The sequence below is a fragment of the Leguminivora glycinivorella genome, chromosome 8 (assembly GCF_023078275.1).
Source record: "Leguminivora glycinivorella isolate SPB_JAAS2020 chromosome 8, LegGlyc_1.1, whole genome shotgun sequence".
Taxonomy (NCBI): Eukaryota; Metazoa; Arthropoda; class Insecta; order Lepidoptera; family Tortricidae; genus Leguminivora; species Leguminivora glycinivorella.
Window position 1 is genome coordinate 1,403,644 of NC_062978.1, and position 72,089 is coordinate 1,475,732.

The 72,089-nt window shown below is 38.2% G+C and overlaps 4 protein-coding genes across 7 annotated transcripts; 3 read left to right on the plus strand and 1 right to left on the minus strand.

The window, feature by feature from the left end:
• Positions 1-2,870: 2,870 nt before the first annotated feature.
• LOC125228901 (TWiK family of potassium channels protein 9) lies at positions 2,871-54,175 on the plus strand. 4 transcript variants are annotated; one of them, XM_048133609.1, is made up of 9 exons: positions 2,871-2,947; positions 3,433-3,573; positions 13,608-13,823; positions 25,364-25,516; positions 29,230-29,353; positions 29,966-30,124; positions 30,595-30,795; positions 31,253-31,461; positions 53,629-54,175. In XM_048133609.1, exons 3-9 carry the CDS (start codon positions 13,671-13,673, stop codon positions 53,788-53,790), a joined length of 1,161 nt encoding a protein of 386 aa, XP_047989566.1. In that variant the 5' UTR covers positions 2,871-2,947; positions 3,433-3,573; positions 13,608-13,670; the 3' UTR covers positions 53,791-54,175. The 4 variants fall into 4 exon arrangements, with proteins under 4 accessions (XP_047989566.1, XP_047989564.1, XP_047989567.1 ...); XM_048133607.1 differs by having other exon boundaries at positions 2,877-3,056; XM_048133610.1 differs by having other exon boundaries at positions 2,877-3,056; positions 13,611-13,823.
• Positions 15,453-16,499, minus strand: LOC125228904 (cAMP-dependent protein kinase catalytic subunit alpha-like). The gene has a single exon (XM_048133614.1). It carries the CDS (start codon positions 16,479-16,481, stop codon positions 15,453-15,455), a length of 1,029 nt encoding a protein of 342 aa, XP_047989571.1. The 5' UTR covers positions 16,482-16,499.
• On the plus strand, positions 16,949-18,039 carry LOC125228903 (cAMP-dependent protein kinase catalytic subunit alpha-like). Its single transcript, XM_048133613.1, has one exon. It carries the CDS (start codon positions 16,978-16,980, stop codon positions 18,025-18,027), a length of 1,050 nt encoding a protein of 349 aa, XP_047989570.1. The 5' UTR covers positions 16,949-16,977; the 3' UTR covers positions 18,028-18,039.
• On the plus strand, positions 21,521-23,240 carry LOC125228902 (cAMP-dependent protein kinase catalytic subunit gamma-like). The gene has a single exon (XM_048133612.1). It carries the CDS (start codon positions 21,538-21,540, stop codon positions 22,624-22,626), a length of 1,089 nt encoding a protein of 362 aa, XP_047989569.1. The 5' UTR covers positions 21,521-21,537; the 3' UTR covers positions 22,627-23,240.
• Positions 54,176-72,089: the final 17,914 nt, after the last annotated feature.

A 72,089-nucleotide genomic window follows, 5' to 3' on the forward strand; every position in this document is an offset into this window, starting at 1 on the left:
ACGTGTATCTTTAAATATTCAGTTCTTTCGAACCAAACAATAAAAAGTAGTAGTCGAAAATATGAAATGTTGTCAATTATAATCATGCACAGTAGTTATTATTAAACCCGTTTATAAACCTATTAAAATATAAAGTAAATGAGTTGACCGTGCCGTCTCTCGACTCCATTTCATATTAATTTCATATTAGCAAATCGTTAAAATTAGTGCCCGTGTGGTGACGGGTTAAGAATTTCACGGGCATTTCACCACCCCCTTTCTTCCCGTGGATATCGTAGAAGTCGACTGTGGGATATGAGTTAAATTGTGGCGTAGGCGAGAGGCTGGCAACCTGTCACTGCAATGTCACAATTTCGTTTCTTTCAACCCCTTTTTGCCGAGAGTGGCACTGAAACTTGAGAAGTTCATGTGCTACACCCCTTTATGGGATACAGTCGTGATTATCTGATTGTATGTATGTATATATGTATGTATGTTAAAATTCTCGCCAGAGATGGCGTAACGAGCTTGACGCCTTTGACGAGGACTGGTGGGAGACTTCAGGGGATAGGGATGCGTAGAGGAATTTGAGGGAGGCCTTTGCCCAAGAGTGGGACAATACGGGCTCTTAATAATAATAACGTTAAAATTAGTTTTACAGCAGTTATAGCCAGATCGCGTATCGTTCGCCTCGAAGCGTCAACGATTGTATATACCTCGAACCCCAGAAGTGCCCGAGGAAAAAATAAAAACTATTTGTTGAAATTCGCAGAGAGAATTAAAATAAACCTACAGGAAACTAAATTATTGTTTATTATTGTTTATATTAGGCTACTTTCCTCCTAGTTAAATCAGCTTCTTTTTAAGAACTGTCTAAACGGTCTGACACAGATTATTTCATTGTTATTCAGATTCTTAAATTTCGTTCCGTTTAAATAAGTTTTGAAGGAAAAAACAGTCGAGAGCCGACCCTCGATTTTAAAGATTTTTTCGCAATATCTTTTAACTGAGTTGTTCTTAATGGACATTTTTTTTCGATAAATCTAGTTAATAACACTAGTATATTTAACTGAAATTCCCAAATTGGAAGGGGGACTCCTTTCCATTTTAGCATTTTCGCTCCCGTAGCGTCTTAATTAGTGTGTGTGTGGATTGAGTGAGCACCTTCCTAAAATAAAAAAAAAATATGCTGATCATTTAGTAAAAGTTCTAAAACAATTGTAAAACGAATCTCTGAATTTGTAAAAAGATAAATCAAAAGATACAGCCATTAACATGTGCTCACTCAGTTCTCACAAACTACAAACGAAAACAGTGAATATATTCATTTAACATATAATATTTATATATTAACATTTAGTAAAAAATAGGCCAACCTACCTCTATAAATATCAGATCATCTAGTGACGTATTTAATTTTTTACATGGTGCATATACATGGGTATGTATCAGTGGCGGCTGGTGAAAATTTCTGCTAGGCAACACTGAGCAAAAATAAACCTACCTTTACATTAGGTACTTTACTACTAATCAATTTTAGGCAAGCCGGTGGGAATCGGCTTGTACGGATCAGCCGCTGCTGCTGTTATGTATGTACATGCATTATATACTTAGTGTCTATCCACGTCAACTTTAGTACCTAATGTGGGATATTTTAAAATAGTACATTGTGCAACAAGGGAAGGAAGTTGAATATTACTAACGAGATTTAAAGACTCGAGTTTTTAATATTCATACTCCCCCAGTTACACACAATGTTTTTCATCACACTCGCAATGTAAAAATTATGTAAATAGATGTAAAAAAGTTAAGTGCGTTACAAGAAATTTCATTATTCCCTTGGGAGAACGATTTTTCTATAACTCACGCTCCGCCTGCGTGCAATAGCACATTTAAAGTGCGGGTGTGATGAAAAAGCTTTTTCGACCATCAGACTCTATAGGAAATCAGTAAACGTGGTTTGGTAACCTAAGGAATTAAAGTAAAGAAAATAAACAAAAATACATGCATATCGTCACTACTTTTTAAAAATCTCGTATCTCACGCTGTTCCACAAAGTTAAAACGCAGTAAGTCTATATGCATTCCATACATACTTACTACAATTTTCTTTTCATTGACAGACGAAGATACAAGTTTTTTTAAAAGTAGAGACGATATACAAATATTGCTCTCAATCTCAAACTATGGCTAACACAAACGGTTAACATTATACCTAACTATTTAAAACAATTTTGTATAAAGTTACATATAAAATAACATAGATATTAAACTATCAAGAGATACTTTTTTAACTGTCTTTTGAAGGCAAAAGACAGTTAAAAAAGTATCTCTTAGAAACTCTATGAGGGATCGTTTTCCTGCATTTATGTTATTTTAATATTTATGGGTACTCAAATGATGAGGATGATATCCTCTTATCCCTCATCAGGGAACCTTTAACTGACTGTTAACCTTAGAAGTATTAATTAATTTCTTGACTCCACAGTCAAACTTATAGTACTTATACCATAGTTTTGTGGAGCACTGTATATTTATTATTTATACTATAGTTACTTTTGATTGTAATAATTAAATAAATAATAACAATAAACTAAATCAACTACATTTGTTCGTTATTAACGTAATGAATAGGCCCTAATTCATTTGATAAACAATTCAACACTCAACAATTTGTAAGCTACTACGTGCGTACTAGGGCATTACCATGAAGTACTAAAGACATTCAGTTTAGGTCTAGAGAAAGGAACAAAGCTATAGCACTTATACAGCTCCATCCCTCTCTCTCAACCTAAACTGAACAGCAATAGCACTTCATGGCTGAAACTACTGAATCACGCGAAAACTATCTCTTCAGCAAAAGCTCGCAATCAGCTTCAGTTCATATCGAGGCGCGGCGCGAACGGCATGTCCCTCTCGCCGCTGCCGCGCAAACTTTCAGAACGCGCGTTTGCTCGTCACAAAATAAAGTAGCATTTTTAAAGTCACGTACGGGTCGAACGCGATGATAGTACATTACGATACAAGTGCGGAAAAAAGGAAGAAACGAGTGGCGATAAATTAAAAACACGACTAAAGGTAGTGTTTTAAATCGATATTCGACTAAAGTTACAAATTTCCTTTTCGCGCGAGTATCGTACGACGTTTTACAGTACAGATGACCCTCTGATGTTTCGACCTGTCAAGAAATGACCCACTTCTCATTAGTGCGATAAAAAAACACCATATGTACTGAAGAATAACATTACTTTACCTTTTCTCTAACGCTCGACCTATGTGTGACAGTGTGACTTTAAAAATGTGTACTTTCAAAAATGTTTTGTACAACGCGAGCATTGACGACCGGTTCAGTGTTAAATAAAGTAGAATTTTTTCCTGAGTCATGGATGTTTTCTTGTGGAAAACTGTCTGAGTACCCACAACACAAGCCTTCTAACTTAAAGTGGCATTGTAGATGCTTGTCACGTCTCTGCATTATGTGCTAAATGTTAATGAGTGCTGTTTTGTACTGGGAACTTTAGCAGACGGTTGTTTAGCGTAGCGAGAGAGTGCGAAGTGGACATTTGCGAAAACGTGGAAGATGAAATGACGCGAGGTGGGTTTAACTTTATATAACCACAAAATTAAAAATTTGAAAAAAACCCCGACATAGGTGGACCGATTTTCATGAAACATGGCTAAGAACACTCCCGGCTAACTCAGCTTTCAAACAAAAAAAAACTAAATCGGTTCATCCGTTCGGGAGCTACGATGAACAGATAGACACACACACACAGACAGACAGACAGACAGAGAGACAAACACACAAACAGACGAACAGACGAACAGACAAACAGACAAACAGACAACAGACAGACAGACAGACAGACAGACAGACAGATAGATAGACAGAGACAGACAGACAGACACGTCAAACTTATAACACCCCGTCGTTTTTGCGTCGAGGGTTAAAAATTAGAAAAATTGTAATACAAAGAAATAAAAAAGGACCGTTGAAACTTTTCACAGTGACTTTTGAAGTCATAATGAATAACTTTTATCATGGGACCAATGCTGAAATCGCGAAAAAATTTTGGCTATCCCATAGAAATGAGCGACATCAGACAGTCGCAAGTCGCAATGTATGAAACAGTCAATTTTTTTTTTGCGATTCCAGCATTGGTCCCATAATAAAAGTTGTTCATTATGACCTCAAAAAATGTCATTAATGTAGGCATTAACATAATGCTTTAAATATGAAAGTCGGTCCTTTTTAACCAATTATCCGTGTATATAGATTTGCTTCTATTTTTGGTTTCTTAGCATACTTCATTAATGTTTATTTTTTGCCGTTTTCTTAGCCCATATGCGCCCAACACCTAATTTTTTCCCCTATTTTTTGAGTTGACAACCTTACTATTATACTTATTTTAATGAGTAGTAGCGAGTTTTCGGCAGTGGGTCGAAAACGACCCTATGGGCATATATGGGTCGTTTTCTTCTAAATATGGAGGGTATACATTTCTGTAAATATGGAGGGTTTATAATTTTATATTGAAGTAAATTTTCGAACGGAGTTTGACTGAAAAAAAGTTGGCATTTTGTTATGTAATTTTTCGTCAATGCGGATTATTTTGCCTGCCGCATACCTAAGTCTTACCTTATCAAAATTGGTTCACTGTTACTTTATAGAGTACCCATAAACAATAGGTATAAGGTATGATGTTGTATGGTAAGTAGACGCGATGTATCTATCTTAATTATGTATAAATAAAATAAAGAACAATTCATATGTAACTAAGACTCCTTAACTCAAATAATCTTTTCAATTTAAGATTAGCAGTTAAGTATATTATAAATGCATGCACGTTTCTTAGAAATAAACAGATTAAATTTTATTTTTTTTTTTTTTTTTTTTTATGAAAGAAACCTTACAGACGGCAGGCCTATATGTATTTTATCATTGACATAAACAACAGTGCGCATTATTGCGGAAACTAAATTGGCAGGAAAAATATTAATAACGTGGCTAAGTTCCAAGCAAGTTGTGCTGAGAGCGACAGAAATGCCTAGCCAGTTAATTTATATTCGACTGAAATACTCTTATGTAAGGTCAATACGGGAAAGTGTCTGACCTTCACATTTGACCTGTTTAAGACGATACGATACAGGTCTTTTCTCCATACAAACGCTATCGACTATTTCCTCCCTGGTTTTTGAAGATAGAGCAATGATTTTTTTAACACAGATTATTATTATGTTTATCTGTGTCGGACCGTTTTGATTTTTTTGCTATTTTTATTTTAAAAGACGCTAGAGCCAATCAAATATTTCTAAAAACGGCCTTTTTCAATATGCTCAAAAAAGGTGTGATACTCAAGATCGGTATCAATTAGCCAAAAAAATCTAAACGGTCCGACACAGATTATTTCATTGTTATTCAGATTCTCAAATTTCGTTCCGTTTAAATAAGTTTTGAAGGAGGAAACAGTCGAGAGCGGAACCTCGATTTTAAAGATTTTTTCGCAATATCTTTTAACTGAGTTGTTCTTAATAAACATTTTTTTTTTTTGATAAATCTAGTTTATAACAAACATTTTTAACTGAAATTCCCAAATTGAAAGGGGGACTCCTTTCCATTTTAGCATTTTCGCTTCCGTAGCGTCTTAAACCAACGATTAGTGTTTATTGAGGGTTCATACGTCTATCACTAATTGTGCTCGCAACTCGCAAAAACACCGGTGACCATGAGTATCCATGAGTAGAGACCATTATTAAATGCAAAATATAGTAAACTAGCTTTTTCCCGCAGCTTCGCTCGTGTTAAATTCGAAAATTGCGGTTTGCTCCATACAAACTTCCACCCCCCATTTTAGGGAAGTGAGGGGTTAGAAAGAGACAAAAAGTAGACTATATCAGCTCTCTATCCCTTCAACTATCTCCACTTACAAAATCGCCGTGAAAGACGGACAAACAAACAGACACACACACTTTCCCATTTATAATATTAGTATGGATATAGATTAAAATAGAGGTTGTCGGCGTTGTGGCCCAGGCCTCATTTATGTAGGTAAGCTAAAATACCCTATTTTAAAATACCCGGGACGAGCTAATGTGTGAATTTCTAAGTCCCTTCTTTTACATCTAGAGAGACATTGACCGTCCCGTTCTAGTGTGCATCATCCTGTAATATTACACCCCACTCGAACTCTAAAACTTGCATCTTTCAAGTAGCTGACGTTCTTTGACCTTCACTGGTGCTTCTGCAATGCAGCTGGCAAACGCTTGTACAGATAATACATGGTGTTACATGAGGAAACCGAATAATTTTAACAGCGAATTCCTCATCATATTAGAAGAGTAAAATGTCACATAATCATTTCTGGATTTCGCCTAACTGTCAGAATTATAAGCATTAAAAAAAATAACAGTTACAGATGTGAAAAGGGTTTCCTTCGGAAACGTTCGTATTTGTCATGATAGTTCAGTCAATGTCAGTACATCTTGTACTGAGACTGACTGAAATAGCATGACACGTTCGTACGTTTCCGTAACAATTCGAAGGCAAATCTTTTCGCACTAGATCTGTACTTTACTTCTTCTCAGAACAAAACGCTATTTTGATGGCGATGATGCCGTTCTCGGACATAATCTAACCATCCTCGTCGATAGATGTCAAAAAATAACTAGTAATAACTCATTGCAAAAAATGCAGTTTTTTTTTTATTTTAAGTGCCACTTTTACGAATAACATTAACTTTTTATGTAATACTAAGTTCTCGCGCTTTGTACACATATTTAAAGTCACAGTATACAGGTCGAACGCGATTAATTAATATTATTTTACCTTTTTTCCCAACGTTTCGGCCAGGTTGCACTGGCCGTGGTCGCGGAAGACTGACGTCCCAGCAAAGTGTCACCGGAGATGTAAACACCACAAAACTACCCGATATTAATTTAACCCGATGTGAAAATACATAAAAAAAACTAAAAAGATACACAATAAAATTTTATCTTTACTTTGCCCTCTGAAATACGTAGTTAAAATCTTTCGGTTCCTTCATATTACACCGTGTAATAAGACAAGTATGTACCTATGCGTCATCTTCACTATCCTATAGTATCTTCAAGGAAACGTACTGTCTACTCGAAATAGTACATTACGATACAAGGGCGTAAAAAAGGAAGTTCGAAACGAGTGGCGATAAATTCAAACACGACCAAAGGGAGTGTTTTAAATCGCCACGAGTTACGAATTTCCTTTTCGCACGTGTATCGTACGACATTTTTCAGTACAGATGGCCCACTGAAATTTCGACCTGACATATAATGAACCACTTCTCGCAATGGTGCGTAAAAAAACACCATCTGTACTGAAAAGTAAATTTTACACGAAAACGTGCAGTGGTCTAAAAGCCTGCAGTTCTGGAAACATGAGTTGAATAAACAAATTCATACGTTTCGGTTTCGAGTTCATAACGAATGAAATTTAGAATAGAGTCACTGTTTGATTTGGGAAAATAAAACACAAACCTTAGGGGAGGATAGATCAGTGCAGAAGTTGCAAGTTAATAAAATGATCAAGCTACTGAACCTACACAATATGCGATAATGAAAAAAGTTGGAGTAACACGTGACGCGGGTGGCTACTTGGCTAGTAGGGTTGGGAACAAATCTTGTCTTATAAGACTAAACTATAAGAACTCGACTTAGGTAAAAGTCGCCGTCAATAGAATTTGTGAACAATGTAAACAAACCTTGTAGTCAAAATGTCTTTAATTTCCATTATAACTCATCAGATACTGGCTAAGTCCGTGTGTTATTTCATCAATTCATGTGACATTATGATCCTCAACCTTTAAAATAATAAAATTGTGCTAAAATATTGATATTTTATATAATGGTTTGTTTACATTGTTGACAATTTCTATTGACAGCGAATGGCACAAACGCTCACGAAACGAAACGCTCGTAGATATCTATCTCTATCACTCTTGCGTATTGGCGCGACAGAGCCAGACTACCTTTCGCGGCGTTTCGTTTTCGTTTCGCGTCGGAGAAATGCCATTTGGCTACGGGGCCTGGTGATTTTGATAACGTTCGGCTCGCATTGCCTTGTCGCAGTAAAATTAGTAGGGTTGGAACAACTTGACGTATCTCTGCATTCGCTATTACAGAAGATGTAGGTACACTAAGAGTTTGCATTGTGAATTTAACAAGTTCGACTTGTTGCGGTTTATCCGTTTGAATCAGCCAAACGTATGTTTAAAACAATATGTGTCAGGTTGTTTTTATAAAATCGACTTGTTGATTCAAATATATTGCCGATTCAAATGACAAGTAGCTTGTTGTTTGAACCAAAGAGCACGTAGGCGCTATTTTAACCAAAAAACTTGTTGAACGAACATGAAAACTGGTTGTATTTTCTCTCAGTGTAATGCGAAAAGATTTGGCTTCCTATTGTTACAGAAACGTACGAACATGTCATGCTAGTTCAGTCACAGTACTATATGTACTGACATTGACTAAAATAGAACGACAAATAGGAACATTCCCGGAAAATACGAAGGAAAGCATAAAAATATTCGAAAGGAATAGTGCCACGCATTAGAAGAGGACAGCGCAATTAAATTCTTAACTGTCGTCAAACTTCGTTTTTGTGGAAAGTGTCCTTTCGGTACGCAAGTACTTGTTCTGTGCTGTCAACAACAAATGTTCATATTTAAATATTATGTATATTGTACTAGCTTTTTCCCGCGGCTTCGCTCGTGTTAAATCCAAAAATTGGGCATGCTTCATACAAAATTCCACCCTCATTTTAGGGAAGTGGGGTGTCAGAAAGAGACAAAAAGTACCTAGCCTATGTCACTTGACATCCCTCCACCTAAAAAATCACGCCTATTCTTCACTCCGTTTTGCCGTGAAAGACGGACAAACAAATAGACACACACACTTTCCCATTTATAATATTAGTATTAGTACCTATGAATTTACGATACACTGCGTTTAGTGGTGCGCGAAAAACGCATCGTGATCCGGTCATAAACGGTAAACATCGTAAATTTTGTAGCGCCCAGTGCAACCTAGTTCCTTTTACATTTTCTACTAAACATTTTGGTATTTTAAATTGGTTGTTTCGTTACATTTGTGCTCATAATGGTAAGTAAGTAAGTAAGAAGTGTAAGTGAGGATGATGAATGGTAAGTAAGTAAGTAAATATTCTTTATTGCACCACAAAGATAACAGATTTACAAATAGCAGAATTACATTAAACATATAGGTAGCAACAGTGAGTTTTTCGAAACTTATGTGCGAAATGTCATTTGATATTTGCCAGTCGCTTTTCGGTGAAGGAAAACATCGTGAGGAAACCGGACTAATTCCAATAAGGCCTAGTTACCCGTCGGGTTGGAAGGTCAGATGGCAGTCGCTTTCGTAAAAACTAATGCCTACGCCAAATCTTTTGGTTAGTTGTCAAAGCGGACCCCACGCCCCCATGAGCAGTGGCAAATGCCGGGATAACGCAAGGAGGATGATGATATAGGTAGCAACAGGCGGTCTTATCGCTGTAAGCGATCTCTACCAGACAACCTTAGGGTAGCAGGAAATAATGAATTGATAGAAATTTTGGAAATGGTGGTGCAAGAAATAATTAAAGGAATAGTGGTATGGTATAGAGTGATAGTAAGCTCTTGTCGCTGACTGTACTGTGAGCTGCAAAAGTATATGGCGAATTTATCAATTAATTCATTCATAACCTAACCACAAAATTAAAATTTTGAAAAAAACCCCGACCGCGACCTAGCGAACCGATTTTCATGAAACATGGCTAAGAACACTCCCGCCTAACTCAGCTTTCAGACAAAAAAAAACTAAATCAAATTCGTTCGAGAGCTACGATGCCACAGACAGACACACACACAGACAGACAGACAGACAGACAAACAGACAGACAGACAGACAGACATACACACAGACAGACACGTCAAACTTATAACACCCCTTCGTTTTTGCGTCGGGGGTTAATAATTTTACCGTGTAATTTCGCAGCTCATTGTAGTACATCTCTTTGCCAGGCCAAGAACACTCATCAAGACCATTTTAAAAACCCAAGATGTATTAATGACAATGAGGAACGTTGCTTGTGCCTTCTATACAGGATGGTCCAAACCTTGACGTCAAACATTTTTTTTAGATTCCTCACATCATGGGCTATCAGAATATACCCCATGTATATTAGCCGATTTTTTGTAGTTTTCGAGCACAGATCAATACAACAAGATGGCCCTTACAGGGCGACTCGCGGTCACCAAGCATACGACAAATCAGGTTTATAAAAGTTTGAACGCGTGCGACACCGATCAGTAGCGCCCAAGTATACGACCCGCTAACAGTGTCCGTGTCCGCTCGGGAAAAAATCTTAAATAATCAATTTTGGTTGCAAACAATGGTCTCTTACAGCATAAAGTGGTGTGGCAAGTCTTCTAACACTTCTACATGTAAAAAAGATGGAACAACATTCCACAGTTAAGTCAAATTAATTATTTTGTTGAATATTGTTTATTGTCCGCGGAGTTCATTTATACTGGTCAATATGGTTGTGCTGAGCGGCGCCGAGGCGCGTCCATCCCTCTTTACCGAGTTAACAATGTGATATGCTATCCCTTTCACGTAAACGACTAGGCATGGGGCCATGTTAGTTTATGTCTGTTGCGGGAACTTCGTACTGCCGTTCGTACCATGTGCTACCATTTTATGAAATATAAAAGAAAGCAGATTTGTAATAGTGAATAATTATCTAGAATCTGTAGAGTCTGTAGTGGTATTTAGTTCATTGATTAGTTTAGAATATTTAGTTGGTTATTTAACTTAGTAAACGTAAGTAAAAATGCACAGTTTAGTTATTAGTTACTAGAATGATTTTTATTGAGATGCTATCACAATTATCATCCTCCTTGCGTTATCCCGGCATCGGCATTCGCCACGGCTCATGGGAGCCTGGGGTCCGCTTTGGAAACTACTACCAAGATTTGGCGTAGGCACTAGTTTTATGAAAGCGACTGCCATCTGACCTTCCAACCCGAAGGGTAACTAGGCCTTATTATAATTTAATTATAATATTATAATTTGTTGCAAAACAAATTCACCACAGTACTGGTACCGGTACCATTGTCTATAATAGACATGTCCCATTCCCATCCCTACTGCTAATCATAAAGGCGCGCCATTATTTGAAACGACCAATGGCAGCACCGTGCGCGCCCGCCTCACCCCGCAAGGATTGGTGATTTGCGTCTCGAACAATATCGCTTGCATTTGGCTTCTAGTGGGGTGTTCTGTGTTTTCGAGTTACGAATTTTTGAAAAAATATTTTTTTTTTTAAGACTTGAGTTTTTTGGGCTTGTTTATTTTTGCATAATCATCACCACAAACGAAGCATTTACTGAAAAAAAAAAACCAAGCGTCCTCACTTTGATGCAAGTCGGAAAAAAATACCAATTTCAAAGTTTTATGTTAACAATTTTATCGCTTTTTTTGCTTTTAAGAACAAAATCCAATGGAACAGGTAAACAAAAAAAAGAAGATAAAAATTACCCGGTAAACGTTTTTCTCTTCAAAACTGCAAAAGCTTGATTTTAAACGAGCAAGCAGTAGCAACACGACGTGGGTCGCTAGAAGCTTAAGTTTATACGAACAACCAATAGCAACAGCAACACCAGCTATAATGTTTAGTTTAGTTTATTTCTCTCATTTATACAAATTTCACCCAATTAAAATTTACATTTCAGCTTATATTACTATTCGTATAACGATCATTACAAAAGGAATAATAAAATTAAAATTACAAATAAAAATGGAAACAAGCAGTGCGAACAAAAAAAATTAAAGTGTCATATTGGTAAAAATAAAAATAAATATAGGTTTAGTAGTACATAGTACAAATCAAAAAATAACCAATGTCAATAATACAATATAGAATAATGAATAATGAGAAATAATAAAAAATAAATTACGGAAATGTAACGCTAAAGTTGTAGTACTATAATTAGTACATATCAATGTCAGTTTTAAAATTATAATAGGAAATAATTAGTCTAAGAAAAATCATCCATAATTTTTTTTTATTTGCATGTATTCTTTTACTGAGTATAGTTCCTTTTCCAACAGAAGGTTCTTCAGTCTTCGTCCGAATCTTTCCTCATTTTTTTCATTTTTTATGTCAGCGGGTAGGTGCTCATAATAGGCCCTATGACTCGTGTTAGCACGCACACCTTAGCCACTGAACTTTCACCATTGCATAGAGAAATAAGTAAGAATATGGAGTGTACACTCCATAAATGGTTTCTAGAATATATACCACAGAAATAATAAGCGTGTTGGCAAATTGGTTGCAACTGTTGCAAGCTTCCCTTGTCAGCTATGTGGCAAAATATGTCGCTCTCGCATACGTCTCTATAGCCATCAAAAGCGATGCTATAAATGTGACATCTTTAGGTTAGGACATTAATCACCCTTTTGTCAATTTGTGATATCCTTGATTTCATTTTTTTTTATACCACGTCGGTGGTAAACAGGTATACGGCCCGCCTGATGGAAAGCGGTCACCGTAACCTATGGACGCCTGCAACTCAAGGGGTGTCACGTGCGCGTTGTCGACCCATTAGAAACTTGAATGTTATGCATGATTTAGGCTAAGTTTATTTTACTGCATACAATTTTGCATGATACTTGTATCGTATTAAAATCGTCTGAAATAGACGCCAGTAGTAGTAGTAGTTGGAAAAAAAATGGACGTAGTTGATCGAACAAGATCCATTCTCAACAAATTGACATGAATTACTACTCCTTTTGACAGAAAGTTAAAATTTTACTAACATATTTTTACGAATTGGATCCTTTTCCTTCAACTATGTTTAACGTTAAACTGATGTATGGAATGACCACTTTCTCCTTGTTTTTCTTTGGCATTTCTCCGATACAATCACAACGCTTTTATGATTAACATAACATGCCAGGCTTGAATTTATATGACTTTAAACTCACGTTATTTACGATGTAAGGTTTATCCAAATCTGTTTTGAGTTTATTTGAACTTAAATCATGAAGAAAGAGGAACTTTCTAATTTATAACATCTGCAGGGATTTACACAAACAAAACTTTTGTTCAAAGAAATTACAAAGTATTTTTGTATTTTAAAGCTTAGTAGGGGATGGGTTTGATGCGTGTAAAATTATAATATTGAACATTGCCATTTGAGAATTGCAAACGGTCGAGATCTCATTCCTGCTTCTTTATGTAATACTAGCTTTTGCCCCGCGGCTTCGCTCGCGTTAAATTCGAAAATTGTGGAATGCTCCATACAAACTTCCACCCCATACTTTAAGGAAGTGGGGGGTTAGAAAGAGACAATAAGTAGCCTATATGCTACTCTTCATCCCTTAAACTATTGTCACATAAAAAATCACGTCAATTCGTCGCTCCGTTTTGCCGTGAAAGACGGACAAACAAACAAACACACACTCTTTCCCATTTATAATATTAGTATGGATGTAAATCTCTTTTCACTACACTAAAAAAACTCTCTTGATTCTTCAAAAACGGACAGCAAAATGGCATTATTTATTTATTTATTTATTCTATTGTTCCAGTAGGCGACCGCGTCACACCCGAAGTCCTCACAAATAAACAATGTGGATAGCGAACACGTGACCATGTGCAAAGGCATGAACGGGGTAACATGGGAGACCGAGTCTCTCATGGGCATCCCCAAGCCTTCGCCCTGGAGCAACTTCTGTCCTCGCGCGGCGCTGTCACATGTGGGGCTGCTGGTGGCACTTATGCTGTACACAGCGGGAGGGGGACTGGTAAGAATCTGTGTTTTCATTAGCCTATTTGTGTCCCACTACTGGGGAATAGTCTCTCCCTTGGTTCTCCATAAATCTGTTCTTCTGACCAGAGTCTGCAGCTAAGGGTACAAGTCCAAACGTTGACGCTTTTTGCCGAATGGTATAGTATGAATTTTCTGAGATGAACTTTTCGGTTTTGCCCTAATCTGTTAAACAAAGGCTTTTGTTTCTATTATTCGCCTCGGTTAGCTCCCATTTCCACAGCACGTGCTAAAGTCTCAGTGTAGTTAAAAAGCAACTATCATGATAGCAATAAGGTTCAAATTTATTAAACAGTTTGCAGTGTGCAGGTAACTTTTTTTGAAGATGACAAAACGCGTTATCTCCGAAAGGGCTTTTTATGGATTTGAACCTTATTGCTATCGTGATAATTGCTTTTTAACTACACTGAGACTTTAGCACGTGCTGTGGAAAAGGGAGCTAACCGCGGCGAATAATAGAAACAAAGGCCTTTCTTTAACAGATTAGGGCAAAACCGAAAAGTGCATCTCAGAAAATTCATACTATACGCATCTGGCTCTGTCACATCAATACAGAAGAGCAATACCTACTTCATGACGGATCATCAACGATCTTACTCTTTGCTGCCGGCCCTGCTCCAAAAGGCGTCTAAGAAATGGGAGACCGAGTTTCCATGGGCATCATCTCCAAGCCTTCGCCCTGGACCAACTCCTGTCTTTATCCTAATGTGCCCAGAGCCTTTAATAGGTGAAAGACGACCCTGATTCCTGCTTCGGTTTGAAGAAACCGATCTACCACATAATAAGTACTTACCCACGAGAAAACAATGACAGATATTGTCTAAATGAAAAAAAATGTGTTTCGTAACGTAACACAGAAATAAGAATTCGCAAAGCTTCTTGTGACAGCCAAAAATAGATACGTTTGCATTTTTTGGCACGATACTTTTAAAATGGTGTGTCAGTGCCCTGTGCGACGTTAGTGTAAATAAAGTTGAGTCAGACTTAAAATTATATCTTAGTTTTTACTAAATTTATACTTGAGTCACAAGATTTGGATTTTAACACGCCTGCTATAAATTATTAGCTTACGGTTATGTAATAAAATAGGCTGCTAGGCCTTGATGGCACACGGACATAAATGTTAAACAGAATAGTGGCCGCTTACAGATGTAAGAAGCGCTTGGCATCCGTTAGCTCGTTGGGTGGACGACATCCGAAAAATTGCGGGTCACAACACTCACAACTGGATGATACTAGCTCAGGACCGGGACAACTGGCGTACTAGAAGAGAGGCCTATGCTCAGCAGTAACATTTTCGTGATCTACGAGTATACATATGTGGGGGAACTGGACCGTCTTATTAAATATGTACTTAGGTATATTTTAGGTATCCGAAAATGAAAAAAAAAGTCAAGATAACAAGTTTATTTTTGGAGTTGGACATAAGTAGATATCAATGCTGTAACATAATTGAATATAGCTGTTTACAATAGGTATCACATTTAAACACAATATAAAACGAACCACTCAAGGAAAATAAAACTAAATCATTCCTTAAGGTCTAAATTAAATATTAAGTTACGTAATTAAAATTAAATATTTCAAGTAATACAATAACACTGTTTTAAAAGTCCTTGAATTCATTTTCGTATAAGCATACGGGACTTTCTTTGAGCTTTACTTCTTCATAATTATCAAAATTACTGGTGTCCCAAGCCGATCGTATTTTAGGCTTAAACGGCGCAGGCATTCGACAGTTGACCAGGCTGTCCCAGTCGATTTCCTGGAGCCATTTGTGGTTTTTTAGATCGTACACTCCGTCCTTCAGATTCCCGTAGCGCTTAGTGCAATCCACTTGTAGAGTGTGAGACAATAAATCTGTTAAGCTGACGGAAAAGTGATCAGGGCATTTGTATTTCCCAATAACGATTTTTTCGTAAATCCTCATCGGGTCAGATGAGTAGAAAGGGGGGTGGCCGGCGCTCATTTCGTACAACAGAATCCCGAACGACCACCAGTCCACGGCTTTGCCGTAACCCTTGCTCAGGATAATTTCTGGAGCCAAATATTCTGGCGTGCCGCAGAGAGTCCAAGTCCTGTCTTGTAAGAACTTACAAAAACCGAAGTCAACTATCTTAATATAACCAGTCTTATCAATCAGTATATTCTCCGGTTTCAAATCACGATACACTAAATCACAAGCGTGCAGATACTCTAGAGCTAAAACCACTTGAGCACCGTAAAACTTTGCAGCGTTTTCATCAAATTTACCCATTTTGCGCAAGTGGGAGAACATTTCTCCCCCGGCTATATACGGGAGCACGTAATAAAGGTACACGTTGTCTTTAAAAAAGAACTTCATGTAAACTACAAATGGAAAATTGAGACCGCATAATATTTTCTTCTCGTAGTAGCTGTGGTCGACTTGTTTTTGTTTTATTATTTTCTCTTTCTCTAGCATTTTCATAGCGTAGTACTTTCCTGATACGATTTGTTTGGCGAGGAAGACAATGCCGAAGGCGCCGGTACCTAGGATTTTGAGTTTTTCGAAGTCGGCGGGTGAGCCGTTGCTGGGTGTTTTATCCTTCCAGTACTCGATGAACTCCTGGCGCAGATGGCGCAGGTAGCGCGCGTACTGCTGCTGCTTGCCCATGCCGTAACCCGACGCGCGGGTCGAGGGGCGGTGCTCTTGCTCTGCCGACATTATTGGCTCATTCGCCGACTATCTAACGCTTACCTTATGTTTGGAGCGTGAAAGAAGGAATTTTACACGGCACGATCACACTAGACTTTCCATGGAATCACAAATTATGACGTACATAAATGAAACTGTGACTGACAGAAAATTGAACAGAATTTTATTTCGTTTGTTTTTTATGATTTTTATAGTCGCTTTAAATTTTTGATATTTTTATTATATGCTAATATTTTTAAATAAACCAGACTTTTAAATAATATTATTGGGTTATCTTTGGAAATATTTTGTCATTGTGTCTATAGGACTTGATAATATAATCTGAAAATTTAAACATTTGCAAGAGCAAAAACTAAACGGAAAATAATAATGTCATAACAGTGTCATTGTAATGACATAATATGAATTTACAGTTTAGGTTTTCAAATGGATTATTTAATTTTACAGTCAGGGCATGGCAAAATCTTTATACACCTTGCAGCAGCATCAAGATCATAGTCGGTACCTGGATCTCTTGAAAGAGGACTTTGAGAAGAAGTTTGAACAGCGCTCCAGCCTAATAAAGCAGCGGGAGGACTTCGACATAGTGAAAGCAATCGGCAACGGCGCTTACGGAGAGGTTTACCTCGTGAGAGAAAAAAGTTCCTTCACATACCACGCCATGAAAGTCGTCGAGAAAAAAGTCGTGGTAGAAAGAAAACACGTGAAACATTTAATAGTCGAAAAGAAAATCCTTGAAAGTATAAAATTTCCCTACCTCATCAATTTGGACTGCTCGTTCAAGGACAATCTCTATCTGTACTTCATATTGCCCTTTATAGCGGGGGGAGAGCTGTTCTTCTACTTGCAGAAATATGGTAACTTCTGTGACGAGTTGTCTAAATTCTACGCCGCTCAAATCGTGTTGGCCTTGGAATATTTACACCATTGCCATATCATTCACAGGGATATAAAGCCGGAGAACATTCTGGTCACAGAGAGTGGGTTTCTGAAGCTGGTCGACTACGGTTTCTGTAAAGTGATACAGAAGAAGACGTGGACCCTTTGTGGGACCCCTGAGTACCTGGCTCCCGAAGTGATTCTGTCAAAAGGCTACTCGTACCCGGTGGATTGGTGGGCTCTGGGGGTTTTAATATTCGAGATGAACGCCGGATTCCCTCCATTTTTCGACGCGGACCCTAGTAAACTGTACGATAAGATAATTAATAATCAGTATAAATGCCCTGATGTGTTTGACGGGGACTGTAAGAATTTGGTGAAAAGTTTGCTTCAGTTGGAGCCAACGAAACGGTTGGGGTCTCAGAAATCGGGAGTGTTTGATATAAAGACCCACCGGTGGTTCCGGGAGACGGAGTGGAGCAAGCTGCTGCATCAGGAGGTGCCGCCGCCCTTCAAGCCGGTCACCTCCTCGCCCGGGGACACCTGCAACTTCCCGGACATGCCGGAACACAAACTATTAACGTCAGACGAATGTTTATTCGAAAAAGAATTTATGGACTTTTAAATTTTGATACTATTGTACATTTGTTAAATGATTTTTAATATTAATATGTATCAATACACATTTTTTATAAATATGTATACCTTATTAATGGCTTCTTTAATTTTCTCATGTCTATGACTATTTTCTTATAATGCCTCTCCGTTTTAGAAGATTCTTAACGACGGCTGGAAAAATTGCAGTTTCTATACAAGGGGTACTTAGATCCGAAATATACATTTAGGTCACCAAGCGAAGAAAAATAATTAGGTGGAAATTCGCGACATTCACAGATCCAGGGGGGGGAGTCAGGACCCCCCCCCCCCCCGGGGCCTGGGCCTTTACCACGTGACCCCCTCTCTGGGCACGAAGCTTGATCGCTCGCGTTAGGTGTTCTGAATAGTTGTAGATTAGAATGTTTTTTTACTGAAAAATATTCAAATACGGATATTCATATATTCATACGCGAATATCACTGTGTTGCTAGGATGCATAGTGTCCATTGTCCAAGATATAAGCGAAAAACCGACCCCCCAGTCTACCTTACTATGCCAAAATTCTCGTAAATGCTAATTACTTCTTCCAAATATCGGTTTTTATTCTGTCTACACAAATTGTGTAATTTTAAATGCGACAAACTTGCGACAAACACTAATGAATGTGTGAATAGGGCTTTTGGACAGACTATGATATAGATCAAGAGCCCAGGCCCGCCAGACCTTCCTCAAATTCTCAAGGATGAAACTTTGGGACAATGTAGAGTTCACATCGGCGTTTAATGTGTGCATATTTTCTAGTTCGGCCCATCGGCCAATTTTTTGCTATCAAGTGATGAAGGTGAAAAAAAAAAGTGCTTACTTTCCTTAAATTCTCAAGGCTGATTTTTATATATGTGTTAGAGCACGTTGTTAGAAATTGGTTAGCATCAATGCCAGACCGTTTCCGCCGGCCATAACTTTTGCCTTTTGACTTTCAAAAATTTTACTTCTAAGGAAATAAAAAAATGAAAGTTTATATGTGGTGCAAGATTAATTTTAAGCTATGAATTTTATTTACACTGCGTAAGTACATGTGTATTTTATTATAAATTTAACTTTTACCAGACGCGACAAAGTTGGCAAAAAACGACTCTAACTTACCTCATTTTCTCAAGCCTGATTTTGATATATGATACGCAGGGACCTGTAACTAGACCGTTTGTAAGCAGCCAGACCAATCGGATGGACCCAACCATCCGCCAGACCGACTTAAAGTTTCGATATGAGCATTAGTAGAATTGAAATATTCCGGGTCTATAAAAGCTAAAAACTTGAATAACGAATTGAATTTTATATTATAAATAACGTAAACAAGGAAAAAACAAATTGGTGCAGTGCATTATAAATTAAATATTCAATTCAAAGAAGTAAACAATCAATGTTACAACGGTATATAACTAAACGAATTTCCTTTCTCCTACAAAACATGGTAACATACCTAAGTGACGAACTTTAGAATTACAAGTTTAGGAAGTTTAAACATTTGTACTCAATACGAACATCATCAACCCCGTTATAACGTGAGTTTAATTTTATTGATTTCTAATAAAATATATGTATTAAATAATATTTTATGTCAATGGACATGTGAAACAGCACGCCCGTTATAACCCATGTCGGAGATGCTGAATTTTCAGACACGAATAAATTTTTGGCATTCTTCAAATACATGTATGCCGTTATAAAAAGTTTAGAATACTTTACGTGTGTACACAACATATACACTTATACTTTCCACCTCATTTTAACTGAACTTATATAAATGCTTAAATAACTTTTGTATTATGCGAGGGATACACATAGTGCCTTTATACATAGTGTGAGGTCCCTCGCCCACATATTAAAAAGGATCGATCTTAAAACTAATTTTAAACCACCTTGTTCGACGACCGAAAAAAAAGTTTAATTTACTTTTCTTCTTTAAATTTATAATAAAATACACATGTACTTACGCAGTGTAAATAAAATTCATAGCTTAAAATTAATCTTGCACCACATATAAACTTTCATTTTTTTTTCCTTAGAAGTAAAATTTTTGAAAGTCGCTTATTACGTCAAGTATACAATATACACGTAGCTTAATGTAGAAAATTCAAGTTTTTAGCTTTTATAGACCCGGAATATTTCAATTCTACTAATGCTCATATCGAAACTTTAAGTCGGTCTGGCGGATGGTTGGGTCCATCCGATTGGTCTGGCTGCTTACAAATGGTCTAGTTACAGGTCCCTGCGTATCATATATCAAAATCAGGCTTGAGAAAATGAGGTAAGTTAGAGTCGTTTTTTGCCAACTTTGTCGCGTCTGGTAAAAGTTATATTTATAATAAAATACACATGTACTTACGCAGTGTAAATAAAATTCATAGCTTAAAATTAATCTTGCACCACATATAAACTTTCATTTTTTTATTTCCTTAGAAGTAAAATTTTTTAAAGTCGCTTATTACGTCAAGTATACAATATACACGTAGCTTAATGTAGAAAATTCAAGTTTTTAGCTTTTATAGACCCGGAATATTTCAATTCTACTAATGCTCATATCGAAACTTTAAGTCGGTCTGGCGGATGGTTGGGTCCATCCGATTGGTCTGGCTGCTTACAAATGGTCTAGTTACAGGTCCCTGCGTATCATATATCAAAATCAGGCTTGAGAAAATGAGGTAAGTTAGAGTCGTTTTTTGCCAACTTTGTCGCGTCTGGTAAAAGTTATATTTATAATAAAATACACATGTACTTACGCAGTGTAAATAAAATTCATAGCTTAAAATTAATCTTGCACCACATATAAACTTTCATTTTTTTATTTCCTTAGAAGTAAAATTTTTGAAAGTCGCTTATAACGTCAAGTATACAATATACACGTAGCTTAATGTAGAAAATTCAAGTTTTTAGCTTTTATAGACCCGGAATATTTCAATTCTACTAATGCTCATATCGAAACTTTAAGTCGGTCTGGCGGATGGTTGGGTCCATCCGATTGGTCTGGCTGCTTACAAACGGTCTAGTTATAGGTCTCTGCGTATCATATATCAAAATCAGGCTTGAGAAAATGAGGTAAGTTAGAGTCGTTTTTTGCCAACTTTGTCGCGTCTGGCAAAAGTTATGGCCGGCGGAAACGGTCTGGCATTGATGATAACCAATTTCTAACAACGTGCTCTAACACATATATAAAAATCAGCCTTGAGAATTTAAGGAAAGTAAGCACTTTTTTTTTTCACCTTCATCACTTGATAGCAAAAAAATGGCCGATGGGCCGAACTAGAAAATATGCACACATTAACCGCCGATATGAACTCTACATTGTCCCAAAGTTTCATCCTTGAGAATTTGAGGAAGGTCTGGCGGGCCTGGGCTCTGGGTCTAATATTTTACATTTTACCAAAGAGAACAGTTGTAACTCAATGTCACATTTGACAAACGTTTTTGTTCACAAAATGTTTGTTAGTTGATGTTTATGTTATGTTTATATAATTATTTTTAGAACCTTTACCAAAAAATGTCAATGTCCCGGAGAACGTCGGAGGTTTCACGCGGGCGTCGCAGGAGCATGAACATCTTCTCTCACTCACAGCAACAGAACCACGCTCGTTACCTTGACGGTCTGAAGCAGGAGTTCAAGAAAGCATACGCTAATCCCCCCGTTTGTACAAAGAAAATTGACGATTTTGATTTCATACAAAATTTAGGGACCGGTTCATATGGAACCGTTGTGCTTGTACGCGACAAGACCACGTTTCTGTATCATGCCATGAAGTCCATCGAAAAAGAAGCCGCGGTCAAAACGAAAGCCCTCAAACAGTTGGCTCAAGAAAAGAAAATTTTACAAAGTTGCAATTTCATGTTCGTGTTAACCTTAGACTTTTGTTGCAAGGATAATGTTTATGTGTATCTATTAGTGCCGTACGCCGAAGGTGGCGAATTGTTCACGTTATTAAAAAAATTAGGGGTGTTATCGGAGCCTCTAGCTCAATTCTACAGTGCGCAAATAGTACTGGCCCTGGAGTACTTGCACCACTGCGACGTGATACACCGCGATGTCAAACCGGAGAACATTCTTATCACGAAGAAAGGATATCTGAAGTTGGGAGATTTCGGTTTTTGTAAAATATTAAAGAACAGAGCTTGGACTTTATGTGGAACTCCGGAGTATTTAGCACCAGAAATTATAAAATCTAAGGGGTATTCGTACTCGGTCGATTGGTGGGCATTTGGAGTTCTTGTGTTCGAGTTGAACGTCGGATACCCGCCATTTTACAGTACAGATACAATGGCGCTTTACGAGAAGATTCTATCTGGATCATTCAAGACTCCGCCGACGATGACTCCTAATTGTAAATTGCTGGTGAAGCAGTTGCTGGAAGTGGACCCGAGTAAGCGGATTGGGTTCCTGAAGGCGGGGGTGTACGATATAAAGAGCCACGAGTGGTTCCAGGGGCTGGAGTGGAACATGCTGCTGAGCCAGCAGATTAAGCCGCCCTTCATCCCGGTCCTCAACGAAGTCCTGGACCGGTCTGACAGCATCATGGGCACCAAGCTAAAACATTCTCCTGTTAACCTTTTCGAAGAAGAATTTGAAGATTTCTAGCATTGTGAACTTCGTAAAATAACATTTCTTCGGCCGCTTCATTACAAAGTAGTACATTATAAACTGAAATCCATACTATACACTAAAGAAAAAGCGATCAAGCCCGCTGGTAGCGAAGCCGAGGGTTGAACCCGGGTTTCCAGCTATCAAGGCTGATGTGTTGGACCGCTACAAAAAATATTTAATAAAATTATTTGATTTGTTCCATTTTATAATGCCTACTGTGTAGGTATTCAAATATATGGAATAAATACCTGTGTAAAGTAACGGCGCACTTTAGGGATTTAAGGTTGTAGCAACTACTATATAACTCTTTTATACTAAGTTATTAAATGACGCAGTTATAATAATAATTGTTTTACAATTTATACATTCATGATTTTGAAAATTATCACTGATTAAGTAATTAATTGATTAATGAGATCACATTTCAATATGAAATATTTAAAACCAAAAACTAAACATCCAATTATAAGTCTATGGATAATAGCTATGTCTTGTTTGACTATTATAAAAATCTATTTTTTTTACGTAAAGTGTTTTAATGCCATGGTGAAATAACTTTATGACGGAACTCTAAAACCATCCACAAATTAATAATTTGATACATTTTTCTTATTGATCCAAGGAATATTAAGGTCCACATAGAAATAGTTCTTTAATATTCACAGTAATTCGCAATCGAAAATATTAATTCTACTTTCTAAACTTGTGACTTTGGAAAATAACAATAAAACATGATGCTCATTACAAAACTAGTTTTTTACCTGAAGATTATATCCTGTTGTCCCTCATCAGAGGCATAGGGCTCTTAGGAAGGATTTAGACTGTTCCCGGTCCGACGCGGCCTCCTCTAGGCGCCCAGCCGAGGCCCACCGGGCCAGCCTCCTTTCCACCGTGCGCCTCCAGGTACTTTAATAGGTACCTACTTTAAAGGCTCGAAGCTAGTAATGAATATGAAATGACTTCTCGTATACGTTCCGAAAAAAATATTGGTACCAGCCAGGATTTGAACTCATTAAAATGACTTCCCGCGAACCATGTTCGATGTGCTGATCTGTAAATCTGCGCGTAAGTGCGACAAGGAAGCAACACGTCGAACGTACTGAACGTAGGTAGCAAAGAATATAATAAGGTTCTGTGTAAATAAACCGCTTTGATGCATCAATGTCACAATTTTTCAAAACACTGTTAAGGCATAGTATTGTATAAGTTACTCTATGATTTACAAAAAGGAGATGGCGCAACGATATGGACACATCACATCCTATCCGAATTGGCGAGAAAGTGCAACCGATAGATTTGAACGGAGGTAAATAGTGGAGACCTTTAGTGCCTTCGGAAATGTCATATACAGGATGCCCGGTAATTAATGGACAACCTTTTAACCACCAAGAGAACACCTTACGAGTATACGGGTCCAGAAAATCGACATTGAGGTTTAGTAAAAGTCGCCTGGTTTTCAAGATTTTCACACTTTTTAAATCTCGAAAACCAGGCGACTTTTATTAAACCTTAAAAGTCGATTTTCTGGACCAGTATAAGGTGCCCTCTTGGTGGTTAAAAGGTTGTCCATTAATTACCGGGCACCCTGTATTTGGAATTCTCGACCCTTGCCTTCCTGACCCGGTGGCTGAGCGGTTTAGGTATCCATCCGGTAAAGGGAGGACGCTGGTTCAATTCGAGCTCGGGATACTTGGATGCCTTGGTCCCTTTTTGTTTGTATATGACATTTTATGTCATGTTTAGTGGAGACCTTTGCCCAGCAGTGAGACCCTAAACCATCATCATCATCATATCAGAGCTTTATCGGCCATTGAGCATAGGCCTCTTCTAGTACTTCACTTGTCCTGGTCCTGAGCTAGTTGTATCTTTCCGGATGTCGTCCACCCAACGAGCCAAAGGATGCCAGGCACTTCTTACATTTGTAAGGCCGGTAACAGTCTTAAAATTCATAATATGAAAAAAAAAAAAGATTTGTACTATCAGATGAATCTGAAAATTCATAATCTTAAAAAATAACAGTGTGTGTGTGGACAGTTGCGAAATTGTATATTAACTTCGTGCACTCGATCTGATTTTTATAAGATTACTAGCTTTTGCCCACGACTTCGCTCGCGTTAAATTCGAAAGTTGCGGAATGCTCCATACGAATTTCCATCCCCCATTTTAGGGACTAGGGGGTCAGAAAGAGACAAAAATTAGCCTATATCACTCTCCATCCCTTCAACTATCTCCTCTTAAAAAATCACGTCAATTCGTCGCTCTGTTATGCCGTGAAAGACGGACAAACAAACAGACACACACACTTTCCCATTTATAATATTAGTATGGATAATAAGTAAATAAGTAACAAGTATGGATGATTTTTCAGATTATGAATTTTAAGACTGTCTCTTGCCGGCCTAAGCGGCCACCATTCCGTTAATATTTTTCTCCACCTGCCATCATGTGGACATGCATGAGGATTTAAAGCAAGTCTTATAGTGCTGCACTCTGACGGCAAACCATTGTCGAAATCCTTGTTATATTACATAACCAAATCCCTAATTACCTAACCTGATCTGACCACCTTATCAGATCTAACCTATATAAAACACCACTACAAAACACAATAAAACCAGCCGTTACCAATGAAAGAGCAACCGGCCGCCCGTATCTCTAGCGAGGACCGATTGACTCTCAACAATGCCTAAAATAGAAAAAATCTTTGTTATATCTAACCATGTAATTGCAGGTGTTCCAAGCCCTAGAGCACCCAGCAGAGGTGGCCAAGTTGGAGACGCACAGGATATGGGTGGAGCAGGCGCGGGACGAACTGATTCAGTTCGTGACAGACCCGGGACGGAATTGGACGGATATAAGTCTGCAGCTAGCAGTTTATGAAAGAGTAAGCAAATATATTTAAAAATATTTTAAGCGGGTTACTCACGTGTTAAGTCGATATAGCGTTCGACATGTTTCGATCCATTTTCGAGGATCTTTCTCAAGAGTAGCGACCTCGCCTTTACATGTCGAGAGCGCGAAAATCCTCGAAAATGGATCGAAACATGTCGAACGCTATATCGACTTAACACGTGAGTAACCCGCTTAAAATGACTTCTCTGAAAATGACTTAAAATGATTTCTCGGCAAATGACGTTTCCTCTGTCATTAAAACAATGACGTCTGGGAAATCTCCGGGGCATGATGGGCTTAGTGTTGAGCACTTACGACATGCCGGGACACATCTTCCGCGAGTGCTCGCGTTACTATTTAACTTGTGTGTGAGTCATTCATACTTACCGAGTGCACTAATGAAAACCACTGTTGTGCCTATAATAAAAAATAAAACGGGGGATGTGTCTGACCTCAGCAACTACAGACCAATCTCGTTGGCGACAATCGCGGCTAAGGTGCTGGACAGGCTTCTTGATGGCCAGCTTCGTAGACACTACAAAGCTAGGGACGCTCAGTTTGGTTTTCAGGCAGGAGTGTCTACGGAGTCAGCTATATTTTGTGTGAAAAGTACTGTCCAATACTATGTAAAGCAGGAAAGCCCAGTGTACGCCTGCTTTCTAGACCTATCCAAAGCATTTGATCTGGTCTCGTACGACATCTTGTGGAGCAAGCTGTCGTCCGAGACCAGTCTCCCGGCAGAGTTGATTGCGGTATTTGATTACTGGTACAGCAATCAAATCAACTCTGTGCGATGGGCAGGCGTATATTCGGACGAGTATACTCTTGACTGCGGAGTGAGGCAGGGGGGGGTAACCTCTCCAACCTTATTTAATGTGTATATGGATGGACTGATAGAGGAACTCACCGGCGCCAAGGTCGGGTGTCACATTGGCGGTACTTTGTCTCAACAATATAAGTTATGCTGACGACATGGTGCTGTTGGCTCCCTCTGTCAGTGCGCTCAGGAGGCTCGTGAGGATATGTGAGCTCTACGCGGAGAGACATGGGCTCAGGTATAACACCACTAAAAGTGAGTTACTAGTCTTCAGGGCAGGCAACATGAAACTAGAGGAAGTACCTCCTGTAGAGTTGAATGGCGCCGTCCTGGACAGGGTACAGCGGTTTAAATACCTGGGTCACTGGCTCACCGAGATTCTCAGTGATGACATAGATGTGGAGCGGGAACGGAGGGCGTTGGCTGTTCGATGCAACATGCTGGTGCGCAGGTTTGCAAGGTGTAGTAATGAAGTCAAGATCACATTATTTAAATCTTATTGTCAATCGTTCTATACTTGCAGCCTGTGGGCCAGTTTTACGCAGCGAGCATACAACGCCCTGCGTATTCAATATAATAATGCGTTTAGGATACTGATGGGCCTCCCTCGGTACTGCAGCGCATCTGGGATGTTCGCGGATGCCCATACGGACGACTTTTATGCTATCATGCGTAAAAGAGCGGGTTCCCAGTGGTATCGATTGCAGGGTGGTACCAACGGTCTCCTGAACGCATTAGTCTCCAGGATGGACAGCCCTCTCATGAGACGCTGGAGCAAACTCCATGAGCCCTATAGAAGTTGCTCCAAAATATAATAAAAAATAATTTTTAGGAATGTTATTTGTTTATTGTTGTAGTGTTTTAATTTAATTTATATTGTAATTTAATTTAATTTATTTTTGTTATTATTGTAACTAATATAGAGTAGGGATGGTTTTTTAAGTTTACTAACAAATTTATGGGATCACGCCTGAAATAAAATTTTTTTCATTTCATTTTCATTTCATTAAAATATTTTTTTAATAATATATGTTTGAGTCTCACGGGAATTTTATAGTAAGCAAATATTTGTAGTTACCTACCTATTATTTGTATATTATACACATACATTCATGATCAGAATCTGCAGCTTTAACCCTATTTGGGTTCTCCAGAGCCTACATGGTTTCTAGATAGGTTCTTGACAATTTTTTGTCGACTATATGTACATTATATGCCTAAGTTTAGACACTTTTAAGGATTGAAGAGTTGAAAGAATAAATCAAAAATTTAATTAGCTTGAAATTGATTTTGTGTAAGGTTACATTTTTTTTAATGCCACGTCGGTGACAAACAGGTATACGGCCCGCCTGATGGAAAGCGGTCACCGTAACCTATGGACGCCTGCAACTCAAGGGGTGCGCACATGCGCGTTGCCGATCCATTAGAAACTTGCACACTCCTTTTTTGAAGAACCCCAGACTTATAGTTCATCGGTAATACCTCGGCAGGGAGCTCATTCCACAGCCGGAGCGTTCGTGGGAGGAAATTCCTCAGAAACCGCACGGTGCGCGACCATTTAAGTAGGTGGCAAGGTGTGTAGATGAGCGCCCTGTCGATGGCGAGCGGTGCGATGATGAAAAGTGGCCGTTGGCATCATGTCAAACTTCTTCTTCTTCCTGCCACATTCCCATTTTCAATTGGGGTCGGGCCTCCTTGTACGTAGGCGCCAGGACCGTCTGTCCTGGGTTGTCGCGGAGTCGGTTTTCTTTGAGCTTATCTGCCAACGGAGCTACTTTAAAGGATCCCCTGATGAACTCGTTGCGCACTTTGTCTAACCTCATTACTCCACCAGCCCAGCGCAGCATTTTCATTTCGTTTATATGGAGTTTATGTTCGTGCTTTTTAAGGGTGGTCCAGCACTCCGACGCGTATGTCAATGCAGGTCTGACCGCAGTTTTATAAATCTTCCCTTTGGTCTTTATGGGCATTTTGCTATCGCAGAGTACGCCAGAGAGGGATCGCCACTTCAACCAGGCTGCGTTTACTCGGTTGGTTACGTCTTCGTCTATTAGGGCGTCTGTCGTAAGCGTTGAGCCAAGATATTTAAAACGTGAGACTTTGGGTAGTGCGACGTTGTCAATGAGTATATTGCACCCAGTTTCTTCCTGGCCTCCAAAGTCACATTCCATATACTCGGACTTAGTTCGGCTTACTCTCAGCCCGTGGCGCTCCAGTTCCCTAAACCATTGGTTAAATGTGTCCTGTAGCTCCAGTGCACTTTCAGCGACTAATACGATGTTGTCGGCATACATCATGCACCATGGGATTTTTGCTTGAATGTTCCTCGTGATATAGTCCATTGTAAGGTTAAACATTAGAGGGCTGATGGTAGAGCCCTGGTGCACTCCTACACGGACTTGGAACGAGTCGCTAATTCCTGCCGGGCTTTTGATCTGTGTGCTAACACCATCATACATGTCCTGTATTAAGATGACGTATGCTTCTGGAATTTTTTGGTCACGTAGCGCTTGCCACACTAGCTCTCTCGGCACTCGGTCAAATGCCTTTTCTAGGTCTATGAAAATTAGATAGAGGTTTTCCTTGTTAGTGCGGTACTTTTCCATGAGTATTCTTAGTGTCTGTATAGCCTCTATCGTTGACCTTCCAGGTGAGAAGCCGAATTGATTCGCTGTGACTTTTGACAGCATAGTGAGGCGAGCCCCAATAACTCTTTCCCATAATTTCAGCGTATGCGACATCAATTTAATTCCTCTGTAGTTATTGCACTGAGCAATATCACCCTTATTTTTATAAATCATGTCAAACAGTTCTTCAGAAAACAACCCATTGTAAGTACACATTGTATTGTATTGTTATGTGAAGTTTTAAATCAATTAATATTTTAGGTTCTAGAAAGTGCAGCCTCAAACGGTTTGAAGATAGACAAGGAGAAGAATTTCCCGCCCGCGGAGGAAAAGTGGAGTATTCTGCAGGCTGTCTTCTTTTCCTCCACCGTGCTCACTACTATAGGTGTGTACGGACAAGTAAGCCCACTATATCACCACTAGCCCACTATGTATGGCCACTGCATAGGTAACTGCATCTTCATTCAACTTCATTCTTGTCGGACTGCAGTGACGGATTAATTAAAGCGTTTTCACATTCTCCGATCCGATATCGGATGGGATAATGTGAAAACGCTGTAAGGCAAGGTAGACAGGTACTTAATGCAGAGGGTAAATGTTGACAACCAAAATGTTGTCTACCATCTTTAAGTGTTAAATCGTTTGAGGAAAACCGCCTCATGACGTTAGATATCAAACGCCAACAACACAAAGAGAGACCAAAGCCCTCCTACGTGTATACTTACAATACGTCTGGTCAACTCACCAACTTTAAGACCAAGTTCGGCCTGGCCAGCCACATAAGAGCATAACAGGCAAAATAATTCATAATCTGCTGTGGTCGCCGTCATTGAAACCGGTGAGGAGGACTATATAAATGTTGACAATAATTTATTCCTCTTCGGCACACCATCGATCTGACAAAATATTGTCTAAATCTATATTCTATCATCATCATCAATCTTCAAAAATACCATACTTACTATCAGAAATTATCTTAACTTGATTTTTTTTTCAGGGTACGGCAACATAGTTCCTGTAACATTTTGGGGAAGATTATTCTGCATATTTTATGCACTCATTGGAATACCCCTAACTCTAACGGTTATCGCAGACCTGGGCAGAGTATTTGCGACGGTTGTTTCTGTTATTGCCAAGCAGCTACCTGCCATGCCAAGTAAGTAAATTAGCTGCGATATTTATAAGTTTTGAGAGCCATAAGTTACTGGACAGTATTTAGTATCCTGTACACTGTACCCTGGCGGGTGCTGCCTCTGCGTGAGTCCCATGACACGAGCAAGGGCAGCATCCGCTCGGTATACCCCTTTCTATGTATACATTTCATTAAAGTGTCAAAAGGGTTTCTACGTGGTCCGGAATACCCTATGGTTTCCGTGATGGGACAGAATTACTGAACAGACTGTTTCTTCGCAGGATTCTGCAACAAAATATCCGAAGCCAAAGATCGTTGCATGCGATCTGGGCCGTAAAGTTTCTGTTCACCTGAGACAAATCCCAAAATAAAAGAATCACTGGATACCTAAACTGTTTCCCCGAACGTACTAAAACAGCGCGGAGTCCCTGCTACGGGCACGACAATGTTGGCTTAGGCTTTATTCGGAATTTGAACGAACTGTTTCTTTGCAGGATGCTGCAACAAAGTATCCGAAGCAAATTCGACGAGCCAAAGATCTCTGTACGCGTTCTGGGCCGTGGGGTTCCTCTTCGTATACCTGTCCGCGGGGGCCGGCCTGTTCAAGATGTGGGAGGATGACTGGACATTCTACGACGGGTTCTACTTCTGCTTCATTACTATGACTACAATTGGCTTTGGCGATCTTGTGCCAAGTAAGTTTATTTTGAAAACACCTTGATTGTAAGGGGCTTGAGATACTTAGGTTGGGCAACAAACTTCATAAACTGATCGAAAATTATGTAGATTTGAAACAAACATTAGATTTCGTGTAGTTGCAGTTTGTACCATTATTCGTCTACTTAGCTCCCGTAGTCTTCGTAGTCCCCCCAGAGCGTCATTGTCAAGGCCAACTATGTTTTTAATGGCATACGTTATCAGAGCTCAAAGAGGGTATAACACTTCCGGAGCTGCATACATCCATAGGCTACGGAGACTGCATACCATCAAGCACGACCAGACTTATTTGCCACCCACGGACAGTGAAAAAAAGTCATATTCACCTTGATTAACTTTAATAAGTAAGACTTAATACCGTATACGGTTCCATTTCAGCGCCCATTTCATTTGTGTGTGTCTGACGTAAACATTAAACCATCCAAACATTTCCAGACAAGCCAAAGTACATGCTGCTATGTACGCTGTACATCCTGATCGGCCTCGCGCTGACGTCAACGATCATCGAGCTGGTGCGTCGTCAGTACGCGCGCTCGTGGCAGCAGCTGCGGGCGCTGTCCGGCCCGCTGGCGGACACGCTGCGGCGGCTCGGCGACGCGGGCCGCGGCGTCGACGTGTCGGCGCTGCAGAAAGTGCTGACGGTGGTAAGTATTTCGCAAGCTATTCATCTTCCCAGTCGAAGAAACAAAATTCAAACCGAGAACAAACGGGTCTCGTGCTTTTTTGTTTCCTTATGCTGCAACATGAGGTTCTTTTAGGAGCAGATACATATTTAGGCTTGTCAAAGGTCGGCAATGCCGTGTCAGCTCTCCAGATGGTGTTGACTGTGGTAAGTACGCTGTACTTCCACTCCACGGCATCCCAAGGTCTCTTCAAAACAGCTATGCGGTTGACGCCGGAGTGGGTACAACTGGTACCAAGTGTATATCTGATTTCGTAGGTATATTTCAATAGAGAGGAAAGTCACAGCAGGAAGTTGATTTCTATAACGAAGAAACTGGTTAACTAGGATCTCAGGTATATATTATATAGGATTATATTCATTTCCGTTTGACGTTTCCTGTGTATGATGGTGCCACTGCCACTTTCGAGGCCCTCTGGATTATTGTTTTTTTTTTTAGTTAAAAACTTTATTGGAAATCACTCCGAGTGAATTTGAGTTTGGTAAATTTTCAATAAAAATCAACAAAAGTTATAATTGTCATTAGAAACAATTTTTTTTCGATCCGAGAAATTGCAACGGGGTCCGGGAGACTTGAGCCAGCATATCAAGAAAACTAACAAAATGAATTTATTTATTTATGATTATGCATATGTTATGTCAAGGCCGACATTGTTTGGTACCTAATATCGGTTTGCAAATAAAATGATTCATTTGAATTGGCAATTTTTGAATTGCATGTTTTGCTTCAAATCTCTCGCGGACTTCCCTTAGATTAGAAGCTTAAAATATTGAGTTTACTAACGAAAACTACAGTAGCGAATAAATTAGATATTGTCAGGCGAAATGTACAAGTGATTTTAAAATAAAAGGTCCCAAAAATTACCATTTGGACCCTTTTAATCATGCGTCCTTTTTAACATAGGATTCCTACAAAGCTACATAAAATAATTAAGTCTCAGCGTATCCAGTCTAATTAATTAAATATACCTTTGAATATACGAACCAACTGATCCTGTTTGCAAGGTTTGGGCATTAATCTCAGCCAAACTCGTGCTAAAGAGAAAAAAGGTTTTTTTTTAACTCAACCCTTTTTTCAACAGAAGTCGGAAAATGGTACAGCTGTAAAAACAGCAGTAAGTAACCTACCTATTGATCCGCTTTTTAGTTTTCTTAGGCTAAACCTATAACTTATTTGTTTTTTAAACAATTCAAAATATCTAGCAATATTTGCGCCTACAAGCTTTCCGCCTAATTTTCCTATATGCCAGATTGAAATATAAGTAACCAGTTTTTTTACATTTTATAATTTTCCTGCCGTAAAATCTAAAAGAATCCCGCTGCCTTTTATAGCTTTACTTTTTTAGTAGGTAGGTCATTTTTGCTTGGCCACAACAAGTTTGCATAAGAGATTTATGCCCCGAATAGTGGTTTTCGCCAAATTCAGGATATTCGGTTCCATGACTCGTCCGAATACCAAATATTCTATTGCCGAATATTCGGCATGACATTTGCTATGAAAACTGCACATTTTATTACGAAAATTATGCGTTAATAAAGCAAACTTTGATAAAATTTAATTCGCGGCATTTCTACGTGTCATCCATTTTGTTCGTATCGTTTAAACACCGCAAAAGTACGTAGTCTTAACTTTGTTACACTTTTTTTTATATAACTTGCGAGAAAAAAAAATGGAGTTTTTCATTCCCGAGTTGTTTGTAAGCGTTTCACTTCAATTCTGAGGAAATTTCAGTAAAATATTTATAATTTAGGTCAAAAAAGTCATACTACGGTCGGTCGGGAGTAACTTAAAAGTACCTATGTTACCCTTGACAGATTAATTTCCCGTGTCAGAATTGCAAACAGCACTAGTCTAAGATTAAAGAAAAACATTCTTAAAAGCTTCTGCTACAAAGTTATAGCGACATAAAATTTAAAAGCACTTGTTGACCGACGCATCGACAGATCTGTTGGGAAACTCATCGACAAACAGTGGGGTCTGGGTACGTAGCCAAGTGCAGAAACGCTAACGATAGTATTAATATCGTAATCGTAGCTATTTCTATCGGTATTCCGTATTGGAGCGAAATAATCAGACTACGTTTCGATCGGCGTTTAGCGACAACGATTGCGATTTGATTGCTGTCCTGGATACGTAGCCAAATGCACAAACGCTCACGATAATATCTGTTTCGTAGCTATCTATCTCTATCGCTCTTGCGTATCTGCATTTCTGTCGGCGTTTGGCATAGAGTATTGCCATTCGGCTACGCCGGCTGTCGTCATTGGCGATCGGCGTCATCTGCTTGCGTAGCCGAAAGCACAAACGATCACGAAACGAAATGCTAGTAGATATCTATTTCTATCGCTCTTGCGTATTGGCGCGACAGAGCCAGACTACCTTTCGCGGCCTTTCGTTTTCGTTTCGCGTCGTAGAAATGCCATTTGACTACAGAACCTGATGACGTGATCGGATGCGTAGCGTACCCAACATTCAATTACGCTCCTTAGCGAACGAAATACCGTCAGTCGCACTAATTTGGAAGAGTAGTACATGACTAGAAAGTCTTGTTCAAATGAATACATACTGTAAACTTAAAAAGATACCATACACTAAATACGACCACTGGGGCCCATTTCTCAAAACTTATCGCGATGTCTTTCCTAGTTTAATACATAGGTGCTGGTCAATTCATGATCAAAGCTGGTGCCTCAAAATCCTCGAATCTAATAATATGAAAACGCAATTATTCTACTGTGTCACTAGTCCGGAGACCTAGCCAATGTCAACGCTTAGTAAGCTTATCGTAGCTAGCTTTCTTTATTACTATAGTGGCCTGACAGAGCCAGTCTGTTTCGATCGTCACGTAGCGTCAACCATTGTCACTTCGGCTAGGCCGATAGCTGTTTATTGTTTAAAGACAAGCGTTGCTTGTGTATATTTAGGACACTATCAAAGGAACTAACTAAGCGTTCAGTTTTATGCTGCATGTGTTTATGATTTGTTAGACTATAAAACAATACACTATGTACAGTCAGCATCAGTTAGAAAAGTAGCGGATGAAATAAGGCACCAAAAGAATCTGCCATCCTGAATAAGTTTTCCTAAATGTAGTTTAATCTGTATAATTTGTGGTCAGGAATGTCTAAGTTTTTTTTCACCTCACTAGCTCGGAAAGGACTTTTTTATTCTTTAAAAACAAATAGCAAAATCGCATTTTATCCCCAAGAGTGCAAAGAATATTTGAAGTCCGAACGTATCATTAGTTACTTTTTTAAATACAATTTCTTGTAAAGGCATGTCCCAGACAGGACAATTTTCTCCCTGTGCTTAAATTGTCTTAACAAATCATGTGATGCGAACGTAAAAATAATTTCATATCGAATTGTATCCGACTAAAAACATTAAATTCAAACAATTTTATAACATGATTTTACCATAAAACACTTGAAATCGTACAAGAAATTCTATTTTTGACTCTTCCATTGTACTTATTCAGAACGCACCTTAAGTAACATTGCAATCGTGAAACGGAACGCACCCAAATAGATTTTTCTTGATTCTTAATTTGAAACTTTTGTGGTCTCGGTCGGTGCATCGTGGAAATTGTAATAAACGCAAATTGACTTATTTCTGTGCAATTATGTTCCAGTTGTTTTTATTGCGTGTTTCCTCGCGTTAGTGAGGTGAAAAGTTATGTGTTACACACGGGATGCAAAGTTATTTTACCTCGTGTGTATTGCAACACTCTCTACGCTCAGGATTCTATTTTTGAACTACTCGCTTCGCTCAGGATTCTATTTTCGAACCACTCGCTTCGCTCGTGGTTCAACCATAGAATCCATTCGCTAGCTCGTAGTTCAACCCTAGAATCCATTCGCTAGTTCGTGTTGCAATTCCACACTCGGTTAAAAGACAACTTTGCTCCCTTGTATAACAAATAACTATTAATGCGATACTTAGGAGGCAAACGAGGTCGCTTGATCATAAGCGATAACTGGAATGTTACATAACATTTACAACAATCAGTGTGGGAGCGCTGTAATCGCTAAAAAATATTTTTTTTGTAGGTATAAATGTTACGTAAAATTTTACCAACACCTACCTAAATAATACGCATACCAACACATACCTAATATCAATACTATCACGCTATCCATTTCATACAATGTTATATAAAATTTGTAAAAGCCAATGTGGGATTATCATTAGTCACTATCTATAGTAAAAATTAATACTATAGAGGATTTTATTCCACTACCTAAAGATTTTCTTATCTTGCTTTATACAGGCGAATCTCTACAAAGTTCGCTATTTTATTTAGTTTCAGTCTAGTCTGTGTTAGTATTTACTCAGTCATTTGGCCGGCGTAAACAATTTGGCGAGCTACGTGACAATTTTCTTATTTATGTATACGTTTTCCTTGTGAAAATGTAGGGTAAACGCAGCTATTAACACTCCATCGAAAATCGGAAGGTATTACCGATCTAATTAGTAATTCGGCATTTATCCGTTGCCACTAGTAACGTGAGGGTAGGTAGGTTATTTTCTAAAAGCGTTTATTTCTTGAGTATAGGGTAGTGTTACATTAGTTTGAGTGGTAGTTCGAGAAATCATAATAATACGTCAATCAAGTCGTGGGTACCGAAGAAGAAGGACATTCCATACTGGCGCTTGCACTTTCAAGTAAGGATTTGACTTATCTGGCTAAGACGTTTATGTTAACAATTGACTATTTTACATTTACTTTTGTTGTTAATTATATTCAGTCATTTATAAATTATAGATTGGTTATTACGATTTGTTAAAAAACATCCATTAACATACATAAAACATGAAATTAAATTTGGGCGGTGATAGCTTCATCAGTTTTAGTAGTAGCAGCTATCAACGACCCATAGGTCGGTAATGACTATAACGTCATGTTAAGTTTTTTCTTTCTTTTACAATATTATTCTTTAGAAATATAAGTATGTTTATAGATTATTTGAGACCCAAATAATAGTTTTTTTTTCAAAAAGCTATTAAAGACATACACATTTGTACTTAGTTTTCTTCTTTTGACGTTGTAAAGTTTACTAAAATAACAATATTTTTGGAAAACGGATATTGTGTAAGACATTGTTTGTGAAGGAGTTTTACCCATAAAAACTGATATTATGTCAAAAATTTTGAATATCACGTAATAACAAAGTGTTTAGTAGCCTCAACAATAATAAAATAACAATAATAATGTTGTTTAATATGGGTCGGTCATACATTTTACGTTAGTGCTTACATATTCTTTCAACGACTCATAGAAATCGCTATTACAAACCATGAGAACGTATGACCGATCGTTCCTAAATATTATTCAAGCCATACAATTATTACAAACATATAAGTTTCAGTTGCCCCTCTTTTTCCTGTGTCACTTATCCAACCTTACAGTATTTTTTTTAATGTAAAAAATAAGAAATATTGTAAAAAAATAAGCTTTCCATAGTTACATCATCGGGTTACTATACCACCTATAGCTACACACGTCAGTTAGTAAGTATATACGATACACACTGAGCACAAATACCTTATCTCACATACGATCGGAAATAGCTGCTTAAAAATCGTTAATAGCTTCACAGCCATTATTATGGGGCGGTAATAGTAACAATCGATTCATCAATTTTATAGTATGTTTTTTACATCCAAATCCATCATGTAAGTACAGATCACTTAATATTTATCTTTTATAAACATAAAATTATCATATAAAATTAAAAAATTAAATTTTAGGGCAATCTGTATACTTAAAAATAAGGGTTGATTTTAAAATTGCCTTAAGGGGGGCGTTAATAGCTGCGTTTACCCTAGGCTACAGTTTGACGTCAGCTTGTCATCTTAGAAATAACGTCGTGGTCTCGGATTTAGGTGGTTTTCTTTTCGCGAAAATAGTTATATTCAATGATATTAAGTTATATGGATTAGACATTTCATACTCGTACACTCACGGACTTTAATTGTTGAGCCATTTAGAGGCTATAATAACTTTGTTATTTCATAGTTAAGCTATGTCGTACCCAGTATAAAATGAGCTAAAAATGGATCCACAATTAAAGTCCGTGACTGTACGATGCCGGTCGAATGTCTTCTACTGTCGCGACTAAGCTCGCGTGGCATCAATTGAAGGATTTTTGAAGTCAATGAAGGTGATGAAATAAAACTATGGAAACGGATTAAATCGCGTATAATGAATTTAAAATACATCCCGACGTTTCGAACTCTTTACAGCGTTCGTGGTCAACGGGTGACTGAGGAAAAATTACAATGTGCAAAAGCTACCCACATACAAGAAATATTAACGAAACATGACCACAGATAATATAGATTTCTAAGGCAAGTTCACACACTATTAATAAAGCTAGTTATACAATATTCAAAAAATTTACCATTACTATGTTAAAAAAAAAAAAAACAATTAATCTACACAAAATTGACAAAAATGAAGGTGATTTTCCACCGGTAGGGCGAGACGAGGCGTGGCGAGGCATCAATTGAAATTTGTAAGGCAAATCTCCTAGCGCATTTTCATTTGCGTTGCAGCCTGATAGTAAGCTATTTGTAGTTATTAGAGGTTGAACAGGCTCGTGAATGCAATTAACGCCAATTTTTTGTGAAAATGGGCCAGTTATATTTCAATTCACCACCCTGAATCGGCACTATTCGTAAGTTCGTATAGCATGTCCTTACGAAAGTAATATATGTCTTTGGTTTTACGATTTAAACGATTTAAACGATTTATTTGTTTGTAAACATAGGTAACAATGTTGGTACAAAATTCAGTCAGAGCGCTATGCTTCGCCGATAGGCATACAAAGTACAATTTTGAAATTGGGTATACACATACCAATTACATTATATTTCTTACGTCGTAAATCTTTGTTCATCCAATTATCCGAGTTAGACGTCGTATATTGTCGATTACAGGTAGTATATCAAAACTATAATGGTGAAATATTCCGTGATTTTGCTGGCCTAGTTATAATACTGTATAATAATATAACAAATCCCAGATATAAAAACCGTTGAGCCAGTTGTACTGTATTTGGTCATTCTTAACTTAACAAATGTTTTGTGAATTTACTTGTACTTGCTTGTACCTAATACAATTAGCTATTGCAGATGGTTTTCTCGCGACAGAAATGTGAAATTTTCAATGTTATATAACTATTATATAGGTTTGTGTTTAGATACCTACCTATTCTTGTTTGTAAAAGTGTGTAGATGTTACTCGACTCCTGCCAAAACACGTGTCACTCACGCAATCAAAATTTTGTTCATTTTATTCTTGCCAGCTTTCGTGAAACGACCTCCCATATGACTTATAACATCACGCTAGTATTTTGTTTTGCCTTGGAAAATCCGTTCTCTGCTTATAACGTTATGACATTAAGTTATGACCACTCTTTGAAACGCTGCAGCGTGGAGCGTAGCACTGCGGCAACGCTTGGAAAAACTGGCGCTGGCTTGATTATTGCAGGTTCTCACACGATACTTTATGTACTCGAGTTGGGCAATATTCGAATAGCATTTGATCTGAATAATTATTCGAATAAATTATTATTTCACAGTGAAGTTTCACATTACATACACAAATGTTCAGTCCGTCGTTTCTAACATTTTTAAAGTTATTTAATCAAATTATTTAAAGTGATAAAATAACACACTAGTCACGTCTTTTCAAGATCGTATTTTTTTTATTAAAAAATACTTCAAATAAAACATATTATTGGACAATATAATTCGCAAATAAATTACTTATTCGAGGAATATTTTATTCAGCGAATAACTTATTTGTCTACTTTCGAAAAAGAATACTCAATCATTACATAAATTTATTCGTCATTCACGAATGATCCTGTTATTCTCAATATTCATTCATCATTTTTGTGTTCCGGCCTCGGCGACCGCGTTGGTACTGGCTATTGGCTATTGAGGGCGACCGTAGTGAACTCAGGTGGCTGATGTAACCTATTTTTGCAGTAATGTTCGAACCCAACTCACTGCAGGTCAGCACCCCTCCGGCGAAATTGCAGTGTATGACCGCAGGTGGTCGGGCCTTTAATTTGTTCCACTCGCCTCTGCCAGCATAGCCGAATCGAAACGTTAAACATCAATCGAAACTCGTCTGGCTCTGTATAAAAATAACGATATTATAGTATATAAGCATTTGTGCATTTGGCTACGTACCCTGGGTATCTATCTCTATCGCTTTTCTGTATCGGCGCTCCAGAACCAGACTGCGTTGTGCGACCGGGGTTTAGCGTCAACGATTGTCATTTTGGCTAGGCCGACAGGTCTTGAAGGCTTACACTTTTTCTCTCATTGCCTCAATCATTATTCGTTATTCGAATAATTTGTCCCATCTCTGCGTACAAGTACCTACATCGGACTCGATCGAGGTCACAGTTTGTTCAATGTCGCAATGGCACCCTTTTAGTTTTACTGCCCAATAAAATGCGTCGAGCGGGCGGTAAAGTTAACTTTATTTGCCGATGCTTAGCGTGGATGCCCTATGGTTTAATTGGAATTTCCGAGGACATTTTTATTGGATTTTTTTAATGAATATTTACAATATCAACCCTTTATCTCCAAGCTAGAGCTTGGGCGGCGTATTCAGATTATAAGAACGGGTTATATCTGGATTTATTATAGATAAGTATGATCTGTAGCTGCCACTAATTACATTTCTCCAAAATACAGTCGGTAGAAGTCAAATAGAAGTTTAATTATGCACCCAATTAAAACTACCTAATATGTACATTCACTCATGCTTTGAATACTAATACATTCTTAATTTCTAAAAAAAAAAACTTTATAGTAATATACTGCAATGAGCACTGATGCACAATACCGGTTAAAATTATTGTTGCAAAATGACAACATAAGTAATTATAACATTCATTTCACTTTAAAAGATACCTAAAGATAAAATCATACCTTGTTTAATGCTGGTTCTTTTAGATACTAAAAGTGGGAACCAGCCTACTATTTAGTATCTAAAGACAGATAAATTAAAACAGAAAAGTAAATTAATTTTAACCGTCACAAATCCAGAACGCTTCCTATTTTCGTGAATAAAGTACCGTTGAATAATACACTTTTGATTTACGTCAGGTCATTTTATTTCCACTCTGTACACTCGCGTAATTCACTAGTGGTTTAAAGTAAAAATAGACGGACGTTTTACAGTCGATATTTTATGGGATTATAGTGTATTTGTATTTTTATAATGCTTCCGAAGGTTATAAAACTTATCTCGAATGAAAGACATACGCAACTCTGTGGCCTTGGGATTGACTGGATAACATTTGAGATCTTCTACGTCTTGTACACTAGTCATAAAATATACCGGGTATTTTCTGTAACACGAGCAAATGATAACACAGATTGTACTCATCAAACGAAGGTTTTTCCACTGTAAACGAAGAATTTTGTTCACAGTGATATAATTATATTTTTCTACTCCCGTGTTGTTATTCGTCATTTACCGTGTCGTGCATAGATCGTTAAAACCCTACATAAAAGATGCCCGCCTCCGCCCGGCGCCCCGCGCACTCACGCATACGATATAGCTCTTAAAGTATTGTTAGGTAGCCTTTAAGGGATATAGCGGGCCGCGGGGCGCCGGCCGGGGGCGGGCGGCGGCGCGGGGGAGTGCGAGCGACAGGGTGAGTGCAGGAACATTGCAGAGGACAAGTCAAAATACTTGTAGGAAACAGTGCGAATTTCACGAAAGTTATTTTAGAAAACTATTCAAAAGTAAGTGCATGGTCGTAGAAAAAGTATTGTATGCAACGGTGTTTAACTGAGTCAAAAAATACTCGGCTTCGCCTCAAATTGTTACCCACGCCACTCGTCTTTTTTGACCTCCTTTAAACGCCTGTTGCATAAAATACTATTATATATATGAGTATATATTATATAACCTATCGTTATTTATGTAAAAATAGTATGTAATTGTATGTACGTTAACATATTATATGTCTATATGGTTTTGATTGATATTTCAAAATTGGTCTCAATGCACCGCCTACAATCTTCTCTGCTTTGCCCAAAGGTTGACTGTTAAAGAATGCCTCATGGCATTAAGTTCGCCTTTTGTACATTAAGTTGTTCATTTGTGCAATAAATATATTCAATTTATTAGAGCAGGGCTCTTGTAGTTGCAGCTTGAAGAAGTTATCTCCACTTTTTTGGTCGATCCTTAGTCCGTTTTCACATTATCCGATCCGATATCGGATGTCAGAAGGATTTCAATGGAAAAAATCCAAAATGGCGCCTGTAGTATATGGCATATCGGTCCGACATCCGACATCGGATCGGATTATGTGAAAACGCACTTATACGACATGGAGCGGCCGGTGATCCTTATACTTGTCTCATATACATAACTCTTTCTTCGTCTTCCCCTCCCTCTCCTCCCCTTTAATTTCTCTTCTTTAACGTTTCTGATTAAGTGAAATCTCCTACCCTCGTTACCTACCCTCGTTGTTACTTTCTAAATTACATGAGGTATTTGCATGTGGAGTTTGCCTGTAAGTGATTATGAGGACGACCGCGGTCTGGCGCAGTCGGTAGTGACCCTGCCTGCTGCGCCGCGGTCCCGGGTTCGAATCCCGGTAAGGGCATTTATTTGTGTGATGAGCACAGATATTTAATTGTTCCTGAGTCATGGATGTTTTCTATGTATATAAGTATTTATATATTATATATATCGTTGTCTGAGTACCCACAACACAAGCCTTCTTGAGCTTACCTAGGCCTAGTCTTAAACCTAGCTAAAACTCAACTCTTGCACATAAATCTGGGAGGAATCCTCCGAAACCTCTATTAAACATTCGCATAGATGACGCAAACATCGGACAAGTACACAACACAAAATTTCTCGGTGTCATTCTGGACTCTTCGCTTAAGTGGGACAAGCATATAGACGTCACATGTGGCAAACTCTCAGGGGCGTGTTTTGCACTAGGAAGGCTCGCTCACGTGCTACCTCCTAAGCAACTACGCTCCAGCTAGTTCTCCCTATTCCACTCGACCATGTGCTACAACTGCTGCTGTGCTGTGCTGCATGTGTGCCTTGAACTGTGGGGAACAGCAGCAGAATGGCATCGAGTGTTTATTTTACAAAAACGGGCGATAAGAATAATATCTTTCGCTCCCCCCGGATCACCAGCAAAACAACTTTTTATAAGCAATAACATTTTAACACTCACATCACAATACATTTTCAACATCGCCAAACACGTACACACACACAGACACACATTTAATACAAGCAAGCTAATACGAACCCGTCTAGGAAGCAAAGAACGCCTGCTCCTCCCCAGTTGAAAATGAAAATGAAAATGAAATATTTATTTTTCAAGTAGGCATATTACAATGCGCATATGTTGTCGTCTGACTAAGTCCTCCAAGACTATGCAGGCACAAGGTCCCAAGATTTTTAACAAACTTCCCAAAGACATTACCTGTATAGAATCTTCGAACCAATTCACACGAGCGTTAAAAAAATGGCTTATCGCCCACGCCTTTTATGACATGAATGAATTCTACATCTTTTAAATTATTTAATTAACTATCTAATTAACAGTCACAAAACATTGTATCCATTCTATTCTAATATTATATAATGCTCAACGGTCCTTAATGTAATTTAAAAATGTATTACCATATTTCGACATATCAAACTACGAATACTAATATAATAATTTTAATTTTAATATACCATATACTTAATAACTATGTACCCAAATCAATTGTGACGTGTAATATGTAACAATATTATAAATAAATGAGTATGAGTATGAGTATGAGTACCGTGGGCCTCAGTCAATCTGTGTAAGAAAGTCCTTATAATATTTATTTATTTGTTATTTATTTATTTATTACACTCTGTAGAATATTGCGCATGTGAGTTTATGTAAAGCATTGGTGTAAATAATTGTTGGTAAACCTTGAATAAACAAATTAAAAAAAAAAACTCCTGTTTTAATAACAATCATTAAGCTCCTCTATGCTTCTCCACGTAGCAAAAATGTCTTTTGTTAGGCAATTTTTTAAATTGGTTGGTAAAGAGCTGTATACGCCGTTAGCGCGGTAATATGGCGCCATATGCACCGTAAATTATATAAAATCCCGTGTTATTTATACTATTTCTCTACAAACACGAAACTGTTAAAGTGCATTATAAATGTAAATGCACCACGAATGCAATTTGTAAAATGAAAGCAACTCGTTCGCCAGCTGGGTCAATGTGTTTTTAATGTGAATATATTTACGGGGATCGCGGTTCATTTCCTGCGATATCTTTCTTTGAAATACTTTTTAAAAACTAAACTATCCATTAGACTTAAAATGACCGGGATATAGACCGTGATTACCTTCCAACTATCCATTTACCTATTTAATTATGTATAGACATTTGACAAAAATATCACTTTTGAATGGTAACATAACCATAACAAACACACATCAAATAAACTTACGCATGTATTCCCAAACGGGGTAGGCAGAGTACGTGAAACTGATCAAGTTTCAGTGACAAGTGAGGTTGAAAGAAAAAGAAATTGTGATATTGCAGTGATAGCCAATCGCTCACACCAAAGTAAATTTCATACCCCACAGTCGACTTCTACGACACACACGCGAGGAAAAAGGGGTGTTTTTAACTTTACCATATGAGTGATTGGACATTAACCGTTTCAATCTTATGGACGCGTCGTCAATCAGTAAAGTAAAACAGCAGAATGTTTCGCTCTTTGTTCAATCTAGATGGCTCAGTTGATCACTTACCATCAGAGGCCGTGAGTTCGTCTCACCCAAGGCAGACATTTTTCCACTTTTAAATTTATTCTAAGCCTAGTGGCATCGATTGCAGACGTTTCTGCTAATCAGAAGTTAAAAATTTTAAACAGCAGATATCACTGCCATGATATCAAACCATGTTATTTTACCATGACGTTTTCGTTTAGTAAGAGAGGGACGATATCAACTGCCATGATATCCCTTTCTCTCAACCATGAACGTTTTACCGTCACTAACCCCTGATCACTATTTATCACAGACCTAAATACGTTTTGGACAGGATTTCAATTCTGGAAACGATCATTCACGTAGAATGACAGGTAATTGGTCAGAGTGACAGAAAAAGGATCACGCAAAAGATAAATTAGTCAAATAATGCTGAAAACCTGCTGAGAACCAAGTTCGTGTTACCACAGAATAAATATAATAATACTACTATTATAATAGTACTATGCACAGAAAGGACACTTCCTACAATACTGAAATTTGACAGCAGTTCAGGGTTGAATCGTGTTATCCCTTTCTACTGCATGACATTTTATGAATTTGGCGCGACAATATCTCGCCGCGACATAGATAACACGTCTTTTTAGGGTTCCGTAGTCAACTAGGAACCCTTATAGTTTCGCCATGTCTGTCTGTCCGTCCGTCCGTCCGTCCGTCCGTCCGTCCGTCCGTCCGTCCGTCCGCGGATAATCTCAGTAACCGTTAGCACTAGAAAGCTGAAATTTGGTACCAATATGTATATCAATCACGCCAACAAAGTGCAAAAATAAAAAATGGGAAAAAATGTTTTATTAGGGTACCCCCTACATGCAAAGTGGGGGCTGATATTTTTTACAAACACTCATTCCAACCCCAACGTGTGATATATTGTTAGATAGGTATTTAAAAATTAATAAGGGTTTTCTAAGATCGTTTTTTGATAATATTAATGCTTTCGGAAATAATCGTTCTTAAAGGAAAAAAAAGTGCGTCCCCCCCCTCTAACTTTTGAACCATATGTTTAAAAAATATGAAAAAAATCACCAAAGTAGAACTTTGTAAAGACTTTCTAGGAAAATTATTTTGAACTTGATAGGTTCAGTAGTTTTTGAGAAAAATACGAAAAACTACGGAACCCTACACTGAGCGTGGCCCGACACGCTCTTGGCCGGTTTTTTAATAGTATTAATGACTGTACGGAGTGTACCTATATCGCGGCGACACAAACTCCGCCAAACATGTCCAAGCCCTGCAGAAGGGCTGATTGTCGCGAAAGTAAGTCGGTCGCCGCGAGGTAGAACACACGTCTATACGGAACTTGACTGTAGTAAAAATAAAATATTTTATACCATGCCAGAAATAAAGCACCAGATAATTATAAGAAAAACATGGACAGAAGTTGTTTTTTAATCCAATTTCTATTTAATAAGTCAGGTAGAAATATATAAAGTAACTGAGTTGACCGTGACGTCACTCAATTCGATTTCATATAAATTTCATATTAGCAAGTCGTCAAATTCGTTTTGACAGTTCTTAAAAAGAAGTTGGTTTGACTAGGATGCAAGTAGCCTATTCTTTTAAATTGTATTATTGACATAAGGACGGGTATAGTCATCTCGCGGCGACATTTATAAACTCCGCTAATGCTAGCCCTTCTGGCTCCATCACTATTCATCGCCTGTCGACGACTGACATCAGAAACTTGTTCCCGACCTCATTATGTCAGCTATTAAAACTTTTACTGAAATCACAGTAATATTCTCCTTTGTTTTAGTTTAGCTTCGTATAATAAGGTCACTCAGTTGCCGGAATTTACCTCATACTCATGCAGACTAAAATAAACACGGCAAGCAGAATGGAAGTGATATTTTTACTTCAACAATACTGTGAGTGTTTTCAGTAGGCCTAGCACATGATTGCCGCGAGATAGATCAGGGTGGCTAGCCGAATGGCACAATCGCTCACGAAACGCTCACGAAACGAAGCGCTAGTAGATATCTATCTCTATCGCGCTTGCGTATTGGCGCGACAGAGCCAGCGGCGTATCGCTTTCGTTTGGCGTCGGAGAAATGCCATTCGGCTACGGGGCCAGGGTGGCTAGCCGAATGGCACAATCGCTCACGAAACGCTCACGAAACGAAGCGCTAGTAGATATCTATCTCTATCGCGCTTGCGTATTGGCGCGACAGAGCCAGCGGCGTATCGCTTTCGTTTGGCGTCGGAGAAATGCCATTCGGCTATTGTGCCATTCGGCTAGCCACCCTGGTCTTCTTCTAATTTTATGAATGACATAAAGACTATCTCGCGGCGATATACTCTCGCGGCAATCATGACTGTGCTAACCCTACACGTAATATGGTCAGCAAATCTTGTCACTCGAATAAGCCGGCAAATTTCTGTCTTCATGAAACGCATGCCTTCTTAAACTTTGACGTTGGCTTAAGTACCATAAGCATAACACTTTAATTTTTGCCGTCTCATAGAAAATTTAGGTAACTATGTATATTGTCGCTTACGGGGAATTCGGAAGCTACTCTTAACGATTTCGATGAAATATTTTTGCTACTAGGTTTTTTCACGAAAATCGATTTAGTTATCCTATCTATATGACAAAGTGCTTTTAGGTACCTACTACCTACTTTTAAGAGCTTTTATCATAGACAATATACATATAAATTACTAAATTGTTCATTGCACTAATAAATTGCTCTGATATTTAGAATACTTAAAGATGATAATTGTATTATCAGATGCAGAAGTGCATGGAGAAATTAGTAATGAATTCATTGATAAATTCGCCGTGTACTTTTGCAGCTGATCAATACATTGTTGATGATTTAAAAGTGCTTATTGTAAGCCTATTTGAATAAAGAATATTTTGACTATTGGCTATTCGCTACGCGCACGAGTGGTGCGGCCTCATTTTGTCGGCTTTTCCCTAATAGATTGTACTGTCACTGGCATAAATAAGTGATGATTTCTGTACCTTGTCGCTTTTAATCGTTTGACAATTTCGTTTCATCCAAACACGACGTTAAAGTGACAAGGCACAAAAAACATTACTCATTTTTGCCGGTTACTGTACTAGTATGGTGTCAAAGTTGTTCCAACGTCCGCCGCTAGTCTTAATATTGGATATCATTGGCATGTCCATAAGATGACGTGTATTTATGACAGTCAGCGCCAGTCTGTCACGCACAATAAGAGTTACGAATGGTGCCGATTATTCAGTGGCGTCAAAATCCGTTTGTTTGGCGCCATGCCGCCATGTCGTTTCGACTTCCACCACAGTAGAAAACGTTCGACCGGCACGGCATCGTATATATTACTTACTAGCTTTCCCCGCGGCTTCGCTCGCGTTAAATTCGAAAATTGCTCCATACAAACATCCACCCCCATTTTACGCCGTGTCTTGCGTGGGCGACGGTCGCGCGACCGTCGCGCGTCGCCGTTGCGTCTCATACTTCCATATCGATAAGGTTTGATTTCGTATGCGTTGCATCGCCATCGCGCGACCATCGCACGACCGTCGCCCACGTAAGCCACGGCGTTAGGGAAGGAGCCTATGTCACTCTCCATCCCTTTCACTACCTATCTCCACTTAAAAATAACGTCAATTTGTCGCTCCGTTTTGCCGTGAAAGACGGACAAACAAACAGACAACACACTTTCCCATTTGTAATATTAGTATGGATATACAGCGTGTGTATTCCATACGGGCGAATATTTGAATAACGATTAGTATTGGACCTAAGGAGCCTAACTTCATGATTTTTTTTTAAATAGATGAAATTTTTTTTTCATACATAATAATTCAGAACGCAATGTATTATGTCCACATCAATTGGCTTACCTACCTAAACGTCATTACGACATGACGTTTATATCATGTCAAATTAATTGGATGGTGTACGTTGCTGCTTGGCCAGAATTCAAAAATTAATTACTCTTAATTAATAACACTTTTTTAACAAAATGATTATCCTATACGATTCGTACCAACAGATACTATAAGTTGGTACATTATTCGCCCGTATGGAATCCACATGCTGTATACTTAATCCATATAAATTGATATCAGTTTTTATATGTTTTCCGTGTAGCTCGGACTCTTAGATATTTCTTGTTTAATAGGTCACGGTGCCATGATGGTGCCGGGTATTTTTGTTCTTATTAGTTTGTCACTGGAAAAAGGCGCGCACTAAAAATGTTTCATCACCATCTTCTTTGCGTTATCGCGGCATTCGCGATGGCTCATGGGAGCCTGGGGTTTGTTTTGACTAATCCCAAGATTTGGCGTAGGCACTAGTTTTTTTATGAAAACGACCGTCATCTGACCTTCCAAACCGAAGGGTATCTAGGCCTTATTGAGATTAGTCCGGTTTCCACACGATTCCGTGGAACGACTGGGAAATATCACAATCACTGAAATTTTCTATGGGTTGATAAACTTTCCCGCCTATAATTTTAGAACTTAACGGGACTTAATCGCGTAAACACTTACATTTATATTTGACCCGACGTTTCGAACATCACATTATGTACACACCACGAACATAATGTGATGTTCGAAACGTCGGGCCAAATATAAACGTAGGTGTTTACGCGATTAAGTCCCGTTTAGTTCTAAAATTTTGAATGCAAATTGTGTTAGTTTAAATCAATATATTGTTTTCCGCCTTTATTTATGAAACCTTTTTAAGTGACGGAAATGGCTTGACAGATACACAAGGGAGGATGGTGATATTGCTGATTCAAGCTGCCACGTGTACAGATTTATAAAGCTGGTTCTGAGGCTCGTCACGTGTGCAACTTTGGGGAATAATAATGAGGGCATTTTTTATTAGAACAACAATAACATGTGTACGGTTACATATATTACGTAGAATAAGAAATATACGATATACGTGCGCTTTATCCGCCAACAAACTGTCCTCACTCCTCAGTTAGGCGGAATTGTTTTTTAGGGTTCCGTAGTCAACTAGGAACCCTTATAGTTTCGCCATATCTGTCCGTCCGTCCGTCCGTCCGTCCGCGGATAATCTCAGTGACCGTTAGCACTAGAAAGCTGAAATTTGGTACCAATATACAGGGTGCCAGGTAATTAATGGACAACCTTTTATCCACCAAGACGGACCAGAAAATCGACTTTAAGGTTTAGTAAAAGTCGCCTGGTTTTCGAGATTTTCACACTTTTTAAAATTTCAATGGATATTAATGGACAACCTTTTAACCACCAAGAGGGCACCTTATACTGGTCCAGAAAATCGACATTAAGGTTTAGTAAAAGTCGCCTGGTTTTCGAGATTTTCACACTTTTTGAAATTTTAGGTAGTATTAAAATTTTAAAAAGTGTGAAAATCACGAAAACCAGGCGACAGGCCTTTTAACCACCAAGAGGGCACCTTATACTGGTCCAGAAAATCGACATTAAGGTTTAGTAAAAGTCGCCTTGTTTTCGAGATTTTCACAATTTTTCAAATTTTAATACTACCTAAAATTTTAAAGTGTGATTACCTCTGACTATGGGAATCTGAAACCCCTGAAAAGCTTGTACGAGAGGAAAACAACTCGTTATCAAAATACCTACCTTTTGGGGAAGAACTCGTGGCATTTCTTTATGGCCATAACTCAGGTTTAATTTCAATATCTGCCTATTGACTTTTTGCGCGAATACCACAATGCTAGGCGTGACATTCGAATGCCTTTTTTATTTGATGTAGCCTATTTCACCACAGTGACTTTGACATTTGACATTGGTAATTCTGTGCCTATTTCTGAGTTGATCAGTAACATCTTTACTCAGCGTCAACATTTCCTTGTTGACCGGGCAATGTACGGCGAATAATTATTGTCACTATTGTGGAATAGGCCACGGAAGTGGATAAAAGAGAAGCTTCGCCATTGACAGCTATTACGAACATAAGAATGCTATTTTTAGGGATTATTTAGGCTTTGGTATTTTTTTTTTGAGAAATTACATCGGTAAGTAGCTTGCCAGCTTTGCGCAAAGGCTCACAAGATATTTTTACCTAAATATTTTTAGGTCACAAGCTTAGTAGGTAATGTAGGTAATACATGTATAGTATTGTATAACTTGTATAATTTTGAAGAATTTTATGCTCTCAACAACTCTGCTATCTATGTAGTAGCTAGTTAGTCAGTTTTCATAGTCGCCTACTGATTTAAGAGCGCTTTCAAAAAAATCTGCTCGCCTTTCGACGCCGGCGGCGCTGGCGCGCGCCTGTGTGCAGACGCACACTGTAGTCAGACGCGTAACGATTGTAGCCTGCGGTACAGACATAGCGTGCGATCCTCTTCGAACCGACCTCACGTGCGGCTAGAGCGAAAGGGATAGCATTCATGGTCTGTACCGCCACGCCGTCAGTAGCGTTGCGGACTAACCATTATTGATACTTGCGTAAAAACACCACCTATTACATATTTGCATACATGATTTCGTGCATACATACTTGACCTTTTAGTTTAATTAAGGTAATGGCGCCTATTAACGTGGTACTTAAGGAAGATTTCAAAAGATTCCAAAAAATTAAGGGTATCAAAGCTCATTAACGACCACACATATTTTTTTATGGAAGAGTATTTACTGAACTCTTAGTTTTGAAGAGTTTTTGGATAATTTTAGTTTATTATATGTCATAAAACAATTATTGAAGTCAACATACCTAAATTTTCTATTACCGTGGTAATGAACAGGCTGCGGTTCTATTAACGCGAATTTAGATTTCATTACCGAGGGTATGAATGACAGTGTTTTTCTGCCATCGGTAAATAGAAACCCATCTCAAAATTCGGAGCTTAATACCGACGGTTGAATATACAAATTATGACAAATACATATACCTATACTATCCTCCTTTATGAATACCCACAGAAGACTCAATTTTACGTAAGAAATCTGTACTTACGGTACACTAAATGTTATATGTTGATACAAGACTAATATGTCGCTCGGTAATAGATACTTCTATAGGAACCTATTACTGACCTAAACAAATATTACATGGATCGGTAACAGATTCTTATATATTTTATTACCGAGGGTTATCTGATCGTACCATCGGTAATAAGCATAAATTAGAGTATTATAAAATCTAATTCCGACCAATAAAAATAATGTTATACGGATGTATTTTCATTACAAATCGAAATAAAATATTGCAACCTTGGATTAAAACCAAGTTTACATAACTGGTAAGTAAACATCAGACTTTATCTCAATGTTTAAAAAAATTGACAAATTAACGGTTTTCATAGAAACTACGAAATCAGTAAAGAAGTTTTTGCTAAAAATTAAGGTTTGTTGAATATTTTCCATACCACGTAAATAGTTCTTTGATAGCGTGAATAGATCAAGATTTAAACAACTGTAAGACATTACATAACTGATCACATATACTTAAAATAAAGCATAAAGAACTAATATCACTACTTTAACTATTACTGTGGTATACCACAGTAATAGAATCTACTCACAAAATGGCGCCTTTCACCGCTGTCTTTTAATTTCCACTTTTAAACACATTTCTAGGCTAAACAATACGTAAAAAGTACTCAGAAGTCACGTAGAAAACTATAAACAATAATTTAAAATGCATAACGTTCACCTATTCGCCATAATTATTACGTAAACTAATAAATGAGATTGGAGTTCACTTAGGTTTGTTGTCACGCGTCTCTACGACACAACCTCTTCTTGCGGCCCCGTGGCAAAAACTGTCAAATAGCGAGCGTCTTCTTTCATTCACACACTCTAGCGCCTATATGTGCGTTAGTCAACTAAACAAGCTTCCTTTGTGTGAGTAACTTTTTTTTAGGAAATTGATCGGTTTGCCTATAAAATGCGTATTTGCAAATGCGGCGGTAATGGACGTCGATTTTGATACCCGCGTTGATAGCCGCCGTTACCTTATTAAACTTATCACAGGTAAATTTTCTATTAAATAGATATGGTCGGTCATATTCTAATTATGATTAATAAATAAAGAAGTGTTTAAAATTCCAAACGGGACTTAACCTTTTTGTACCGCGTTTTTGAAAACTAACCTCCGACGTTCAACGTGCTCTAACGAAAGCTGAAGTCTGCTCAGACCACGAAAAAAAAAAAAATGAAAATGAAATATTTATTTTTCAAGTAGGCATATTACAATGCGCATATGAACGTCAAATAAAGCTACGCCGGCTCTAACCCTACGCCTCAGCCTCGAGAAGATTTCAGTCCCCCCTCAGTTGGGAGGGGGGTATCCACTATGGGACCGGCAAGAAACTCGGCGGGCAACTTCTTTTCAAAACATTACATCTTATAATTAACATGCATTAAATAACAACATACAATTTAACATGCAAAAGTATTCATCAAAGAATATGAACAGACTAGGTACTCTATGGAAATCAATTTCAATAAATTATATTATTGCTTAATAATACGTCGTTCTTCTTCAGAGAAAACATACACGGAGACAATGTCGTCCTTGAAACGTTGGAGGTTAGTCTTTAGAAACATAGACCCGATTTAGCCCAACAAGGTGACATAAAATCAATTCATTTTCTTTGCATGGGGACTTTTGAGATCATAATGAACAACTTTTATTATGTGGGACTAATACTGCTGAAATCGCGAAAAAAATCACCTGTTCTGTGTACACGATCGATATATACAATTTTCTACTCCCGAACTGTTATTTGTCATTAACAGGGTCGTGCATAGATCTTTAAAACCCTACATAAAAGTGATCAGGTGTGATCGTGGTCAAACGTCTACCTATTGATACTAAAAAAAAAAGTCTATTCCCCAAAGCCAGCGTCCGCCGGCTTTCTGCGCATGCGCGCAGTATCGAAAAACTTAAAACGCATTGTTTGGCTTTGTAACCATGGCAACGCATTGTTGTAACGATACTGCGTGCGTGCGCGGGAAGGCTTTGGGCAGCTGAGCTGACAGTGCAAACCTTTGCGTCAAAATACAGGAAATAGTGTGAATTTCACGAAAGTTATTCAAGAAAATTATTAAAAACTAAGTGCATGGTCGTGGAAAAAGTATTGTATGCAACGGTGTTTAACTGAGCCAAAAAATACTCGTGGCGTCTTAATAACAATTTTCGGCTTCGCCTCAAATTGTTACCCACACCACTCGTCTTTTTTGACCTCCTTTAAACGCCTGTTGTATAAAATACTATATTCACGTCTGTCGGAATGTACCTATATGGAACAGCCATCTCTCTATGATTCAAACTTTTGACAGTTCCCAACAATTATTGCCCCTCTGACAGCTCCAAGTTTTCACACAACTATTTGTTCCAGGTTACAATGCCCCGTTTCAACGGCAAAGACGGGCTGTCGGACAAGCGGCAGTTGGAGTGGGAAGCAGCGGTGGAGGCCGTCATCAGGGACATAACGGCGCCCATGACCAATCAGAAGAAGCCGCCGATAGTGCAGATCGTTATTTATGAGTCCTCTGTTTAGTTGATTTTTTTTCATTAGAAATTACGTATTGGAATATTAAAATCGGGTCAAAAACTCTAGTCGTATTTGACGTGGGCTATTTCAACACACTGACATTGACACTTGACTTTTTTATTATAAATGGGCATACTCTTCATCATCATCACAGACTAGCCAAAGGCAAAGACGTGGCCTACGATGGAGTACGTGAGCTCGCCCAGAAGATGCCTGTTCACCCTTGATTTGAAGGTCGCCGGGTTATAATTATGAGCATGTTACTCTTTTCCTTGTTGCACAGGCATTGAATGGCGAAGTGTCACTGTCGGGCGACAATTGACAACATTTCATATTTTTGAGTACTACTTTTTATTGTTTGGTTTGAAAAAACTCAATACTAAAAGATACACGTATTTTTTTTATTTTTCCAAAAACTGCTAGTTTAATGAGAAAATCCCTTCTTATTACTACTTCGAGCAGAAAGAGCGTAAGTTACAAACGTCAAGACACAGCTTCGTGACGTCACATGTGTTATTTCATACACCTAAGAAAACGACAAAATCATTTCTAAAAAAAAAAGTTTTAACAGTCAGCTCAAACAGTCCGGTATGTCTGACTGTCAAGTGTCACTGTCAACCATAGTGAATGACTACGAACCATAGACTAAGCCATGAAATTTTTAATATCTTTGCTACGAACTGTGATAAGTGTCACTTTCAAACTCAAGTGACATCCCAACAGTTAACTGGAAGATTTTTTTGGTATAGTGGCAGCTCTAAATCAGCTATTTGACGTCACTTCCCCTTTAAACTATTTTTAAGATTTTTTATACTAAAAATACGGAAAAAAAAATTAAAAAAATTATTTATGTGATCTACAAGCGTATATCTCGAAATGGTTTTCGATTTAGGGACATTGAAAATTTTGAAACGTCGGCAATTATCACTGTTTAGAAATAGGCCACGGTTCAGGGTACGTAGCCGAATGACACAAACGCTCACGAAACGAAACACTCGTAGATCTATCTCTATCGCTCTTGCGTATTGGCGTGACAGAGCCAGACTACCTTTCGCGGCGTTTCGTTTTCGTTTCGCGTCGCAGAAATGCCATTCGGCTACGGCACCAGAAATACTAAGCAATCTCCATCATTTGGAAAAAACACATTATTTTTATAACGCTCCGTTGATAAACAGTGTTCAAAGTGTAGTCGATTCGTTCGAGATTTTACGAGTTTCTACAACCTCTGTCTACAGAAAGATCCATACTAACATTATTAAATGGGAAAGTGTGTGTGTCTGTTTGTTTGTCCGTCTTTCACGGCAAAACGGAGCGACAAATTGACGTGATTTTTTAGGTGCAGATAGTTGAAGGGATGGAGAGTGACATAGGCTACTTTTTGTCTCTTTCTAACGCGAGCGAAGCCGCGGGCAAAAGCTAGTTTGCTATATTTTTGTTGTAGATAACACAGCTGTTAATACAGACAGGGTGCTAAAATATGTATACAGAACTTTATTCCCTGTACGTTAAGGTGTGTAGACATATTTTTGTCATTTTGTGTTCACAGCTGTGTTGTTGACTGTACAGTCATGATTAGAGATGGGCCGAATATTCGGTAAATATTCGGTATTCGGCAAGTTTTTCAATGTTCGTATTCGGCCGAATAATTCGATTGCTTTGCCGAATATTTACCGAATAAACAAAGTAAAAAAATAATGAAGATCTTACGTATTCCTTTGGATAATAAGCTCCTATTTTAGTAGCTTTCTAAGGAACTACTAGAAAGAGATAATTGCCTATGCGTCAAAATACAAATACAAAGTTGGAAAAACCGTAGTTTGAGTTGAGAAGAGTTTAGAGTTGTTTTAACTAAGTTTTAGTTAAATTCACTAAATCGTAATAACACATGTAGTTGTAGTAACATATGTAACCATTATCAATCATTTAATAGTTTTTTCTTAACATCCGCTTTCTAAATATGGCGTAACCGAATATTCGGCCGAATGTTCGGTTCGGTAAGAGCTGAACCGAATGTTCGGCCGAATGTTCGGTTCGGTAAGAGCTGAACCGAATGTTCGGCCGAATATTCGTATTCGGCAAAGTCCATATTCGGCCCATCTCTAGTCATGATTATTATGTGTACATTTCTTCGCCTTCCCCCGTAGCAATAAGGTGAAAATGAGCATTTCTTTTTTTTTGCCAATAAAAAAATTTTGATTGTTTTAGGGAATACTCAGAATCACGAGTACTTTCAATCTCACTGGGAGGCAAAAAGTGTCCCAGCAGAATTTCCATACATTTTTGTTACTTTCCTCTTTTGTTACCCCATACAACATGTACGGAAAATGGTAACAAAATAAGAAAAAATCGTATGGGACAATTTTTTTAACTACTAGGATTGAAAAAGCTAGTAATTCTGAGTACAAATAGCGTATTTTTTCCAAAAATATCACACTTCATAAAGGTGGCAAAAAAAAAAGGAAATGCTCAAATATGTACACATATTTATGAACTCGACTTTAACTAGTTGTTTGGCAATCGGCATCGGAAGTTAGTTTGACATTTGACAGACACCCATACAAAAACTGTCAGTTATGTTATGACGTACCTAATTAGAACGTGTGTAGCGTGTAGCGTTTTGTCTGACTGTTTTTATTTTTTAGGGTTCCGTAGTCAACTAGGAACCCTTATAGTTTCGCCATGTCTGTCTGTCCGTCCGTCCGTCCGTCCATCCGTCCGCGGATAATCTCAGTAACCGTTAGCACTAGAAAGCTGAAATTTGGTACCAATATGTATATCAATCACGCCAACAAAGTGCAAAAATAAAAAATAGAAAAAAATGTTTTATTAGGGTACCCCCCCTACATGTAAAGTGGGGGCTGATATTTTTTTTCATTCCAACCCCAACGTGTGATATATTGTTGGATAGGTATTTAAAAATGAATAAGGGTTTACAAAGATCGTTTTTTGATAATATTAATATTTTCGGAAATAATCGCTCCTAAAGGAAAAAAAAGTGCGTCCCCCCCTCTAACTTTTGAACCATTATGTTTAAAAAATATGAAAAAAAAATCACAAAAGTAGAACTTTATAAAGAATTTCTAGGAAAATTATTTTGAACTTGATAGGTTCAGTAATCTTTGAGAAAAATACGGAAAACTACGGAACCCTACACTGAGCGTGGCCCGACACGCTCTTGGCCGGTTTTTTGTTATATTTTAGGCACTGGTGCCGTAGCCGAATGGCATTTCTCCGACGCGAAACGAAAACGAAACGTCGCGAAAGGTAGTCTGGCTCTGTCGCGCCAATACGCAAGCAAGAGCGATAGAGATAGATGTCTACTAGCGTTTCGTTTCGTGAGCGTTTGTGCCATTCGGCTACGCACCCTGGTCTCACAGAGCGACTAAGCTATGAGCTATCGGCTATAAAAAGGAATCAAAAGATTGTCGCTCCCGTGCAAATAAAAGAGACGCGATGATAGCACGAGCGAGTTATAGATCGTAGCTAGAGATGGGTCGTGGGTAAATACCCAATCTACCCACCCAGGTATTTACCCGGTAAATACCTATCTACCCGGTATTTACCCGTATCTACCCAAATTGACGGGTAGATTCATTTCATGTTGGACATGCTGATTTGTGTTAAAATGGAGATAAATATTAAGTTAGTGGTTGTAATTTTTATACACAATTTAAAACAAAACTGTTCAGTGAAATATACAATTAAGTTTACAAAAGTTTTAATGTATATTTTTTTAAATAATTAAAAAAATATGTTTTATGTGTGCTTTTTATATTGTATTAATTAATCGTATTTATACGATAAAGATAAACTTCCTAGTACTGGTTGGAGGGGGTTATGGTGGGGTTAGGGGGGGTAAAATATTTTTTTTTCATATTTCATGGAAACTATCATTAATATCGAAAAGTATTGTATGTACGAACTAAAGTAGACACAATTTCCTACAAAAAAGTTTATATGCATTTTTGTCATAAAACATACTATGTATGAGTAATGCGCTTGAAAAAGAGATTTGTAAAATATTTTTATTCACATATTTTTATTTACAGTTTTAATTTATCAAACTTATAATTTATACTAAAAGCATTTGAAATTATTTCCGTATGTCAGAGAGTGATATTACACGATTTTTATAGTTGGAGTGATACACTAAAATCACATTTTATCTTATAGCAACCTATTTCGTTCCCAGTTTGAATAAACATTATGTGTACAATTACAAAGACTGACTTAAATTAATCTATTTTAGCCCAAACACCATTTAAAAACGTCAAATTTGGAAGAAAAATGAAAATACCCGCGTATTTACCCGCGGGTAGGTAAATATCGGTTATTTACCCGGTAAATACCCACCGTCGGGTATTTACCTGGGTAGTTACCCATCTCTAATCGTAGCCGAGCTATGCCACAGAATATATAATAGTACAAGTACAGAAGGCCCACTGCTTTGGTGTTCATGAAATGCCGCCTTTTTAAATGCCTACAAAATGCTAACAAAGAAACGAGCCGCGTGTGCGTTGCCTATGGATTGAAACGAATAAAATCAGATAAAATACTTTTTTTTTTTTTAGTTAGGTTTGCCATTAAAATTACTTTAAGATAAACTTGCTCGAGTATTCGCCCAATTACAGGCAAACACGGCATGCATGTTTAAAATTTTTTCTTAATCCTAAGTAGGAACTATTATATAAATTATATTCAAGTCTTGAATACTTTCTAGGTATATATACAGTATTTGTATATTTTTGTTTAAGTCCCAACATCACAAGCCTTATTGAACTTTTCCGTAGGATTTAATCAATAGTAGATCAGTGTAAGATTGTCCTATTTTATGCATGATGTCTATTTAACTAAGCATTATTAGACATTCCACACGCGGACGTCGCATATGAACCTTAAAAAAAACTCGCGACGTAAAGTAACAAATAGACAGTGCGAACGTGCGTCACCCCTGATTAAGCCGCGAACTCGCGGCCGCCAGTATGTACTTGTAGCGCGGCGATAGAATCGCGGAGTGAGCCGCCCCTGGCTATGCTACAAATCGCTCGCTTTTTATTTTATTTACACGAGAGCGACTATCTTTTGTTCGTTTTTATAGCCAGACAGTTTTGGTGGGACCAGTGGACGCAGAATCATTATATCAGTCGTACTTGATCGTACAGTTAACATCAATTGTGCGTGTTCGAACTGGGTTAATTGTGAATTCTAGAGTTTATAATTATTTGCATCTTTACTATATCTAGTTCAGACTAGCGCCGCCGCCGTCAGAATCTACAAGATTGAGCTTAACGCAAACGTCAATTGAAATTGAAGCAGGCAGGAGTATTTTGGTTTAAATAATAATATCTGGATTAGTTACGGATCAAAGCCAAGCCCCATAGCCGAATGGTATTTCTACGACGCGAAACGAAAACGAAACACCGCGAAACGTAGTCTGGCTCTGTCGCGCCAATAAGCAAGAGCGATAGAGATAGATATCTATGAGCGTTTCGTAAGCGTGTGTGCCATTCGGCTACGCACACTGTACGCAATTGTCATTGTGACGTTTTTGGTTGAATATCTGTAACGCTGGCATAAGTATCCATAATGATATCATTGGTAATGTGTTATTAAAATCGATATATGCCTCATGAGATCCTTCGTTTTTGACTGAAGATTAAACCTTATTGTGTATATTTTTTGTACTCACTTGCAAAATCCTTTATCCACAGGTAATAAAATATCTTCACTTGTTACTGTTGTTGTTTTTTTTACGCATAATGAATTACCTAATCAAATATTTTTTCAGAAGATATAAGTATGTAGAGTACTGCGAAGATAAGTATAGTTAGAGTTCAAGTATAACATAAAAGTAAGATATGATTTTGATATTCGTGCCTTGAATCCATCGCTACGCTCAAGATTCCACGTTTTTAATCACATGCTACGCTTGCGGTTCAATATTAGAATATTTCGCTAAATCGGATATCGTTATTGGCACGTGCGGTGAAATGACAACCTTGTAAAACAAATAACTATTACATAAATTCAATAGTGATGATTAAAACTAAGTAGTGACATAATACTCTAGCACTAATGGTACTCCCACACTGGCTGTTATACACGGTGCTCGTGGAAGAAATTTTAACCATGCATTTCTGAGCCCTGTGCCTGTGTGGTGACGGGTTAAGAATTTCACCACCCCCTTTCTTCCCGTGGGTGTCGTAGAAGGCGACTATGGGATATGGGTTAAATTGTGGTGTAGGCGAGAGGCTGGCAACCTGTCACTGCAATGCCACAGTTTCGTTTTTCTTTTAACCCCTTATTTGCCAAGAGTGGCCATGAAGCTTTAGTAGCTTTTTGTGCTCTGCCTACCCTTTTATGGGATACAGGCGTGATTGTATGTATGTATGTATGTATTTCTGAGCCCAAAAAAAAATACAGATGAGGAAATTTCTCTAAAAAACTTTTTTGTGAATTTTTTTTTACTATTTTTGAATGTATTTTCACATAAAATGTTATTGTTATGCATAAAACTGGCACTTAAAATTAGTTTTTCTACTCCAGTAGTGTTATTCGTCATTTACAGTGTTGTGCAATGTGCATAGATCTTTAAAACCCTACATAAAAGCGCACCCACGCATACGATATAGCTCTTAAAGCATTGTTAGGAAGCCTTTAATGGATATAGCGGGGCGCGGGGCGCCGGGGGCTGGCGGCGGCGCGGGGGAGTGCGAGCGACAGGGTGAGTGCAGGAACGGAGGGTAGGCCGATACGTCAAAATACAGGAAACAGTGCGAATTTCGCGAAAGTTATTCTAGAAAAACTATCCAAAGTAAGTGCATGGTCGTAGAAAAAGTATTATATGCAACGATGTTTAACTGAGTCAAAAAATCCTCGTAGCGTCTTTTTTGACCTTACTTAAACGCCAGTTGCATAAAATACTATTTTGCGTTTTTTTTCTAAAAACCTCATTTTGGAAAGGTCTACTTCTCACTTTTTGTCATCTATCAATGAGGACCAGGGCCGGATTAAGGGTAGAGCGAGTGGAGCGGCCGCTCTAGGCGCCGAATGGTAAGGGGGGCGCCAAAATCGTCATTACGTGGGCGCACACATAGCCTAAATTGGCGAGAGGAGCCGGGATCGAATTTTATTTAGCTGTTTAAAGTCTAGATTTGTGATTCTGATTATCTGAAAAGTTGAACCACAATGCCAAAATGTACAACATTCATATAAGGTGAGAGCTGTTGCTAGGGCGCCGTGAAAGATGATTCTAATAGCTCTTGACGAACCACATTGTTGCGACGCTGAGCGACAAAGTTACGTCGCTATCCAAATGACATGACCGACAATCCAAAGCGGAGTCCCTCTTAAAGCCAGAGGCGCGAAACGTCTCAGAGAGGCGCAATTTTGTATGAATCAAATGAGCGTAAGCGTGATGATGAACGAACTTCTAATCACTAGGAAACCGAAGGGCACATGGCAAACCACCGATGCCCATTATGGCATCCCGACGCTGACTACCGAGTTACCGTGGCCTAATTAACTCTTAGTGTTATAAAAATTAAACCGATGACGAGATAAAAGGCCTAGAAGTCGGGAACGTAAGCATACTGAAGTCTAAATTCCCCAAAATATGCCAAAGGTCGAACAACATGAGAGCATAATTAACCTATTTAATTCCAAGCTCTGCAATTTTGCAGTTGAAGTCTCGTAAACATCTCGATTTTTCAATGTCTGTCCAAGTTGGCCTTTGCCGCGATTTGCTTTTGTCTCCCATGTCTTGCCTTGGCCCTGAAATGAAGCTCAATTCTGTTTAGTATGTAAGGACGCAGGGAGCGTGAATCAAAGACGAGCACTGCTTTAAGACTGATTTATTATTTTTTTAACCGACTTCAAAAAAGGAGGAGGTTCTCAATTCGACTGAATGTTTTTTTTTTATTTTTTTTTTGTATGTATGTTACTCGATATCTCCGAGAATCGTGGACCGATTTTCAAAATTTTTTTTTTGATCGAACGGGTATAACCCCGAGATGGTCCCATTGGCACCAAGTCAGGGTCTGATGATGGGATCTTGGAGAAATCGAGGGAACTCTTCAAATGTTATAGGCACATGTAATGTTTTTGGTGTATTTTTCAAAGGTACACCAGTATTTACGCCTGACGGTAGTAATTTTATGTGGCTGAGCTGATGATGGAAGGTCAACTCCTCAATGGTTAGGAGTTAAAGGATAATTCTTTCACTACTGTACATATATTCGGACTGATACATATAATATCACTAGGAACCACTAAAAATCAACAAATAAATTAACTTTTTAACAAAAAATAAAACCGCCTTCAAAAATAAGCGCGTTACAAAACACGGAGAAACTAAAAAGCAAAAAATAATAAACCTTTGAATTCAGATTTCTTATCGTATTGCAATAATCTAAGCATCCAAATTATAAACAAATCAATTATTTTTGGAGTCGGTACCAGCCTGTGTATGGTTGGGTGGGGCAAACAGGCAATAGCAAGGCGACGAACAGGTCTGGTACCGACTACAAAAATAATTGATTTGTTTATAATTTGGATGCTTAGATTATTGCAATACGATAAGAAATCTGAATTCAAAGGTTTATTATTTTTTGCTTTTTAGTTTCTCCGTGTTTTGTAACGCGCTTATTTTTGAAGGCGGTTTTATTTTTTGTTAAAAAGTTAATATGCAACCACCCTCCACATGCAAATATATGATATGACAATTCCCTTTTTAAACAAAAAATAATAATTACTTACAATTGTTTTTCAATAAAAAAATCACATTACATATTTTAGTTTAGCGTATATCTTAACAACAATTTTTATTCCTTATTGAGTATATACATTCATTTCTGAACATGCAATTTCTTGTAGGTATTGATATTTTATTTAACTTAATTGATATAATCATAATTATACAAAATTCAAAATTGGCAAATAGGATTAATTAGGTTTCAATTAACAATTGTTACAATACCTAAAAGTATAAATGTATGTCTACTAATTGAAATGCATGTTGGTAAAAGCAAGTAACGTGGTAAATACATTTATATAAATTGACTGTAAGGTGAATTAAAAATAAATCTGGTAGGTAAGTAACAAAAAAAATTATAGTTAACTTAATTATTACATTTACACTTTAATAATTACAAAGACATGCAATTTATTTGGCTGGCCTATTATAAAGTTACTTAATCTAAACATTACGAGTAATTTATTGTTCACAATTTTCGCCGGGTTTAATTTCACTGGACGTTGTTGACCCTTCATGATGTGGCTGGGAATCCCCACCGATCAGGAGGTCGTACTTCCCTGCCGGAACGAGTAGTTCGGTAAGTATTGTTTACGGGAACGTTAGAGTTAGAACCGGTGCTGGGCGAATGCGGCGGGGCCTGCGCGGGCGCGGGCGCGCGGGAACACGTGGGCACACCGATCAGCTGAGCGTTATCTTGACCTACATTTATGTCATCATAATTTGCGCGCGGCAATTCATTATCAACCCTAAATTGCGAATCGATAATTATATGTTTTCTGTTTCGTCTTAACTCTGACCCCGACAGTAATTTAACAATGTAAGACCTAAAACTCAGCTTCTTTAGTATTGTACCAGCTATCCATGAATCATTATGTCTAACTTTTACTTTTTGACCAATGAATAACTCCGGTAATTGTCGAGCTCCTCTATCATAATAAAGTTTCTGATTGTACTGGCGGGCCTTCAAGTTTTTAACAACATCTTTCTGTATTTTTGGCATCAACAATTTGGGTGAACATGGAATTATACTTCTTAATTTTCTGCTGTAAAATAACTCCGCCGGGGATGGGAGACTAGATGATATGGGAGTGTTTGCATATTCTAATAAAGCTAGGTTTAAATCAGTGTTATCAAATGTAGTTTTACGCATCATGTTTTTAAGACCTGTACAAAACGCTCAACTTGGCCGTTCGATTGAGAAAATCCTGGAGATGACGTCACATGCTGGAACGACCACTCTTTGGAAAACTGTTTAAAACTATTCGAGCTAAATTCGGGACCATTATCATCATTCTCTTCATCATCCATCATTCTCTTGCCCTATCCCAGTCACTTGGGGTCGGCGCAACATGTCTTTCTCTTCCATACATCTCTGTCACTCGTCATCTCATCATTAACTTGTTTTAGTTCCATATCATGTCTCACACAGTCCATCCACCTCTTCTTCGGTTTTCCCCTCCCGTTACTTCCACCACCTTCCACATTCATTCGTAATACCTTTCTCGTCACATGCCTTTCATCCCTCCGCATTACATGTCCATACCATGCTAGTCGATTCGCTCTTACTTTTTCAACAATCGGTGCTACTTTCAGGCTTCCTCTGATATACTCATTCTTTATCTTATCCATTCTTGTCACGCCACACATCCATCTTAACATTCTCATCTCTGCCACGTGCAATCTCTTTTCATCCGTCACCTTTAGGGCCCAACACTCTGATCCATACATGACGACAGGTCTGATGACTGATTTATAAATTTTGCCCTTCAGTCGAAGAGGCATCCGGGCGTCACAAATGGTTCCCGTGACCTGTCGCCATTTCATCCACCCCGTGCTAATACGGTTTTTCACGTCGCGGTCGATATCGCCATCACACTGTACGAGCGAACCAAGGTACTTAAAGTCGGAGCAGACTGGCAATAAAATACCATCGAGTTCTATGGCAGCAAAACCAGAGAGACCGCTGAAATCACAAAACATATGTTCTGTTTTTGATCTACTGATCTTCAGGCCAACATTCTCTAGTTTTTGCCGCCACTTCTCGAGTCTGCTCTGTACCTCGAGCCCGTCTTCACCAACAAGCACAATGTCATCAGCGAAAAGCATACACCAGGGTACCTCCTCCTGTATGTCCGACGACAAAGCGTCCATAATAAGGAGAAAGAGGTAAGGACTTAGAGCCGATCCCTGGTGCAAGCCCACCGAGACACTGAACCTGTCGGTGGTGCCGGCAGCTGACCGGACGCGTGTACAACATCGACTGTACATTGACCGTATTAGCTCTACATACTTCCCAGGCACGCATTTCTCTTTCAGAGCCCACCACAAAACCTCTCGGGGTACGCGGTCGTATGCCTTTTCGAGATCAACAAACACCATATGCAGGTTCCTTTTTGCGCGCCTGTATTTTTCGCACAATTGGCGAAGTGCAAAAATGGCGTCTGCTGTACCTCTTCCCGGCATATATATAATATTTCGGGAATACCGTGCCTTTTAAAAATGTTTTTTATTTTAGTGATAACATATTCGGTTTTTAAGCATTTTAGTTTTACTACCTCTGCAAATTTACTATAATAATCTATTAGTAACAGAAACGATTTTCCGCCATAGTGAAAAACATCTATACCTACTTTACTCCACGCTCGTTCGGGTACCTCATGTGGTATGAGGGGTTCCTTGCTATTTTTCTTTCTGTAAGTAAGGCACGCTTGACAACGCGATAAATAATCTAATAATTGGGAATTTAAATTTGGCCAATACATGATCTCACGAGCCCTTAATCGACATTTTTCTATACCTAAATGTCCTATATGGACTTTTTGGAGCATCTCTCTCCGCATACATTTAGGAATTACAACGCGATTTTCTTTCCAAACTATTCCAAAAGCAATCGTGAGTTCGTGCCTCACATCCCAGTAGGGATTTAATAATGTATTTAATTTATTTTTATGCGTCGGCCACCCGGACTTAATTACTTTAATTAGCTGCTGTATTTCGTCATCCTGCTTGGTACACTTTTGTATTTCCAAAAAATGTGAATCAGTTAATGGATTAGAAGCAGTAATCGCACACACCTGCGCCTGCGCCTCGAGATAGTCGCGCGGGAGGGAGCTCTCGCTTGCACCCGGTGCCACTGCACGGGATAATGCGTCGGCTATGTATAAGTACCTACCCGGCTTGTAAACCAGTTTAAAAGTATATGGTTGAAGTCTCAATAACATACGCTGTAAACGCGCTGGTGCATTTGCTAACGGTTTATTTACTATGCTTATCAACGGTTTGTGATCTGTTTCTATTGTTACGTCAGTTCGCCCGTATATGTAGCTATAAAATCTTTCACACGCATAGACACACGCATATAACTCCTTCTCTATCTGAGCATACGATTGTTCGGCTTTTGACAGAGACTTTGAAGCATACGATACTGGTAGGTCATTTTGAAGTAAACAACAACCTAACCCGTGTTTACTCGCATCTACCGAGATTACCACCGGTTTATCGAGACTATAATATTGTAAGACTGGTGGATTCGTCAAACATTCCTTTATTTTTTCGAAACATTCTTGATGTTGATGACTCCAGTGCCATTCTACTGATTTTTTTAATAAATCCCGTAAAAGAAATGTTTTTTCTGATAAGTTTGGTACAAATCTGCCTACATATGTAACCAATCCTAAAAACCGTTCGACGTCTTTTGTATTTTGTGGCCTCGGGAGATTTTTTATTGCTAATATATGACTATCATCTGGCTTTATCCCGGCATAGGTGATTTTATGGCCTAGATACTTTAACTCTTTCAATCCTATTTTGCACTTCTGGCGATTTAATTTAATATTTATTTCCCTGCACCTCTCGAGTACTGCCCTAAGTCTCTGATCATGAACTTCTTTTGTGTCTGCGTATACTAATAAATCATCAACAAAAAGAATTACCCCCTCGATGTCCTCAAAGTGCTCATATAGTTTTCTATGGAATACTTCTGATGCAGACGAGATTCCATAAGGCATTCTAAGGAATTTGAATCTACCGAAAGCCGTATTAAGTGTGCATAGATCCGTGCTTGACTCATGTAATGCCACTTGCCAAAATCCATGCTTTGCGTCTAAAGTACTAAAGTACTTAGCTCCAGATAAACTAGAAGTGATTTCTTCTATGGTTGGCAACTTGAAGTGCTCGCGCCGAATCGCCTTGTTTAGGTCCTGGGGATCTAAGCATATTCGTAGGTCACCATTAGGCTTTTTGACCACCGTCATGCTATTCACCCAGTCCGTGGGGCGCTCGACCTTGGCAATAATGCCTTGTTCCTGCATTTCTTGCAACTTATTTTTAATTTTGTCTTTTAATGCTACTGGTAATTTCCTAGGGAATGGACAACTGGTCTCACATCCTCTTTTAGCCTTATTTTATAATTCCCTGGCAAACAACCTACACCATTAAAAACGTCCGGATATTGATCTAAAATTTCACTTTTCTTTTCTACAGTATATAATCTCTTAACCAGGTTAAGCTCTCGACATGAGTACCTACCTAATATCGGCATTGAATCTGTGTCCACGACGACAAATCGTAAAACATAAACATTCGTTCTATATGTGACTTTTAAATAACATTTACCTACCACCTTTATTTTACCCTTTGAATAGGCTTCTAATTTCAGAGAGGTTTTTGTTAAATTTGACTCACAAATATTTAAATCTTTTAACCTACAGAAAGGAAGGATATTCACGTCAGCACCGGTATCTAACTTGAAAGTTATATTTGTATCACCTATCTGTAAACTCTCTAGAAACTCATTTTTATTTACCTGATCGGAAGAGTCCTCGCGCACCTCATAGACTCCACACATTCTGGAGTAGTGATTGAATCTCTTACAATTTAAACACTGTTGTCCATATGCCGGGCACTTAAACTTTGCATGCACACCACCACACTGTGAACAACCACGATACCTCGGCGTATTGTGCCACTGTCTCTCCTCGTGGTACCGTGAAGATGTTTGACGTCCTCTAGCACCTCGTGAGTCCTGATACTGCTCCTGCTGTCGCGACGGGCCTGGGCGCGACCATTGTCCGCCCGGCCGCGCGCGCGATGACCTTGACCGCTGTGCTCGAGAAAATCGACGATTCTTTAGTATGGCATCAATCTCGTTCACTTGAGCGTTAGTATTTTGACTTTCATTCGTTATTCCATGAACATGGTGATGCTCAGTACTCTCTGATTTTAAGGTCACAGCTTGTGCGCGAGATAATTCTGCTAAATTACCGATCTCCACAGCCTTCGTTAACGTCAAATCTGGTTCCCTTAACAGACGTTCTCGTAAGGATCCATCTCTTATTCCACATATTAATCTATCTCGCACTAAATCTTGGCACAAGTCTTTGAATTCACACTTTACGGCCATCTTGTTTAATTCGAACACATACTGTTCAACGGACTCGAACTCGCTCTGATCGCGTGTAAAAAATCTGTGACGTTCAATTGTTAAATTTTTCTTTGGAAAGAAAAAACAGTCAAATTTCTCCAACACTTTGTTAACCGTGTCACATTTCGTCTTATCTGTAAATTGATCGTATACATCCCGACATCGTTCACCAATGACATGAAGTAAAATATTTATCTGCACTGTCACGTCTTTTTTGTCGATTTCACACGCTGCATAATAAATCATAAAACTCTTCTTCCATTTATCCCACTCTTTGCTCAAATTACCAGATGTCACATTTACAAGATTATTTTCAAATACGAACGGCGGCGGTGGTTGCAAAACTGATTCCATTGTACTTTGCAATTAATTACTTTTAGTTTTACGTCTTTATATCTGTAGGTATAACCCTTTATTTTTAACACTCAGTTCAAATACCACTATTAACTATAAATCAATCCATTTTAAAAACCGGCTGCGCCATGTTTAGTATGTAAGGACGCAGGGAGCGTGAATCAAAGACGAGCACTGCTTTAAGACTGATTTATTATTTTTTATGCAACCACCCTCCACATGCAAATATATGATATGACAAATTCCGACTGTTATCAGTTTCGTAGGAAAGCTTTAGCCTCGCGTAGGTACGTGTGCCTATGAAAGACAGGGGCTTATGTAGATCTCCCCATCAATAATAGAAAAAAATTAATATAATAATTTTTATTAATTTAATGTTTGTGAGGTGTCAGACGGACAAAGCGAATCTATAACGATGGCGTTTTGGGTTCGGACCCCAAAAAAGTTTAAACAAGGGGGCGCCAAAACTGTATCTCGCTCTACCCTGATCGAGTGCGCGGGCCGGCGCTGATGAGGACAGTGAGACTATTCTCCATAATGGCATCAACGCCGTTAAAAAAGCCTTTTGTAAGTACTGAGTAACAATAAGATTTTTTTTTTCAATTGGTGGGACTCTGAAACTAGGCGAAATCCAGAAAAGTATAAATGACATTTTAGTCTTAAAATACTTAGGATCAGGAATATGGGCATTTTCAGAAATTGGGACCCAAAACTAGTGACAGTTGTTAATCAACGAAAAGTTAACTCGCTGCTAGTTTGACGACAGTTAAGCATAAAATCTGTCTAAAAATCAATTTTTTTCACGTTTGTAAAGTAGATTATCGCTACTAGTTTATGTAATTAATACAAAAACAATATTTTTATTGAAATTTCATGATTATTTGTCGTCACAAAACTGACTTAGCAAGTACCTAAACATTTGTTAACAACTCTGTCACTAATTTTGGGACCGAATTTCTGAAAAAGCCCATATGCTGTTAAAATCTTTCGCAATGCTCACGACCACCGTGTATAACATTTATAACAGCCCAGTAGCATTACCATGAGTTGCTATCGAAAACTAACATTACGTTTCTACGCTCGCTAGCGTCTAAACGCGGATCGAATAGATTTCTATACAACTGGTACCATGAGTCAAACATTCGCTTACTATACTCGCTAACGTAAGCTGGATCCATCGTGTATTTCGATAGGGATTGGCCTTGGAGTCTCATACTGCCGATTTTTAGTTCCACGAGTGACCGCCGACGGCGCTGTATTATTCTCCATAGATATCATTTACGCAGACCACATATGTCATATAAACCATAGATCCACGATCTACTTAGCGTGTCAAATGATGACCACTGCCGACGGCTTGCAGCTTTCGGGCGTCAATTTTTGTAAGTTATTCTCCATAGAAATCATTTACGCAGACGCTAGCGAGTATCGACTGCGTAAACTCATGGTAATGATACAGTGTGGGAGCACCATTGCGTGACGTAGCTTTCTTTTCATTCCGCGATAACGTGCCAAAACTACAGCAAATAATTTTAAAATGTTCTCATTTCCACTGATTCGGAAAGTAAACTTATTTAGCATTACAGTAAAGTAACATTTGCTATAACTCATTTAAATTGCTGTGAATTTATGAGCATGAGATAGTACGTAGTTAACATTTTTAAATGCTACAGATTGGAGTGGTCATAAAATGCTTATTATTTTGTCTGAGTTTTACATCACTGAATAGTTAACATTTTTAAATGCTACAGATTGGAGTGGTCATAAAATGCTTATTATTTTGTCTGACATTTTGTTTTACATGTTTTCCTTCACCGCGACTGAATTAGAAAAAGTGAAAAACGACAGTGGAAACCCGTTTCGAAAGTCACGCTTTAGATAAACCGAATATAAATATATATTATTAATAATAAGTTTTTTGCAAAAAAATCATTTTTGGCACAAGCTTTTATCCGACTGTACCTTTCTTTCAACAGTCGATCTACTGATCTCCGAGACGTTTCTAAAAACCCCTTACTCGATAGGATACGACGTTTCGTGACAGAGTTCCTATGACCACCTTTCTGCTCCATCATCAGATCAGCTCCATGATACCATAATAGTGCATTGTCACGTGATTTACATAATGTGTGCAAAATTTCAGCTCAATCCGAAAGCGGGAAGTGGGTCAAATTTAGCTTCTACGTTTTGACGCACACTAACATACTAACAAGGCAAGTTGAATAAAAGCTTGTAAAAATATGTATTATACACTATACAGGGTGTTAATGTAATAACTGGCAATAGTTATCAGAGTGCATACTGCATAACTATTACCCCCTTATTCACAAAAAAAAACTCAAAAATACATACGCCAAAATGATAAAAAAGGATGCAACACATTTTAACTAATCAGTTCAGTATTTTTTTTTATAAATAAAGGGGTTAAGTACTCACCAAAATCGGACGTGAGAAAGCGATGTGTCCACGACAGGGAAGTACAGCTAAACATGAAACTTCGAAAAATAATGCTGTTAGATTTATAATTTGTGGATCATCATAAGCAATGCTCATCAAAAGCACTGTTTCCTCACAAATAAATAGTTATATTGTACTATAATTTAAATCAACTCACTTCGTGCCAAAGTTCAGAAATTGACCAGTAAATACACAGAATGTTTACATTGTGTACCTTTGATCTCATCTCGCTGGATTATCGGCGCGGGGATTATGCCGATTACTTCCTCGAATATTGAGCCCTGGAGGATCACGCAAACATACGAGTTAGTAAGTATGCAAATCGAGAGTATAAATTTAGTTGTATTATTACGAGCAGGGGACTTCGCCGGTTTGAAAGTCTCTGGAAAACGATGGAATGCTATTTTTAAAAAACCGGCCAAGTGCGAGTCGGACTCGCCCACCGAGGGTTCCGTACAAACTTTCTTTCAAACTACCTAGTAAAAATAATCTCATATTTTCATATAACTCTAATGACTTGACTAGAAGACAAAAGTATAGGCACTAATGAGTATTATAGTGTATAGCGCCATCTCCCGGTCAATTTGCTAACTAATTTGCGCGACCTGGTTTTTCAGGGATAATTCTTTATAATGTTAACCGATTTAAACAGTTTTTACTTTATTGGACAGAAGATGGTTTACGTAACATCTCGTATTAATTTGAAGTACGATATACATCCGCAAGGGTGGGTAAATTGAAAGTAAAAATCTGAAAAGTTTTTTGTGAATAAAAAAAAAGTATTCAAAATACAAACACGATTATATTTTTCCTGTAATATATAGCATAAAACCAATGTTTACTAAAATTTTCATAATTTTTCGTTGGTAAACTTCGGAGATAAGGGGGGGGACGGTATTTTTTTTTACATTTTCCTTCAAAATTCTTTTTTTTTTTTTAATACTACGTCGGTGGCAAACAAGTATACGGCCCGCCTGATGTAAAGCGGTCACCGTAACCTATGGAGGCCTGCAACTCAAACAGTCTTTTTTTTTCCACAACAAAAAAATTATAAAAAATAGCTTATTTACGTTCAATTTGAGCTCTTTCCAACGATACCCCATTGATAGCATTAGGACGACGCTCGCACCATAGTACTTAGTCCTTTTAAATTTCGTTTTCGATTCTGTTGATGATAATATTCTGTTAATGAAGATATTATTGAATGATCGACATCCAAAAATTCAATTCAATTCAATGCTTTATTGCAATTCATGTGTACACATAATGATCTTAGGCTAAGTATAATATAGTCTCAACATGAACCCTGAGAGGGCA

Coding starts and splice junctions, on each gene's coding strand:
- LOC125228901 (XM_048133609.1), top strand. CDS start 13,671: ATGTGCAAAGGCATGAACGGGGTAACATGGGAGACCGAGTCTCTCATG. Junction 13,824..25,363: donor ACACAGCGGGAGGGGGACTG/GTAAGAATCTGT, acceptor ATGTAATTGCAG/GTGTTCCAAGCCCTAGAGCA. Junction 25,517..29,229: donor AGCTAGCAGTTTATGAAAGA/GTAAGCAAATAT, acceptor TTAATATTTTAG/GTTCTAGAAAGTGCAGCCTC.
- LOC125228904 (XM_048133614.1), bottom strand. CDS start 16,481: ATGGGCAAGCAGCAGCAGTACGCGCGCTACCTGCGCCATCTGCGCCAG.
- LOC125228903 (XM_048133613.1), top strand. CDS start 16,978: ATGGCAAAATCTTTATACACCTTGCAGCAGCATCAAGATCATAGTCGG.
- LOC125228902 (XM_048133612.1), top strand. CDS start 21,538: ATGTCAATGTCCCGGAGAACGTCGGAGGTTTCACGCGGGCGTCGCAGG.